At 38.9% G+C, this 62023-nt stretch overlaps 2 protein-coding genes and 2 pseudogenes across 3 annotated transcripts; 3 read left to right on the forward strand and 1 right to left on the reverse strand.

Moving 5' to 3' along the window:
* Window positions 1–3412: 3412 nt before the first annotated feature.
* On the reverse strand, window positions 3413–9113 carry LOC126706105 (auxin transporter-like protein 5). The gene is made up of 8 exons (XM_050405376.1): window positions 8738–9113; window positions 8454–8639; window positions 8253–8365; window positions 7930–8113; window positions 7296–7393; window positions 6010–6217; window positions 5250–5507; window positions 3413–4014 (listed from the first exon to the last, which is right to left on the reverse strand). The coding sequence occupies exons 1-8, from the start codon at window positions 8891–8893 to the stop codon at window positions 3745–3747; spliced, it is 1473 nt and encodes a 490-aa protein (XP_050261333.1). The 5' UTR covers window positions 8894–9113; the 3' UTR covers window positions 3413–3744.
* A 5752-nt stretch (window positions 9114–14865) lies between these two features.
* On the forward strand, window positions 14866–17923 carry LOC126706407 (uncharacterized protein At2g29880-like). Of its 2 annotated transcripts, none has more exons than XM_050405827.1 (4): window positions 14866–15022; window positions 16736–17080; window positions 17174–17246; window positions 17315–17923. In XM_050405827.1, exons 2-4 carry the CDS (start codon window positions 16748–16750, stop codon window positions 17803–17805), a joined length of 897 nt encoding a protein of 298 aa, XP_050261784.1. In that variant the 5' UTR covers window positions 14866–15022; window positions 16736–16747; the 3' UTR covers window positions 17806–17923. The 2 variants fall into 2 exon arrangements, with proteins under 2 accessions (XP_050261784.1, XP_050261785.1); XM_050405828.1 differs by having other exon boundaries at window positions 14875–15022; window positions 16733–17080.
* A 23849-nt stretch (window positions 17924–41772) lies between these two features.
* On the forward strand, window positions 41773–43971 carry LOC126705158 (L-type lectin-domain containing receptor kinase IX.1-like; annotated as a pseudogene).
* A 5535-nt stretch (window positions 43972–49506) lies between these two features.
* On the forward strand, window positions 49507–52598 carry LOC126705159 (L-type lectin-domain containing receptor kinase IX.1-like; annotated as a pseudogene).
* Window positions 52599–62023: the final 9425 nt, after the last annotated feature.

Here is a 62023-nt window from a genome sequence, read left to right on the forward strand (position 1 = left end):
GTACTGTTTGCAGAAAGAAATAAGAACGTAAAGAAGGATTCCTCCAGTCTGATTTTATTTCTTTTGTTCCTCTTACCATTCTGCCGTCCTTTTCTTTGAGGGACTTCACTACATTATATATTTTTCTTCTTTTCATCCCAGCCTTACACCTGTTAATCATCCAAGCATCCACTCGAGCACCTGTCCCATCAGACGCCCTCATCAGACCCTTTGTGAGTTGCAGAGGCCAAGGCGGTACTGTTCAGGAGTCTTTTCCTCATTAATGCGGCCAAGAGGGTGGTTGGGGCGCAATTAATGTGGTGGTAGCCTTCCGTGAGATATTTTGAATTTAATTCGTTTTATATGTTGGGAAGGTGAGCTGAAATGGCTGAGCAGAGTTTCTCGTCTGGGCTTCGTGATGTCCGAGGAGGAATTACTCCTCGGACAGGTCTCCTTGACGCTATTGGGGTTGAATAGCGCTTCATATGAGGCTTTTCGTTGGCCAGGACTCTCCTCGGACGGGCCTGAGCTTGGAATAACCCATTATTTTTGGGCCGGGCCCCACAATATATATATATTTTACTGAAAAACTGAAAAAGTTATCAAAAAAATATTAAATAAATTTTTAATCACGTTTTTGTTTACACTTAAATGTTGACGCATACATTTGTAAGATTTATATTTTATAGTTTCACACACTTCACATCACTCAGTCTATTCTTTGTTTTTTTAGGGATGATCACTCAGTCTATTCTTGTTGTACATTGTGAGTTAAAAGGAGACTATTCTTTGTTTTTTTTTTGGATAAGGAAAGGAGACTATTCTTGTTGTACGTTGTGTGCTAAAAGGACACGAAATAAAGACAAATTATTTTTTTCTATAGCACAACTCTTTAATATTAAGCAGTATATTCAAAGTTTGCAGTGACTTAAATGCAATTTTTTTTTTTTTTTTGAGAAGAACTTAAATGCAGACTGTTGAAGATACTATCAATCTTTACATAAGTTAAATTTTACATTATAATGAATGTGATTATGTTATGCTATTGACAACAACAACGACTGCAACCACAACAATAACAAACACAATTAAGTCTTAGTCTCAAATTTTGTCATTAGTTATAAATATTCAACATACTAACAACAACAACAATAACAAATACAACAACCTTAGAACCAAAATTTTGATGTCAGTTGTGAATTTTCAACATACTAATTTGGGTTGGCTACATATATTCTTTTCCGTTAATTTATTCTAATTTTAAAGCAATATTTTTTCTTTTTCATTCCCCACATTTACAAAATAATAATAATTTTTTTAATTATCTTTCTATTTACACTTAGAAATTAACAAATAAACTTGTAAGCTTAATTTATGTTTTATAGTTCAACATCACTCGGTCTTTTATTGTTGTATCTTGTGAGTTATAATGACACATAATAGAGTCAAATTATTTTAATTCTATAGCAGAAAGCCTTCTTCCAATATATATTTCCTCTATTGTCATGTTATAATGAATTCTGAAATTTTCAGCTTCATTACCACATTTTGTATAGGTATCATTTAAAAGTTAGTAAATAAGTTTGCTAGACTGATGTTTTGTACGTAGGTGGACGTCAGTCGATTTTTTATTGTTGTACCTCATGAGTTATAAATGTCATATTGATAAGATTCCAATTATTTTTATTTCTGTAGCAGATTGAATACCTTCTTTCACTGTTGCAATGTTTTATTGAATTTTGAAATTTTCAGCTGCATTTTCCCCATTTGTTTGGACATTAGTTTGACATATGCATATTAAACCACTACACTTTTTTTGTTGAATAAAAAAATAGGATTTTCAATGCGGACTTATTGATCCTATGCCACATGACAGCAATGGGTAATACCATGTGTACCGCCAGGGCATTGTAGGCACAACACATTCTTTGAAGCACCATTGCTTGAACTGTTCAACTCCTGCTAAGCATCATGTGAAGCGATACGAGAACTCTTATCACCAAACCACACAACGTGTTAGTATTTTAAACATTACCCTTGGCGGAGTGCATCTAGTTATATGGATCATAAATACCTGTCTCCCATGTTGTTGGGACAAGAATACAATATGATCAGCACAAGTATAGTACTATTCCAACATCGTTCTGATCACCATCATAAAGCCAGTTCCAACTTGGTTCTGTTCTGCATTCAACTACGTTACAAAGGTTAAAAACAATACAGTAGATGCAGGCTTCACATTAATATATAGTTTTGTGAAAAATCCACAGACTACCATTAGCTGCCTTTTCTTTTCTTTTTTTCGAGAAGAAAAACCATTAGCTGCTTTTTTTCTCGAGAAAAACCATTAGGAAAGTGACTTTCAGTTCACGTTGTTGGATGTTGCACTCCGCAAGATAAGGCTTAATGCAAGTTCTGAATAATCATTGGAGCCAAACTCGGGGTTTATGGGGTTCAACACCCGTTGTTGGGAGTGTTCTGCGTGTCTTGATGATTAACATAACATTTCCACTCAATTGAAACCAGCCTCTTATAACACATTAAAACATGCCAACTAGTTATATTTAACTATAAAACAAGTGTTCTAATTGTATGGAATTTGAATTTATTAGACCTTTTTTTTATTTAATATTTTATTTTGAGAATATAGCTTTTTGGATGTTTGGGATTGTTAATGTGGGTGGAGTTTAATAGGCGATTTAAAAAGTTCAATTAGGCAATATGGTTATTTTTGAAAGTATGAAAAAGTTGACACTAAAGATTTTTAAGTGATGCTTGGTAATATTAATTTTACTGTATAATATTTATAAATTAATGTGTCAGCAATTATAAAAAGGTAATTTAGACATTTATTTATTATGTTATTGAAATAACATCAATCACATTTATTCCTAAAAAAAAACATCAATCACATTTATTGTTATACTTGCCTTTTAATCTTTTATCTAGAATATATCTTGATACTATATGTTTTTTTACAGCATTTGGTTCTCGCACAAGGGCATACAATTATTATAGAAATTTTACATGTGGATGCATGAGATAATCGTTGCAATAAAAGACCAAGTCATTTTACCAATTGCCGTGTGGCCTCATGGCTTAGTAGTATGTTTGATTCCCCCATTTCAAAACATATTTGTCGTAACAATTATAACAAGTCATTTATATAAAAAACCAACGAGTGAATGTTGTGTAATTCAATTTTATGTTTCTTTTTTAGGGTTGATCTCACCAATCTCTCATATGGTATTCACTCATTGGTACAAGTGTTGTAACTGATATGTTTTCCCCTCAATTGGAAGCAAGCTTAGTTTGAAACCTTAACTCATTACTTTTGTTAGGGAGGGACACCTTTGGCTATCTCTAAAGAGAGAGTAACACTATTTTTTATGTTAGAAAGAGAGAGAAGCTAATATATGGAAGCTTTTATGAGTAGAAGTACAAAATTCCGAATATTTTATATTTCATAGAACTCTCTTTTTAAAATTTTTCAAACGCATAACAAAAGACCCTAAACTAATTAAATAAAAGAGACAGAGAAAGATGCTTTTATGGATGGAAATGGCTATTAGCCAAATACATATATTGCTGCCTTGCTGGGTCTAATTCAAACTCCACATTTATCTCCTCTGCCCTATATTGTCTCTAACAAACCAAACATGCAATGATATAACATGATCATAGCGTTTAGGTAGCTAGTGGTTCTAATCATATGTGAAGCCTTTTGAGGGAAACTCAGCAGAAGTTGTTCTGGACAACAAATCTTCAAGGGTGGTGAAGGTGAGTGTGGTTGAGAGGAGTAGGTGCTGTGGCATTGAGAAGATGAGGTGCTGAACTTGGTGGTAGAGTTGCAGGAGGGCATTGGAAACACTTTGTGAAGAGCCCAAATGTGTCAATCTGGTGCACGAAATTTGTCACACTTGCCCACCCTCCAAATCCAAACCCTACAACAAAGACCCACACCACCACAAACACATTGATAGTGTATGTTCCAATCCACCTCCCTACGAACTTTGGTGGCTGCTCCACTGCATTCTGCAATCACAATCATTCATTACAAAATGTTACACTATGCTCAAATGAACGTATCAAAACATTACTTTCACATAAATACATTTCGATGATACATTACTTTCACATAAATACATTACGAACAAATGGGCAACGTCCGGACAACTTTTTAACAATCTTTTTGATAGCTTGCTACGTTGCACGATGTGATTAGAACATCACTTTCACGCGAGCACATATTTACACCACGTTTGTTATGCATTACTCATAATAGATAATAGTAGGTAAACAATTATGAATATTAAAATTGTGATAACCATCTCTTTACCGTACTATACTAGTGATGATAAATAGACTTGATAGTTGCTAGCATTTCTGGGCTCAAAGGGACCCCACAGTTCAGTTTGTTTGCAATGCAGTAATGATACTGTGTGTGAGAGTGTGTATGGTAAAGAGATAATGCATTAAATAGAAGCAACAGACGAGTTACAGAGGTCGAGATTTTTTTGGGGGGTACTCCTCTGATATACAAGAGTTACAGATATTCTGGACCACCATTGCAGCACGAATCTCGTGGCTTCCAATATGCAATATATTAGTCACAACCTTTTGTGGATTTTAGTAAACCAAAGTCGATGATAATCAAATCCCAAATACCAAAAAGATTAGTAATATGAAACATGAACAACATTTAAAGCCCAAAAATATTATCGATTTAGGAGAATGCCCCGGGACTGGTCTCCTAGACTGTGACCATACGCTACCAATCTGTGGTTTCTTTACTTTTTACATTAAGGACTCTTAAATACTAATAATAATGATCATAATAAATTATAACTTTAGTATGAGTTATTGCAAATTTAATTCCTGCATTGTTCAGTCAAGCATCTTACACTAATCTGAGACTGTAAAAAGTTGGGTTTCTCAGGTGGTCCACTGCCACTTTTTTCTTCTATTGGCTAGAATTTTCGTGTACTAGCATTATATGTTTTAATTAATCCCATAGGGTAAGTTCGATACACTACATTATCGGTTTATGAAGTTTTGGAGGGGTGCCTTAGCGACAGAGAGTGGAGTTTTGTTGTCAAGCTATTTCCCTCTCTATCCATGAGACACTTGAAAACTCCATGAACCGATAGAATAGTGGATTGGAAAGTATATTATTTTGTTAAGAGTCTTGTAACTTAATTGGTCGGAAATGTAAATTTTAGATAAAATGTTATAATGTATACGAGGGAAGATTGTAAAATGTATGGTACCTCACGAGCTGAGGCTGATTTGAAGGTGAAGATGTGGGCCAGAGCAGGGATGATGTAGACTGTGAAGCTAACAAGAAGAGATCCAACGGTGGAGTTGATGGGCCCAAAGAAAGGAAAGATTATGGCCAAGAACCAAATGGGGATGACCACAGGCAATCTTGCTGCTGCACGCTTGCATAGGCTCTTGCACTCATGCATCCCTATGGCTTTTTCCCACACAAAGTATAAGGGTGTGCATGCAAACCCAAATGTAATAAACTGCACACATTAACACCAAAACACAAATAATCAGCATATAAATTTCTAGCAAAAATTTCATAATATGATTCACAAGGAAGTTTAAACAATCTTTTACCACCAAAACTTTTATGTCACAATAATTATGATGAAATCGATTGTGAGTTGTTACTTACCACTTTCACATGGATTCATTACTTTTTCTTCACCATTTACACTTGACCACATTAGAACTGTGGTAAAAGTTGTGAAACAAAAATTTTGTCCACTACTTTTATAAATTTTAAATGATCAAAATATTTTTTTTAACTGTTTAATACAGTATTTAAGACAATTAAATGCACACATGCACTTGTCAAGTCACGTTTTTTTTTATTCAATTTGGGAATAATAAAGTAAGATCGTGGGAAAGAAATTTTTATTCAATTTAGGATACAAATTATTAATTAACTAAGCCTTCAAACATGTGGGATTATTATGTGTGTGTGTGTGTGAATATGTATAAGAGGGATGGTGAACATGCCTGGTGGATGAGCATTAGAATGACAGCCATGTCTCTGAAGGGTGATTTTGGGAGCAGAGAAAAAGCATTGGAGTGGTTTAGAAGCAAGTCTCCAAATGCCCAATACACAGCTGTGGCAGATGGAAGTGTCAGTGTCAGCACATACAGGGTAGCAAATAAGTATATGGCCTTGAACTTCTGAGGCTTCCACATTGCGTGCATGATCTCCCTGAACACACAAGAACAAGAATTTATTATATTCAGCTAATTTTTCGCACTAGTTTAACTCACTTTTCAGTATCCACAGCAAGAAAATCAAAATATAATAATTTCTTATCCACATAAATATTATTCTAACACATTTTTTTTGGTACTTAAAAAATACGAAGAAGATAGGGTGACCTTTACGGGCTTAGAACAGTCATGAAGGAGATGAACACCAATACGCTCACTAATGGGGATACTCGAACCCAAGACCGGAGTTTTGTTAGCCCTAAGTCCCTCACTACTTGGCCACTATCTACTACCATGTTTATTAAACCTTCAGCTATATGGGCCTTCAGCAAATTAAATCCCAATAAAATTGTTGAAGGGAACAAATTCTAACTATATAACGTAAAGGTTCTCTTGGGTTGAGATTGGCTTATAGATAATTGTCATCTACTTCAAGGGCTTTATGAAACTTTGTCACAAGCCCATAATGTAATATTAGATAGATCTTAAAGAATTTATCTATTTTTTAAAACAAAGAATTGTTGTGGACAAATAAAGAACAAAAGACCTGGAAATGTTTTGTTTTTATTTTCATAATTTGGTGCCGATCTAGGATTCACTGACCAAGCTGGACCCCCTATTTGGCTTCTTTCTCATGATAAAAGCAAAAGCAAATAGAAAGAAAGTCTATCGGCTTTGTACATGAAAAAGGAACAGCAGTTTTCCAAGAAGAAAACAACTTTTGCCTCCCACGCCTAAGAAGGGCAATTTAGGAATAAAAAAAATGTTTGTGTATATTACAGTACAATAGTTGAGTTATCAGGGAAATAATAAGTTTTCAGATAAAAGAAAGGTCATTAGATCACACGGTCAGATTTTGTCCCCCAGAAAAAATGAAGGATTAGTCACTATCAACATGACCTTACATTAGGCCCTATATGTTTTCTATTTCAATTAATTGTTTAATTTATTTGCTAATCTATGACTAAGTTTAAAAAAAAAAAAAAATCATTGCAAATGAGGAGGTAGATACATGAGCAAGAATTGTGAAATATCGAAAAAGACACCAATTGTTTATTCACGCTTTGTCTTACACTGTAACAGCATGTCCCCCAAATGTGTAGAGAATGTTTGTGGCCCCTGTGAAGTATAGTACCAGCTTGGTTGGACCAGAATGCTTAACACCCTCAACCTATAATTGAAAAAAAGAAAAGAAAAAAACACACACACATCAACTACTCATTAGAGTATAAAAAATACTAATTAAAAGTACTAACAATCTTATGGCTCCAAAATTTTCATGCTTTTGACTCTATTCAACACCAACATGAGTTGGACGTGTGCATTTCTTATGTTACACTTGCCAATGCCATCACATTAGTTTTGTATTAGTTTTAGAGTATTGTTAGAGACGTAAATTAAAGTCTTTCTCTAAGTATTATACTCTATGCTCTATCAATTACAACTTGTTATATATTCATTTTTTTTTATCCCTCATAAAGTATTCGAAGTTAAAAATGAAAAATATCTACGTAAGTTAGTGAGCATAAAGTGAAACATGTAAATTGTAGCTAAATTTTGGAACATCACTTTCACTTATGCATCGATCACAATAAACCATGCCGGCCAGTGTAAAAAATTGATACCTTGTTGTTCTTATTGTTAGTTTTATCATACTCATACCACTATAATTTGGCAAATTGTAATTAGCAAATGAATTTTAGTTACCTGACCATGGAGGTATGAGGCAATGGTGAGGTACCAAGCAGTGTAGGTGGTCATTACGAGGCCTAAAAAGGACCAGATTCTATAGTTGTGAAACGAAGGAATAAAGACAGTGGTGGCACAACAAGCTCCGAAGATGTAAGTCCAAGTTCTCTTGTCCAGATTATCATTTATGTAATATATGTTGCTGCAACATTAATAAGACAATGCGGGTTACAGAAACTGATCAGATTTGTAATTCTTTTATTTATTAGGCCAAAAAAAAAAAAAAAAATCATAAAAAATGAGGATAGAGTTAAAGTTAGGGTCAGAATGAGTGGGTGTACCTTGCACAAGCTATGAGTTGAATGACAGATCCAAACAGAAGGAAAGTGCAGTTAAATGCTAAGCCCACGTTCCTCCAGTGTTTTCCAAGGAGTCCATCAAGTACCTCAAACCACTACACATGGAACCCCATGTGAGAATTTTGGTTAACATGTTGAAAAAAATACAAACAAAGAAGCTAGCCAGGGAAAAAGATTCAAAACCTGGATGACATGGTTTCTGAAATCAACTTTTTCTCTTTCTTTTCTGGTTCTGTATTCTACATAGAGCACGCTAATGAGATATGCTGTCCAGCTACCAAGCAACCCGTAAAAGAGCTGAAAAAGTATGCCAGATAGCATTCCCAGCTGAGAAAATGAGTATGGCAAAGTAAGCAGAACTTGAGCCACCTGAAACAAACAAAAATCAAAACATTAGGAAACCAAAACAAGAATAGGAATTCACTATGATTTTACAAATGTAACCCATCATTTAAAATTTTAAATACCTGGTTTGAAGCGCAGCTAAACCAGGCATCATAAGCGGAACCACCATGCCAAAAGAAGTTAGAAAGCTTGTTTTTCACACTCTTGGGCTTGCCTTCAGTCTCCATTTCGACATAATTCCCTACTATCACAGTCTCCACCACCTTATCCGATGCCATTACAACTTTCACTCTCTTTTCACTCACACTCTTTTACAATACTGCTTTTTCTTTCTTCTTTGTCTCTAGCAAGTGAATGTATATAAAGTGGGAGATTCAATGCAATGAGGAACTGAGTTTGAGTTTGAGATTCGAAATGAGGGTGAAGAGAGAGCCTTGTAGTGGTATATATATATATATACACACAAACATACAAGACACGACGGGTTCTTGAAGAGTGAGAAAGGCTGTGTTTGAAAGGTATTTTAGAGAGCAATTTTTGGGAAGCGAGTGAGAAACACTTTTTGGGGGAGCTTTGACGAAATCTAATGATTCTTGAGCCCTTTTTTGTAATTAAAGTTTTTTGTTGTTTAGCTCATAATATTAAAAAAAAAATTAGTGTAATTAATTATAAGTTTTGTTTAGAGTAATAATATAGCAAGCGTGAATGGCTTGTCCGCACGAGCGGGTTTCCCGTTTCCCGAGCTGATTATTGCATTTTACCACATTCCTTCCTTCTTCCACCTTCCTAGGCTAGGCAGCTGCCTATTTCTGTTGTTTTGCCGGTATTGCCTGCCTTTGCAGTTTGCCAATTTGTGCACATAGTATCAATTATCAAGGCCAAATGGGAGTATTAAATTATGAGCTTTAAGAGTAGAAGACTATATTGCCACTACAATTTTCAACTGCTACTACATCTAAATTGTCAAAATTGATGGTGCCATTAGATTGTCTAATCAAATATTCAAAAAGAAAAAAAGAAAAAAGAGAAGAGATTGTCTAATCAACCAGGTTCACGTCGGTATGAGTTAGCCTAAACAAAAAGAAGAGGGAAAGTTTGGTTTGCTCCATGTCACGGTATTCATGTGTTGATTATGTATCCTGTCTAGAGCTTTCTTATACCCTTCCAACAAAAAATTAAAATAAGACATATCCAATTTATTTTGTAGAGCATAACTTGCCTCCTCTATAGCGTATAAAAAAAAGGCAAGAAAACATAATTGAATTACTAAATTTTAATGTAAAAATCATTCCAAATAGATTCAAAAGAAAATTATAGAATAGTACAAATGGTATATGATAGTTTTTACAATATATTGTGATATTATCATATATGTATAGTTCATAGAATATATTATGATATTATACTATATATATATATATATATATGTAGATAGATATATAGAATACCATAGTCTTCAATGGTTTTAGGTTTATTATACTAAGTTTATCATGCGTGTACACACACATTGTATATTGAGTTTTTTTTTGAAGCAATACAATTCAATACACATTAAAATTGTTCAAGAGTTTTATACTATAAACATAAGCAGTCAAGTCATACCATATTAATTATCTTAGTTCATCCACAACTTTCTTTCTCCACCTTATTTTATTTTTCTTCTTTTTATTCTTACAATTTCTTTACCATACTATAAATTTGTAGGTCTAACTTCTAATTCTAGTCACTTATTAGTTGTATTAGTATTTTACATCTACAAAAAGGTGGTACAAATAAGAATCTCCCATATGGAAGAGTTGGCATAATATTGGAGGATGAAGGAAGTTTTTGAAAGGGTTACTATGGTAAAAAGAGGGAGTTTATTAACAAAATAATTTTGTAGGGAAACAAGGTGGTTAGTGGGGGGACTAAGGATAAAAAAGAAATGAACAATGGAAGAAGTGAAGGGAAATTATAACAAAGTAGACCACATGATTGCAGCCAAACGGGCGTGGTCGCTTTACAAGAAGAGGAAAAAGCTGCTTTTATCACATGGGCCTAAGCTTTGTGGACTCGAGAATCCGCCCCCCTAAATCCAAACCCCGTTTTCTAAGTTCTTATTTACCTTGCAACTTGTTCTTCTTAGATAATTTAATTTATTCACATGGAGTTAACACATACACGTATTAAGAATTTAAGAACAAACATATGGACAATATTAGAAGTTAGTTTTACAGACTTGTTAATTAGCTCATGTGGCCTTGGAAATCGGCATCTCCTTTATTTGTATTTTATATATGGGAATATTTCCCTTGGATATTTGCATTTGTTGGAATTTTTCAAATATATATATATATATATATAGTTGAAGATAAGTAGATAGTAAGTGAAGAATAAATGAGGTTCGAATCACATGCATAAACTATATTTTCTTTTGCATGTAAAAGTAATTTGATTGCTTCTTTGGAAGAGCTTATTTTCATTCCTTTATTAGGTTTGAAGAATAAACTCGACAAAAATATAACTGTACCTAAAAGAATAAGTAATAATTTAAAATTTTGTTTCACCAAATCTCTTTTTTTCCCTATCTATAATATAAAGGTTTTTTTTTTTTTTTTTTTTTTTTTTTTTTTTTTTGTGTAGGAACAACATTGTTATTATTCAAATTTGGGTTAGTTTATTCTTTGCTTTTATAAAGGAATTCTTCTACGGTCACAACAAAATTTCTCTATAATTAAAGTTGTACTAGGGGCGTGAAAAATGAATAAAAATTCCCATGGAAGGACAAGAAAATATTGTCACGGCAAAAAAATCAATACATACTATGGATAATCAATGTGCACAGAACTAGAGCCTTGGAGAAACAAACTTAAATAGTTATTTTAAAAACTATACATAAAATGAACATGATCTAGGGGATAATGCTCAGGAATATTATATTTTTGGTGATAATAAGTACATAAAAGAGAATAAATGAAATGAATACAAAATTCCAAAGATGAGTGCTATCATTGTTAAAGGGCCATGGATTAGTCACCTCTCTGTCATCCCCTATATTGTTGTCTTCTTTGCCTAGGTCTTCTCTTTTGAATTTGAACAAAGTCACCTAGAGATTATTGATTAGCTTTCACCTCATGATGGTAAACCATAATAAGTTTGTCTTTTTATAAATTATGAAAAAACCCTCTACCGATAACTAATAATATTAGATGAGAAAAGCATGAGTTCAGGGTCTAAAAAAGAGCTTTGTTTTGGTTCAGTACAACATATTCATGGGACTTGTTGGACACCCACATCTACCACTCGTTTTGTCATGCTTTCTAGTCACCGGGACCAGAAACATACCCTGTGCCTTGTGTCTCCTTGACCACATGTATTGCAGGGTTTAGCACCATGTAGTTGTGCTTGTTTAATTCCATAAAATGATCTTGTTCACCCTTGACTGACTTGTGTAAGTCCTTTGCTGGTTATTATTCAATGAATGAAGATATTATAATTCTAGTTGTTACCGTTAGATCTTCTAAGTGTTTTTCAGAGTCAGATAAACTTGTAGCTATGCAGGGTATCTGATAATTAGCTCAGTCTGCAAGTTGTTAAGGATTGGAAGCAACTTCCAAGCAAAATGATGTCTAAGTAACTGAATGTTTGCACCAGTAGTATTGATGACAGATTTTCACATCACTCCTACATCACATTCTAGCACAAAAAGCTCAATCAGCTTAATGTTGTAACTTGTAAGATATGTCCAATATTGCTTATACGTGCCTTTATACTTGTCCCCCTATATAAGCTTTCCATTGATGATAGTCCATCTAAGCAATTTAGTGAAAAATAAAAAAGTAATGGAGAGGAAACCCAACAAACAAAATTTGATGTGGTTCGACAATATACCTACATCCACATAAATGCCACAATTTTTTCACTATAAACAAATAGAGTTTAAAGTTTAAACATATAAATACTCCCTCACGAAGAAGAAACCAACCTAACCCGTTACATTGAAATTTCCAATATATCCTTATTGAACCATGAGAACTCTGCTCTGTTCTGCTATGAGACTTCAAGATTAAAGATTAGTATTACCTTATTATTCAGAATGAGCTACCGTTCCTAACACTTTTTTTTTAATGTTATTCAAAAATATCCCTTATGCTGGTTATATAGAGAAATTATGCAAATTAAGTACGCGCAAAGACAGCAAAATCTTGCTACTGAAGTTATGTTAATTAACATCAAGTATTTGGTTGATTCAATTTGTCAAATTGAAGCATGTTTGATACCTTCTCATGAAAGCTTGTAAACAAATTAAAACAGTACAACCGTAATCTTTTTGTAAAATTAAGTTCCTATCATGAGCTATTACTTAGTTCTCTAATACGTCAGCATTACAAAAGAGAATGTGGATTTGATTAAAGTTTAAACCAGCATATCTAGACCAAGCATGTTAGGTGCTACAAATATTGTCTTTGAACTATATTTTGTAGTTCTTAATGTGGGGAACCGTGATACTGAAAGGTATATGATTGGATTTTGGTGATAATTTTGATTAAGAAAAAGACTAGCTAGATCTTCTAAAATATGAGTAGCCATACTTATTATGAACACAAAGGTAAGCAACTAACAAAGCGTGGTAAAGGTTATAGCACGCTAGCCCTATTGCCTGTAGAAGAGGGGACTGTGATAGATCACGCTAAGTCTTCCTATGATGAACAATAATTTGCTCAAAGACTTATTATTTGAGTTGCAGTTGGGAATTGCAAGAACTATGTTGATGTTAACAGCTTGATATCTTTTAATTAGAGCATAAGATCATCATACTACTCATCAAAGCTACACTCTCAATGATTTGAACACCGGTATGAACAAGACATCTAATTTAATAGCGCATTATCTTGTTCTCATGCATCTATATTTAGCTAAATTTTTTGGTTAAATTTGTTCCTTGGTATAAGATTATCTATGGCAATGATTAAAGTTTCCATGCTGGGTCAAACTTTTGCCATTCTTTCTTGTCCTATAATGCAGAGCAATTTTTGTGTGATCTTTATGGTGTTGATCAGGAAACACCATTCACTTTTGGTACTTAAGTGGCCTTGGATTGAAAACTTGCATTGACTTGGATTGCTTCAAATACATAATTGTGGGTCCTTAGTTTTTGCTCTATGAATCAATTTCAATGTTGGTCAACTCCATTAGCTGAGACTATTAACTGTTCATTTTTATTGATGCATTATCATTGAGTTGGAGCCATTTATCCATGGACACCATCATTCTGGTTTGCCTTTATGGACTCCATGCTGAGAGCATATTTCTGGACCAAAGAATCCTATTTTTCAAAGGGAATATGTCCCTACTTTAGTGTCCTTTGATCACACCACTAAAGCTGCATTTTGACATTGCAAAACACCAAAAAGAACAGACTTTACTAAGACATTTGTTCAAAAATTTACCCAAACATCTTTATCTGTGGCTCTGTTTGATGTTACATTGTTACTACACAGGATCATGAATGCAATGGTTTGAAACACACTTTTTTAATAAATACAAATTTTCTAAACTTTATTTCTTTTAGGTATAGAATTTTCAAAAATTATGTTTTCGAAAAGATGAAAAATAAATTGGGCCAGACAGTCACTTTTTCTTGCCGACCTCTTGTAATGACTCCAAAACTTTTACACTTAACTGGCCCATTTATAAATTGGATAAAATGATACGTAAAGTGATAAAACAAAATAAAATGACCCACTAATTTGGCAAGAAAACAATTGCAATATATGCAAGTTCATAGAAGCCTAAAGTAAAAACAAGTTGTTGACACACAATCATACATTTCATATAATTTTCTTGCACACTTTTTTTTTGGTTTATTTTGACATATGAAAAGGTTTGTTTGGGAACCATAATAATGAAAATTCAAAATTGTCCATTAGAATTGAAGCAATAACAAACAAGATCATTACCTAAATGTAATGAGTGATCAACACAAATCAAGTGGAAAAAGTATGGCTCTTTAATGGGCTAGTTCAAGGCCAACATAGCCCATTCAAAGCCCATGTTTAATGTTCACCTTTATGCCAAGTCACCAATCACTGACCTGGTAGACAACAAAAGTCAAGAACAACCCAATCCAATATTTTGACTAAGACAAAAACTATAAAGTTATGGACGGCTAGGATCATCCGAGAAAACACTTATCCTCTTAGGCTTGATCTCAGATTCCCACGTGGCGAAACATGATTAGACCACACAATTTAAAATGATAGTCCCGCGTAACACAGTGTTTCGTTTTTCCTCTTTCTCTCATATCTTAGCGTTTGTAGAAAAAAACACACCAAGTTGGCTCACCGTTCACGTCAGCATAGCCACCCCTAATCAGCAAGCTATTTTCCGGTCACCGGAGCTCCGATCTCCGACCACCGTTAGTTCAGGCGAGTCATAAGTTACCACTCATAGATCTTTTTCTTTCAGTATCAAAGTAAAAGTCAGTGTTATGCTCTGTTTGTTTAGTGAGAAAACGTGGGTTACTTTATATTGTGTTTGAACTTTGAAGTGGCTGTGTTTGTGTATACTATAACTAAACTTTCTAATGAGTAGTGTAGTGTATCTGTTTCGTGATTTTCTTGAAGCCCAAGTGACATTTAGAAGTTAGGAAATTGGTGCAAGTTTTGATCTTTATACTTTCTTGTGGGTTTTTTTTTTTTCACTTTCCAAATGGTGGGTTAAGAGAAAATTTTCTGGGTTTTGCATAGGCTGCCTAATATCGAATTATTCACAGGGGTTTTATTGTTATTTTGGGTGCTGTGTTATGTAGTATTGGGATTTGAAAGATAGTTGAATTGTGGGGAAGTAAGACCAGACTGAATTACTTTGATTCTAAAGTGGCTAACTTTTTACCATTCTAAATTGAGAATGGTTATTTAGCTACAGGTCTCATTCCTTAAATTCTATGGTTGGATTATACTTTCTCATTCTTCTTAATACGCATGCTGAATTTCATGTTAGTAAGATGTTATTTACTATTCAATCCATAAAGTTAAGTTTTATATATCATAGAAGATAAAATTATTGACTGTTGATGATTCTGATAATTGGCAACCATGAAGATATCCGATTTGGATTTTTCATAAAACACATCCAATAAAAAGTTACCAAAGGGTGTAACAATGCTAAAAGTTACACCATGTGTAACTTAAACCCAACTCATATGTATATATATGACATTTGCAGTCTTCATACCCTTCCTTGAAAATGATTCAATTCATTGTGCAAACAATGATTTACATATGGAAATTTCGTATTTGGGTGAGGTAGTTCGAGTCATATCTATAGGGTGTCAGTTTTAAAAATATGAAGTGTAATCTATAAACTGAAGCAGGATTCAATTTAATTTATTTAGAATGAACTCTGTTTAATCATTGATGTTATACTCAGAAAATTAGGTTTTTATTTTATTTTATTTTATTTTAAGTAATTATAATTGTCTGAAATGTAGAGGTGGCAGGAGTTTAAAATCATCAGGTATTTTAGTTTCAAGTTAAGAGGAGAGCAAGATGGTAACATCTAAGAGGTAGGGGAGAATAAGATAATTCACACCTCACACCTCTCTTTTTTCTTAAAGATTACATCCACTGGAATGTAGGTGATTGGTATTGGGATTTAAGGAATGGTTTCAAAAGCAAGTCATTAGGAATCTATCAATACTTGTTATTCAGTAAATTGGTCTCTCTAAATTCCTGTTGTGGCAGGGGAGTAAGTCAGACAAATGTTTATATTAACTTAATTGTCCTCAATTTAGGGTACCAACGTTAGATATTTGGTTAATGGATAAATCATTTTAGAGTAGTCCACCGAAACATATTTAAGCCTGAAATGTTTACCTATGTTTTCCTGCTTTGTCTGTGCTTAATAGTTATGCTTTCTTCGCATGCACCTTTGCTAGGACTGCTTCCCACATGGTCTGCATGTGAAGAAGCTTTTGATCATTTTCCTATAAACTTTTGAAGAAATATTGATTTAGTAAACCTACATGTAGTGTTTCAGCATAGATATGATGTTGTTGGGCTAGATTTTGTGGTTTGATATTTGTTAATTTTTCGTGGAATCCTTGTTGTCTTGACTATATCTCTTACTCTTGTTAGTAGGCTGAGTGCAAGATGTCTGCTGGACTAGATGGAGTCCTAGGTCGACCCAAGGCAGAGTGGACACCATCACGTGATGCCTATTTGGTTGAGCTTTTCATTGAGCAACACAATCTTGGGAGGACTGCGTACAATGAATATAAAAATGAAGTAATTAGGTCTGTTACACGTGACTTCAATAAGAAGTTTGGCATGAATTTGGAAGAGAACCAGATAAAAAACCGCTACAATGTGATGAAGAAAGATTATGGTGTTGTTAAAGCCTTGCTTGGTAATACAGGGTTTGGTTGGGATGAAACTCGACAAATGGTTGTGGCTGATGATAAAGTTTGGGATAGCTATATTATGGTATGTGGATATTTTGATTTTTAATGCTGTTGGTACATAAAATTCCTTTAAATGTTGGGTTGCATTTGAAGAAGTTTTATGACAAAATTCTAGGTACGAAGTGAAGCAAGACCTTTTCGAAGAAAGAGCTTTCCTCTTTATAAACAAATGTCAATCATTTTTGAAGGTAACTTCCCCGTTATTTCTTAGTACTATTTTCAAGTGTCCTAGCAATTGTTAACACATGTTGTGCAGGAGAAAAAGCTAATGGCAAGTACCAATTTCCAAGTGGAGTACCTGTGCCAACAGAAGAAGGAAATAGCAACACAGAAACTGTGCGATCTTCAGAGCCCACTAACCTGCCTACTCAAATAGTCGATGGCACTCTTGATTCTGATTCAATAGTCCGTATAAATAACACACAACCCAAGAAGCGCAAATCTTTTGCTCCAACAGCATCAGGTCATAAGAAGAGAGCATATGCCTATAAAGTTGGGGAGACGATTGAAAATGCTCTATATGAGATATTCTCAGCAACAAAGTTCAAAGCTATGCAAAGGAATGAATGCAATGAGAAAACAATGTATCAAAAGTGCCTGGAGGACTTGCAGAAGTTGGAAGAGTTGGATGACACTGAGTTTACAAAGGCTGTTAATGTTCTTAGGGATGATAAAAATGCAATTGCATTCATGACAATAAAGGGACCTCGAAGATTAACCTGGTTGAGGTCTCTATGGCAAGCATAGTTACAATTGTAATTGCAGATTCTTTAATCCCTCCTTAAAAATCTTACACTTCTAGGACACAAATTTACTAGACTGTTGTATTTTCTTTTTGTTGAAGAAGTTTTTATATTTTCCATCACTGTTAAAAGTTGTCGAGTCATCGTTCTAAAACAAAAATATATCAATTTGTTTTTTCTTTCCTAGCGCAAAAATATTAATAGGCCGGATATCTGGATCATCCTCAAGGCAAGAGAGGATGTGAAAAGAGAATACGGTAATGGTGGTATAAAGGTAAAAACGTCAAAACCAGAAACTTGATTAATTTTTGAGACTTCTCGGTTAATGGGTAACTTGGTATGGTTGAGACACTTGGGTAGCTTGCTAGCCAGGTGGAAAAGGGCATGGGCTGATTTTTCTACCCATATGTGCCCTCTAGCCCATCCCATCAACCTAAGGAGGAAAGACTTGATATCGCGTACCAAATCACTAAAATATCAAAGAGGGCACTAAAATACCTATGAGGTTGTGCTAAGGGTTTATATATATATATATATATATATATTTTTTTTTTTTTGAATTTCAACCTATGACATTCGCTCATAATAATAAATCTTTATCATTAGACCAAGATATCGATTAGTTTTTGGTATAAGTCGGTATTGAATTTGTAGGGTCGCAATTCAGGGCCCACGCCTAACAGGAATGGGGTTCTGGGCCTAAGGAGCCCAAAACAATGAATTTATAGAGAATAAGTTGCAGAACTAGGCCTTAACGAAGTGGGTACTAGCTAAAATTGGGCCATGCGACAATCGAGAATAAGAAAATCTCCTTCATGTCCATTAGAAATTCAATCCGAGGAGACGTGGATGACGTATATCGGTCTCTGCTCAAAGGCTATGTTCCTAACACTGTTCTTCTGTTCTAAGTTCCCTTTTTTCTCCGTCCCCTTTGCATGGGGACTTCCCTCTCTTATATAGCCCTCTCGAAGTCATCAGGGTCTTACATTTGTTGGTTATCTGGACCTCCACTTGAGTGCCTGTCCCATCGGACATCCCCCCCATCTTTCTGTGAGTTGTGGTAGCCAAGGCAATACTGTTCACAAGTCCTCTCCACATTAATGTGGCCAGAAAAGTAGCTGCCATGCATTTAATGTGGCAGCTGCAGCCTCTCCCTTGGCGTCCTACACTTTCCTCCTTTTTACGGGCTTATGGGACTCATCCATGTTACCAATACTCGTAGGTGTGGATCTTTCTAGCAGACAGAGTGCATGTTTGAGCCATGCTTGGTACGTCCGAGGAGACATTTCTCCTCGGACAGCCTTTTAGCCCTCTTAAGGCCCACTAGAGTTGGGCCGGAGGCCATTTTGGCACCCACACCTTCTCCTCGGACGTGATTGAATTTTCTATATGGGGCTCAAGGCCCATTGTGTGATCTTAGGCCTTTGCCCCTACAATAGCCCCTCAAAATTCTGGGTTTTCCCTCTTACCCGAGGAGAAAAGGAGGGATTTTGACACTTATGGGATTACTTGTCATAATTTCTTGACTTATGCGTGTGGAAGTGCAGCCGCACGTGCCTCATCACTGCTACTGGCGTTTTGTAACCCACGAGGCGCTATTAATTGCGCCAGGCGGCTTTATGTCCCCCACATCCAACGGTGGGGTGCCTAATTAACGGTTGACATTTTCCCCAATCCTTTGGGCGGGAGTAAGCCCGTTCAGTTTCTCCTTGTTATATAAGGCTTTTGAGGGGAATTACTTCCCCTTTTTTAGAAAAAGCACTCAAACGTCCCAGAGCACTCCAGTACTTCCCTCTGCAAAACATTCGAAACTCCATAGCCACTCTCGCGAAGATTTCCGGCGAGTTCTTCGCAAGCTCGAGAGGTGTAGGATCTTCGCTCCCGTAAGTGTTCATTTCCCGTATTCCTTAGCCTTTCCCCCCTGTTGCCTTTCCCGGCTTCCTTTCCTAAGTAAACCTTCTTCGTATCACCTAGGGTTAGTGGGATAGGTAAGTTTGAGAAACTGGTAGATTCTCCGGCCGGTATGGAAGGTTTCAGGGCTAAATACCGCATCCCGCCCAGAGTAGGTCTAGAATATTGCTCCTCGGACCAGATCCTAACCAAGAGAGGAACGGGGCAGGTTGCCATTCCAATTATAGCTTTCATAGAAGGTGGAATGACGATCCCCATGGGGAGGATAACTAGAGATTATTTGCGCGGTCATAGGTTGGCCCCCCACCAGTGCGCCGCGAATATGTTCCGGATCCTAGGGTGCATAGACGCTCTGAACGAACAGATGAACCTTGGCCTCTCATGGCACGATGTAGTTCACTTGTACGAATGCCATTGCCTCAACGAGTCGTATTACTTGAAATCTAGGTCCGACGAGGTGAGGCTGATATCCTGCCTCCCCAAGTCCAACAAAGGCTTGAAGGATGACCATTTGATCATCTCCGAAGCATGGCACGACGGTCTTCACTGCCCAGTTAGGGCGGGAACACCAGGTGGGGCACTGTAGGATCAGATCCCTCGGCGAGGATCTTAGTTTTGAGCTTTCCTCCTACTTATTTCGGTTTCGGTTTTGATTATTTGCCTTCTCGGACTAACATAACCCTTCATTTAGGTATTTTGCAGACAAAGAACAAACAACTCCGAGGATAAGTTTGGTCAACGTCCAAGCCCTCAACTTCCTCCTCAGGTCCGAGATCTTTGTGAGGGAGGACGGGCAACTGCGTGCCGCTCCCCTTTTCTTGGACTACGAGCCCTCTTCTCGCGCTTTTGTGGACGCGGGTCAAGCCATAAGGGCTGGAAGTCCTCGATTAGCCCATATCGACGTTTCTATACCAGACTTTCTTGCTCGGAGAGATCTACCTCTAGCCCAACTGCCTGTTCAGTGCGTTGTCCAAGAAGTAGCTGCCCTAGGAGAAAGAGTTGACTCCTCGTACTCATCTCTTGAGGCGGAAATCGACCAATTCCACTTTGCCGAGGAGGGAGAGGTGTCAGCCAGGCCTGTAGAGCTCTCTGATTCCGGCTCGGACATTGATCGATTCTCAACGGCTCACACTCCGGGCTTGGTAATCGCTCAGATTGACACTAGCCAAGAGGTTGAAGAAGGAGGATATGGATTTGTAGCCGAGGTCCGGTCTTAGGGGCCTTTTATCCAATAGAAATAAGGGGCAGTCCTCCAAGGATGCCCCCAAGGAGCAGGCTTTAGCCAAGCTTCCCCCTCCTCTTCCTCCCTCCACTGACCCAGCGCTACAACCTCTTCCTAATTTGAGGCGGAAGAGGCCAGTGGAAAAATTGGAAGAAGGTGAGGTCGGCCCTCAAAAGGCGAAGTAACAGAAGAAGGGTAAAGAACCCAAGGAAAAGAGGACAAGGTCCGTTGATAGCCAAGACGAGACAGCTATAAGGAGGGAACAACGCACCTGGTCCTCCTGTATAGAGCTGGAAGGTGCCCTGATTTCATGGGACGCAACTCTTTGGGAGTCCCAACGAGGGCAGGCGTCTTATCTCGCCGAGGCCTTACAGCAGCCCCTCCTTCTGCCTTGTGACATGGAGGGGCTCCGGGCTACTCGGCAACTGGATCTCTTTATGTCGCTGAAGAGAGACCTGGCCATGGTAAAACAAAGACTCCTTGCTCAATTTCTTTGTTCCGAACTTGCCTATTCGTTACTTTCATTTAATGATTCTTCCATTACTCCTGTGCAGATCACTCAATAAATTTTCGTAGCTGAGGAGTGGGCCAAGAAGTCTCGAGAAGATCTGAACACTGAGGTTCAGTCTTGCCTTGTCGTGGAGAAGGCTATGGGTGCCCTTAGGCTGGAAAAAGATCGCCTGAACCAGGAAGTAAAGGAGGCGCTTAAGGCCCGAGTTAGTGCTGAGGCGGGCCTTAAGACTACAACCAAGCAAGCCGAGGACATGCGCCAACAGCTTCATCTGTCAGAAATAAACCTCGTGACCGAGAAGCAAATGGTCTCGGACCTCAAGGCAGAGCTAATGAAGACAAAAGAGGCGGCTCGCCTGGCCAGGGAGGCGGCTAAGGCTGCGGTGGCGACCTCCTACGAGCGCGGAGTGGCGGATACTGAGGCTAGGCTGACCGAGGAGGTGGCTGCGGTCTGCAGGGACTACATCACCATGTCCTGAGGAGTAGCCTTGGACCGGGCGGCAGTTCCTGCGGACTCCGACCTTAGGAAGATTGAGAATATCTTCTTTCCTGAAGATATTTGCGAGATTCCGAGTTCGGTTCCTCCTGAGGAGCCCCTCTTCACTCTGATCACTGCTCCAGATTCCCTCATACCAGAAGCAAAATGGGGGAACGAGGAGGTGTAGCCACCCGCTAAGGATAAGTCGCCTGAGGACGCCTTTACTATAAGGGATGTTGTAGTGCAAGCTAGGGAGGCCGAGTCTAAGCCCTTGGCAGGTGGTGATCGTCCCGAAGCAGAGGTTCCTGCAAAGAGCTCAGCCCAAGATAAAGCATAGGATATTAATGTAGGGCTTTTCTTGTAGTTGTTTCCTTTTGTCTTTCATTTCCTTAGTTTTTGCCAATGTTTGTAAGAAGATACATTTTGGAGCCTAATGAATGACATGAATTCTTCTTTGGATCTTGTTTTACTGTTTTCCCTTTTTTTTGCCTTTGTTGTGAATGAATTTCGGCTATGTTACTAAACTTTTGAGGGCCAACCGTTACTTAAAATTTAAGCAATACGGCTAAGTATGAATAAAAGAATGATAGTTAATTTCCCCCAAGCCTGTGTTCCGAGGAGTCAGGTAGGACTTGAGTTCTGTTTAACACTTAGATAGAACCGTGTAGTGGTAAATTTCCCCCAAGCCTGTGGTCCGAGGAGGCAGGCAGGATGGGTTCTGTTTAACACTTAGATAAAAACTGAATCGTGGTTAATTTCCCCCAAGCCTGTGGTCTGAGGAGCCAGGCAGGACTTGAGTTTTGTTTAACACTTAGATAGAACCGTGTAGTGGTTAATTTCCCCCAAGCCTGTGGTCCGAGGAGCCAGGCAGGACTTGGGTTCTGTTTAACACTTAGATAAAAATTGAGTCGTGGTTAATTTCCCCCAAGCCTGTGGTCCGAGGAGCCAGGCAAGACTTGGGTTCTGTTTAACACTTAGATAAAAACGGAGTCGTGATTAATTTCCCCCAAGCCTGTGGTCTGAGGAGCCAGGCAGGACTTGGGTTCTGTTTAACACTTAGATAAAAACGGAGTCGTGGTTAATTTCCCCTAAGCCTGTGGTCCGAGGAGCCACACAGGACTTGGGTTCTGTTTAACACTTAGATAAAAACAGAGTCGTGGTTAATTTCCCCTAAGACTGTGGTCCGAGGAGCCACGCAGGACTTGGGTTCTGTTCAACACTTAGATAGGGATGCATAGTGGTTGGCGCCAAGAATATGAACTTTCATTAGTAATAGTACATTTTCAAGTTATTTACATTCCAAGGACGTGGTACTACATGTTCATCCAAATCTTCTAAAAAGTAGGCCCCTATGTCGGCCACTGAGGTGATACGATATGGGCATTCCCAATTTGGTCCGAACTTTCCCCACGCGGGATTTCTTGCAGTGCCCAGAACTTTCCTCAATACCAGATCCTCCGGTGCTAGGGGTCTCAGCTTCACCTTAGCATCGTAACCTTGCTTGAGCTTATGCTGGTAGTAGGCGAGTTGGACCATTGCTCTCTCCCTTCTTTCCTCGATAAGGTCTAAGCTTTTTTCCAGCAGCCCGTTGTTAGCATTAGGGCAGAATGTACTGGTCTTCAGTGTTTGGAAATTTGCCTCTAGAGGAATGACGGCCTCCGCTCCATAGGTCATTGAAAAGGGGGTCTCCCCTGTGGACCTGCGTGGCGTGGTGCGGTACGTCCACAGGACATGGGGCAACTCTTCTACCCACCTTCCTTTCGCGTCATCTAATCTCTTCTTCAGCCCATTTACTATGACTTTGTTGATAGCTTCGGCCTGCCCATTCCCCTGTGGGTAAGTCGGTATGGAGTACCTATTAGTAATTCCCAATTCGCTGCAATACCTTCTGAAAGCTTTACTATCAAACTGGAGACCGTTGTCTGAGATTAGGGCGTGAGGGACTCCGAACCTGGTGACGATGTTCTTCCAAATGAATTTCTTAGCATCAACATCTCTAATGTTTACCAGCGGCTCGGCTTCGACCCATTTTGTGAAATAATCCGTGCCGACGAGAAGAAACCTTTTGTTCCCCACTGCTTTAGGAAATGGTCCTAGGATATCTAGGCCCCATTGCGTGAATGGCCAAGGGCTGGACAGCGGATTAAGGGTCCCGCCTGGTTGATGTATATTCGGGGCGAACCTCTGGCATTGATCGCACTTCTTTACGTATTCGTGCCCCTCTTTTTGCATGTTCGGCCACCAATAACCTTGCGTTATGGCTCTATGGGACAAGGATCTACCCCCCGTATGACTTCCACAAATTCCTTCATGCAACTCTTCTAGGATAAGTTCAGTGGCATCTGGGTGTACACATAGCAAGTATGGTCCCGAAAATGAGCGCTTATATAGTTTCAAATCCTCGGACAGCCAGAATCGAGAAGCCTTTCTTCTAATCTTGTCGGCCTCGCTCTTCTCTTCGGGTAGGATGTCATCCTTTAAAAACAGTACTAGAGGATCCATCCAGCTAGGCCCTGCCCTGACGCTGTGAACATGCGCCAACTCGGTTTTCGCCATCGAGAGCCTGTATAGATCTTCTACGAGTATAACTCGAGGGAGGGGTTGCACCGAGGAGGTGGCTAGCGTGGCAAGGGAGTCAGCATGGGTGTTTCCGCTCCTGGATACATGCATTAGGCTAAAAGAGTTGAAACGCGCCTACAAGCGCTTAACATGGACTAGGTACTCTTGCATTCTTTCATCCCTTGCCTCTAGTTCCCCATTTACTTGTCCTACGACAAGTCTTGAGTCTGAGAACATGTTTATGGACTTCCCGCCTAATTTCTGGATCATAAACATTCCTTCCAACAAGGCCTCATTCTGCCTCGTTATTCGTGGCCGAGAAGCACAGTTTTAACGATTTTTCGATGGTGATTCCCTTGGGGGAAATCAGGATGAGGCCCACCCAAAGCCCCTTTGATTTGCTGCGCCGTCCACATATGCTTTCCAATAGGCGGGGCTTGGTTGACAGACTGTGTCGACCAATTTCTCACCTGTGATTGGTAAGTCTTCCCCCCCTTCCAATGAGGGTTCAGTAAACTCAGCTACTAGGTCTGCGAGGACTTAGCCCTTCACAGCGCTGCGAGGCATGTATCTAATGTCGAAAGCCCTAAGAATGGTCCCCCACTTAGCTATTCTTCCTGTGTAATCGGCGCTCTTGAGTATTGACCTGAGGGGGAGTTGAGTTAATACAACAACGGTGTGTGCCTGGAAATAGTGGGGGAGCTTCCTCGTGGCTTGCACGATCGCTAGGATGGCCTTTTCCAAGGGGAGGTAACAGATTTCTGCCTCATGCAATGACTTGCTTACGTAGTAGACAAGCCGTTGTATGCCATCGTCCACCCGGATCAGTACTAGGCTGACCGCATGAGGGGCCACGGCAATATAGGCGAATAAAACCTCGTCGGCTTCGGGACTGGACATGATTGGCAGCCGAGACAGATACTCTTTGAACTGTTGGAAGGCCAGGGAGCATTCTTCTGTCCACTCGAATCCTTTCCACTTGTGCAATAAGAGAAAGAAAGGCCTACACCTATCCGCCGACAGAGAGATAAAGCGGTTCAAGGCGGCGATCATACCAGTGAGCTTTTGGACCTCCTTGGGGTTTCGAGGAGGTTGCATGCTATGAATAGCTCTGATTTGGTCGGGGCTGACTTCAATACCTCTATGGGTTACCATATAACCTAAAAACTTCCCTGATCCCACCCCGAACGAACACTTGGACGCGTTCAGGCGCAGCCTGTATTTTCTCAGGATTTCAAAGACATCATCGAGGTCCTTCACGTGGTCGGTCACTAACTTACTCTTCACCACCATGTCGTGTATATAGACTTCAATGCTCTTACCCATCTATGGTTCAAACATCCTGGTCATCATCTTCTAGCAGGTCGACTCGGCGTTCTTTAAGCCAAAGGGCATCACCTTATAGTGGTAGTTTCCAACGGAGGTGACAAAAGCAGTTTTTTCTTGGTCGTCGGCTGCTAAGGGTATTTGATGGTAGCCTTGAAAGGCATTCAAGAAGCTCATTTGAGGGTGTCCCACGGTCGAATCCACCAATCGGTCTATTCGAGGCATAGGGAAAGGATCCTTCGGGTAGGCATTGTTCAAGTCCGTGAAGTTCATGTAGACTCGCCCCTTTCCACTCTTCTTCTTCACCACAACTGTGTTGGCCAGCCATTTGGGGTAAAAAAATTCTTTGATAGCCCCTGCTTTCTTTAATTTCATCACTTCCTCCCTCACCGCATCAGCATTCTCTTTCGACGGCCGCCGAGGAGGTTGTTTCTTGGGTGTCAAGGCTGGGCTAACATTAAAGTGGTGGTAAATGAAATTCGGGTCGACCCTTGGAGCCTTGTAGGCATCCCATGCAAACACGTCCATATTCTGTCAAAGAAAGTCAATCAGTGTTTCCTTCTCTTGGGGCGGCAGTTCTGAGCCGACCTGAAAAAATATTTCCAGATCGGAGCCCATAAGAACTTTTTCCAAATCCTCACAACTTGCCTCCTCGGCGGGTCCCCCACTACCCGAGGCTAGGGTCGGTGTTGTTAATTGCTATAAGCCATTCTCGGCTGGGTGGAGGGCTCAGTACTCGGTCGTCTCGAGATGGCGGACACCATGCATTGCCAGGCCATGGCTTAGTCCCCTATTACTTCTTTGACCCGACCCTCCGACGGGTACTTCACCTTTTGGTGTAAGGTTGATGACACAGCCCCTAGGGCGTGAAGCCACGGTCTGGCTACAATGGCGGTGTAGGGCGAGTAAGCGTCTACCACTATGAAGTCCACTTCCACTATGTCCGAGCCTGTTTGTATAGGCAGCCTAATTTGGCTTTTCGGAGTGACGGTTTTCCTTTCGAAACTCACTAAAGGGGAGTGGTATGCTGTCAGGTTCTCTGGTTTCAGTTTCAGCCCCTTGTACAAGTCGGGGTACATTACTTCCACGGCACTGCCTTGATCGACTAGCACCCTCTTCACGTCATATCCCCCAATCCTGAGCGTGACAACTAGAGCATCATCGTGGGGCTGGAGGGTTCCAACTTTATCCTCATCCGAGAATCCGATTAGGGGCATGGCCATCCCTTTAGCTCTCTTGGACTCCCGGTCGTCAACTTTAGCGGGGAGTCGAATCACCGACATCACTTTGAAAGGATGGGAGCCGGTTCTTCCTGGTGCGGCAAGAATGACATTTATCGTGCCAATGGGCGGCCTCAATGTGCTTTGCCTTGTTTCGACGTTCGTCTGCTCCTACCATCCAACAAGATGATGTAAGAGGTGTCTCAGCTTTCCCTCTCAGACCAGCCGATCCAAGTGGTTTTTCAGATTCTTGCAGTCATCGGTGGTATGGCCCGGCTCTTGGTGATATTCGCAATACAGATTCTGGTTACGTTTCGCGGGGTCGCCTGCCATCCTACTTGGCCATTGAAAGAACAGTTCGTTCTTCACTTTCTCTAGGATCTTATGTAATGGTTCTCAGAACACAGCATGAACTACTTGTGCCCCTGTGGATCCAGATTGTTCCGAGTAATCCCTTTTCAGCAGGTTATTGTTGTTAAAACGGTCCGACTTGAAGTCCCTCCTCTCCTGAGGGACAACCTTCGCTTTGCCCTTTCCCATCTGTTGGTCTTCCTTGACTCTCTTGTACTTGTCAATTCGGTCCATAAGTTGGCGCATGCTGGTAACCGGTTTCCCAGTCAGGGACTTTCTGAAGCCATGCTCTGTCGGCAGGCCTCTCTTGAATGTGCTAATGGCGACGTCATCGTAATTTCCCTCTATCTCGTTATACATTTCCCAATATCTGTCTGAGGTAGGCCTTTAGGGTCTCTCCTTCTCGCATGGATAAGGACAGGAGGGCGTCTAGGGGCCGAGGAACCCTGCTGCTAGTTATGAAGTGAGAACCGAAAGCATGTGTTAGCTGCTTAAAAGAGTTTATGGAGTTTGGCTTGAGGCCGTCAAACCATCTCATCGCCATGGGTCCCAAACTGGACGGAAACACTTTGCATATCAACACCTCGTCCCTGGAATGGACGGCCATCCTCTGGTTAAACTGGCTTACGTGCTCTACTGGATCCGTCCGACCATTATATATGGCAAAAGTGGGTTGGTGGAACCGCCGGGGAAGCTCAGCCCCCTCTATCCTGCGCGTGAAGGGTGACTGGGAGATGTGGTCCAGGGCCTTACTCATGGCGTCGTTTGCTAGGCCCTTGTAAGATGGACTTTTGTGGCCGCGTTTGTGAGGTTGCTCTTCCTCATAGGAGAAGGTTTCACTTGGCGGGGTTCTCGATCTCTGCCTGTACTCATTGTCCTCCTTATCGCTGGTGTCCGGATTAGGGGAAGGACGCCTTCGCTGCGCTCGGCGTAACTTCTTCTTCAAGTCGTTGATTTCTTGCTGTAGAGCCCTATGATCGTCCTGCTTTTGGGATGCATGACCTTTCCCTTTCGAGCGACTTTTGCTCGTGTGAGAGGTATTTACACTACCCTTTCGTCGCTTGTCCTAATCTCTCTCCCGTTCGAGGTTCAAGAAGTTGTCCTGCCTTTGGGAGTTTGCATGTCCCATTTGGCGCAGACCTGATCCTTCCATCTCTAACGGTCTCACTTGCTGAGGCACAAGTTTGCCCCACGGTGGGCGCCAATTGTAGGGTCGCAATTCGGGGCCCACGCCTAACAGGAATGGCGTTCTGGGCCCAAGGAGCCCAAAACAATGAATTTATAGAGAATGGGTTGCAGAACTAGGCCTTAATGAAGTGGGTACTAGCTAAAATTGGGCCATGCGACAATCGAGAATAAGAAAATCCCCTTCATGTCCATTAGAAATTCAATCCGAGGAGATGTGGAGGACGTATATCGGTCCCTGCTCAAAGGCTATGGTCCTAACACTATTCTTCTGTTCTAAGTTCCTTTTTTTCTTCGTCCCCTCTTCATGGGGACTTCCCTCTCTTATATAGCCCTCTTGAAGTCATCAAGGCCTTACATTTGTTGGTTATCTGGACCTCCACTTGAGTGTCTATCCTATCGGACATCCCCCCCAATCTTTCTGTGAGTTGTGGTAGCCAAGGCAATACTGTTCACAAGTCCTCTCCACATTAATGCGGCCAGAAAAGTAGCTGCCATGCATTTAATGTGGCAGCTACAGCCTCTCCCTTGGCGTCTTACACTTTCCTCCTTCTTACGGGCTTATGGGACTCATCTTTGTTACCAATGCTTGTAGGTGTGGATCTTTCTAGTAGGCAGAGTGCATGTTTGAGCCATGCTTGGTACGTCCGAGGAGACATTTCTCCTCGGACAGCCTTTTAGCCCTCTTAAGGCCCACTAGAGTTGGGCTGGGGGCCATTTTGGCACCCATACCTTCTCCTCAGACGTGATCGAATTTTCTATATGGGGTCCAAGGCCCATTGTGTGATCTTGGGCCTTTGTCCCTACAAAATTCTAGATATCTTATTCAACCATTGAATACTTTATGTAGCATAAATTATATTTTGTGTTAAGTTATTTGTTAGTTGATCTCATAATACAATCCCAACCACGCTTATTACACCATATTTTCAATAACTTTAATGCCCTATTTTTTGCATTTGTATTATAACCTCTCTCTCTCTCTCTCTCTCTCTCTCTCTCTCTCTCTCTCTCTCTCTCTCTCTCTCTCTCTCTCTCTCTCTCTCTCTCTCTCTCTCTCTCGTGTTTCTCTAAAAAAAATTATGCATTTGTAAAATTTTTGTAAAAAAGTTATATATATTTTAAATAAAGTTATTTGATATTTTAAAATGATTTTAAAATTACAAATGACAAACATGTGTAAGTGTCAACATAGTTGGAATGTACACATTTTGTTGTGATACAATTATTTTCACCTAATATCAATAATGAATGCATCGATGTACTTATTTATTTCAATTAATAAAAATTAAAGGTTTTTAAAATATTTCAATTAATAAAAATTAAAGATTTTTAAAAGTATCTTTAATAGTTCAAAATTGACAATTTGTGTTTTGTGATATATGATATAATTACAATTTTTATTAAAATTTACGTACCCATTAAAGATCCGTTAAGAGTCTAATAAAGGCTCATTAAGAGCACATGGGTAGAATTAGGCTTGGCCTAACTACCTAGCACACTAAAGGCCTAATTGCACGGGCTTTTTCTCTTCAACCTAGCTTGGCCAACTCGTTGACTGGTCAATGGCCCACCCAGCCCATGGGTCGAGTAAAAATAGGTTGGGCTGGCCCTTTACCAACCCAATTCCAATTATAAAAACGAAAATTATGACTTATTGGCTAGTGTATTTTTCCACCTTATTTATTCACTACTTTTTAAATCCTAATTTTTTCCTCTAATTATAAAAACAAGTTATTCCAAATAAATACTTAGGATAATTAAAGAGAGAATAAGTGAATAAAGTTCATACTTACCTTAGGTCAGGAAATACAATTTATCTAAAGAGCATATTCTTATGTCTTGTGTGAGTATGAATAACAATTTTGTGTCGATTTGAACAATTATATTAAGATTATCATACAAACAAATAATTGGTATTGTATAAAATATCTAATTATGCTATCTTTCTTAGTTAAAAATAGAAGATATATCATTTTGGGTAAGATTTAAGTACAGTACTTAAGTGCTGTTTTTTAGGTTCTCCTCTTAAGATTTTGTTATGTGAATTTTTTCTCATGAAATGGAAGTGTATTTTTTACTTAAGTAGCCACATGGCTGAATTTTAAGAGGAAAATCTAATAAATAGCACCTAAGTTTTGTCTTATCATTTTTAATCCTTTTATTAGTGCTTTATCACTTGAAATAGTGCAGGAAACCAAAATTTAATACAAAGATGTTATGAATTTTCGAGAAGGTGCATAAGGAAGGAGTATAAGGTTTATATGTTTGTGCAGTGAAAAATTAGTAGTGGATATGCTTGTGAAAAAAACCAATGGCAAGACAGATAGCACCAATTCACCAGTTTTTAACAGTGAAGTAAAAAAAACAACTCATTTTAATTTGTTTTCTTTGTAATTTTAAATTTCGTTTCATCGATAGTGTTCTTAAGGCCAAACTTTTCAATCAAAGTTTTAATTTTTATATTTCAAGCACATCCACATGCGACTCCACAACCACCACATCAATGGTGATTTGATTGTAAGGTTAAACTATAATCAGATGTACATTACTCCCATGTCGGGGCAATATATTAGGGCCACCAAATTAATGTCGATAGTGAGCCTGTCACTATTATTGTCACGAAAGAGAGCAATAATCAGGAAATGAGAGAGTTATAAAATTTCTTCTCTAATTTGAATCCTATGGCTGAATAGTTTGTACTGCCTTCTCTAGTGGCTAACAATAATATCAACTGTCACCAAGATTTCAATTTGAATTTTGGGTTTCAGGCCGACAACTTGATAATGCAATGAAAATAACGAAATGAATTTTTTAATGGCAACACAAGTTGAAGGGTATGATAATATTATTTTAAGGATGCAATTTGAGTCTTAAGCCCAAAAGGTAAAAGGATCTAGGTCCAAAAAGCCTAGTATAATGAATTTGTAAAGAGTGGATTAGAAAATTAGGCTCTAACGAGTTCGGTAACAATTATAGGGGATTTAAATGACAATAAAGTAAAGATAGAATGATTTTATCTAAAGAAAATCGTTCTCGGCACAATTTGAGGAGATTAGTTCTTGTATATATTATTTGAATTTGATTACAAGTACAGTTCTTAGTACTACAGTATTCTTCTCTCAATTCTCCGATCCCCTTTCCTTAGGGTCTTTTTTCTATTTTATACTACCTTCCTTCTTTCATCTCTACCCTCCACGTGTAGATTAGATTGTTGGTGTTGATCCTTGTCCCATCAACACCTTCTTGAAGTCTTTGGAGAGTAGTTGTAAGGCTGAAAATTACTGTTCAGGTATCACTTCCTCATTAATGCAGTTAGAGAGTTAGCTACAGAGCATTTAATACGGTGGTAGTAGCTTTCTCTTATATATTATATGGTTTCCCTCTGTCTTGTGCTTCTAGGATGTTTGCCCTTATCAATAGAACTTCCTGGAATGTTGCCCTGGATGGTAGACCACACCGTTGATACTCAGCCTTGCTCAGCCGAGGAGGCATTCATCCTCGGACCACCTTCTTGGACTCTTATGACCAACCTCACCTCTTCATTTGCTAACATGGACTCTCATAACAGTAATTTACCCATCCTCGGATTACTTAATGTCCTCGGATTGGGCCCTCGGTCCAATATACATATAGATACATATATTGGGCCTATCACCCATACAATAGCCCCTCGAAATTCTCATTTCTGAATCCTCAGGAAGAAAGGTGGATTTCGATGTCACTACGACCACCCTACTTTTATCATGCATCATCTCTGTCTGTGTAAGTACCTTTTTTAACTGCCCAACACACATTCTTGACTCTTCGGTATTCGAGACGCGCCTTTATAAAATTTTTGCAGCTCCATGTTCCCCACGTTCTACGGTGCGATGCGAATCCAACGGCTAGGGATTCTATTAAAACTTAGGCGGGAATATTCCCGCTCGTTTCTCTCTCTCTCTCTCTCTCTCTCATATAAATACCGCTTGGACGCCCCACTCACTCCACTTTTACATTCACTCACTTCACTTGTGCACTTATTTGATTCACCCGTGCCCTTCACAAATATCAAAAGCCAGTCCGAGGAGAGTTTTCTTCTCTGCATAAGTCTTTTTAAACATCTCCATTTATTTTTTCTTCTACTTTTCTTCACACAGTGTCCCTTTCTCCTCGGCCCTTTTAATTTTACTTCATCCTCTTCTCTTTCTCATCTATCTCTAACAAAAAATGGGTAGATTTGCTTATTTGGTAGACTCTGCGGAAGGTATAGAAAGCTTCAAAACTTAATATAGAATCTCGCCTAGAGTCTCCATTAGGTATTGTAAGGAAGGGGACTGGCACACTAATGGGTAGGAGGGAGAAGTGGTAATCCCAATGATTGCCTTTATAGAAGGAGGGATGAGAATCCCCATGGGCACAGTCATTAGGGATTACCTTAGGGTTTATAGATTATGTAGTACCCCAATTTTGTTTTTATGATTATCACCGTACCTTACCATTTTAATATAGAGTTGATGTACTATATGTGTGTGCACGATAAGATGGGAATGGACAATTTTGTGGTGCTACAAATAGGCGAGAAAAATCAAAGTTTTAGTGCATACAATTTAGTGCGGCAATTAAACTAATAAATAAATAAATAAAAGATGAAGATGTTTTATGGGCTTCTTGGAGACTAAAGAGATAAGCTCAAGTGGATTTAAACTCCAGGCCACTACCCCACCAAGCCCACATCTCTGATGTGTTAAAATATAAGGTGGAGGAAAAGATAAATTAGGGTTTCATCACTAAGGAGGCTAAGAGGTGTTTTTCCTTGGAGTTTAGAGCACATACAATTGAAGAGGCAAAATTGTTTAGGGCATAAGATTTGGGCTACGAAATCAAGGTGAGAACTCCATCTTAATACTACTATACTGTTATAAACTTTGAGATATATTTATGGTTTTGGCAGAAAGATGTTTGTATATTAGGTAGCTTTATCGTGTTTCTTGGGTTATATGTATATTAGAGGATGGCTTACGTTAGGATAACTTTAAGGTGGTTTCGTTGGAATATATATATATATATATATATATATATTAGAGGATGACTTACGTTAGGATGACTTTAAGGTGGTTTCGTTGGAATATATATAGATATATAATCCTAGTTTTGGGCCACCGTGTATCCAAGAACATAGTAATGGATCAAATATTATTCATGAATATGGCATTCACGTTTTCATCAGAGTTATTTAATTAAATCCTAGGTTGCCCACTGTGTCTCTAGAACAAGCCATGGATTACAAATCTCTATTCGGGTATACAGCTCTTACTTTTTCATTGGGGTTTTATATTAAATCCTAGGTCAATGATATTTTGGCTACTGCCTTCCTCATGGCAATATGAGTTTCGATTAATGCAAGAAATATTATTGGTTAGAGAAACGTCAATTTAGTGTTGAAAGTGTTATTAGTTCAGCAAAGTATAATCCTAGTGAGTCCATTTGTATAGTTCGATAAGCTTTATATTTTGTGGAGGATATTAAGTAATTTTTATGATTGATGATAGGTCCTATTTAAGAGTGTTTTGAGGCTTTTTGGAGGTTGTTTCAGCTGGATTGTCAGAGTGATTCAAGTGCTGTAAGTAATTATACATAATATGCACAAATATTTTTGCATCATTGAAAGAGAAATTTCGGCTATTAAATAATGTTTTTAAGAGATACTTCGAATTTTAAATAACGTTTTGAATGTCCAAAACTCATTTAAAAGATGATTTCTAAACTAAACTATTTTCTGTAAATAATTGAGTTTCAATGTAAGTTTTCTAAAAAGGTTCTTGTTCTTTAAATTTGTAAAACCAAGTGATTTCAAAGTCGTATTCCTATTCTCCAAATGGTATTTAAAATGTTTCTTTTAGCAAATTGAAATTTCAGATTTACTCAAGAATTGTAATATATTTATATAAACTCTCCAGTTTCTATTCGTACCCCAAGAAAGTCAAGCATCCTTTGATTTATATTCTATTCGATATTGTGATCTTTGATATGCCTTTGTATTTGAAAAGAAATTGTTAATACCAAGTAAATTACTATATTTTGTATAAACTTTGCTTTGTGATATGTGACTCAAAATAAGTGTTTTTTTTTAATTGATCAGATATATCAGATATATGTGTAAATTCGCTCACAGGATTGTATGTGAGAATATGTGTTGATCCCTCACCAGCAGGGGTTAGATGTTGGTATCCGCTCACAGGATTGTATGTGAGAATATGTGATGTGTTTATGTGACACTGTGTTCTGATCAATTATATGTATGTGATTTCAGATGACTTTAAGATGCAATTACATATGTATTAAGTGATTCATTATATGTTTTGGAAAAATTATTTTTGATATCATTGAATGAGTTTGTGAAAAATCAAAATACTCGTGCTTTGCTTGACTCTATTCCGTTGTGTATTCTGTATAATTACTTACTAGATGTGTGGCTCACCCCATCAATTACAATTTTCAGATTAAAGTTTAGTTGGGGAACAGAACCTTTGGATTGCTTCGTAAGGTGCAAGGTAAAGCGTGGGAGTTTTAGGCGAAGTCAATAATACTTGAAGTCTTAAAAGTTTATTAGTTATTTTTTTATTCCGCTTTAGATTTCACTGTATTTTGGAGATTATTCTAAATTTGTGGAGTTTGGATTTTTGTAAGAGGTTTTATTTAAGAGTATTGTTTCTTTGGAGTTTTAATTTATTTTGGATTAATTATGTTTATGGAGTTATATAAGTTTAGCAGGTTAGTCATGCATCTAAATTCATGTTCCATGGATTTGGGTCGTGACAGATTAGCTCCCACCCAATGTTCCTTAAATATGTTTAGGATTTGGGATAGCGTAGATGCCCTTAGTGAGAAAATGGGCCTAAACCTTACCCACCATGATGTCAATTGGGTCTACAACCTCCACCACCTAAAAGGGCAGATATACTACCTCAAAACTAGGTACCCCGAGGTTAGGCTCATTTCATATCTCCCTGACTCCAACAAAGGCATGAACAGAGACTTCCTGATCATTTCAGGGGAATGGCACAATGGCTTCCCTTGCCCGACGAGAAAGGGGTAGCCATGTGGGGTTTTAGGTTAATTCAAAGTCACCTTGTTTTCCTTTTGATATGTTCTTCACCCATTTACTTATGTTTATGCTTGCAATTGAATTTTTTCCTTTGATTTGTTCCATTTTTTGTTGACAATGTTTTTTGTTTTCCAAATGATTTTGCAGATAAGAACACTGCTATTCCAAATTTCAGTCTTGTCAACAAGTTGAGCTTAGACAAGATATTGAAAGCCTAGGTGTTCATTCATAGTGATAGTCAGCTAAGAGTAGCGCACCTAATCCTTGGCTACACCCCCCTTTTATCAAGCTCCCAGACGCCGAAGTGCGTGATCAAAGCAAAAGACCTTCGCTTACAACAAATCGATGTAGCTGTACCTGGCTTCCTCAACCCAAATCCGGGACCTCAAGGTGTGCTAAAAGTAGAACCCATCTTTTAGTATAAAGTCGAAGACTTAGCCACCCCCTCACGGTCAGCTACCAAAGAAGAAGAAGAAAAAGAAGAAGAAGGAGTGGTTGAAGTGTTCGGTTCTGAGGACGATTTTGAGGTCTTTAACCAACCTCAATCTCCAGAAGCCTTCATTGGTGATTTCAGTCACCTGCCTCCTGTCGAAGTAAGCCAAACGCAAGGAGATCTCTCCATTCCAGAAGCCATGGGGATATAACGTAAGCCCAGAGCTGGTCTTCTGGACGTCATGGAGTCTCAGTCTGGGAGCAAGGTGCCCCCTCCTCCATCCTTTTTGCCTTCCCGACCTAATCTTGCGAACCACAAGAGAAAAAGGGATCAAAGAGGTCCTGAAGTAGTGGAAGGAGGGAAAGGTCCCTTCCCTAAGGAGGCCGAGCTCTAGAGGGGAGCTAAACAAGCCAAGGTAGCATAGACCTTGGTGGATAAGAGAGTTGAATCTCAAATTGGGGTCCTTGCCTGGACGCTTGCTCTGGTGCTGGACGGAGCTCCCTTGCCTGTTGATGCTTCAATTAGAAACTTCCAGCAAGGGAGGCCGGATACGTGGCCGATGCTGTGGGCAGGCTTTACTGCTGCTTGAAGATATGGCCGATTAAAGGTCAATGAGGAAGCATGAGGTATTTCTCAGTTTAAAGAGAGATCTTGCCCTGGTAAGTTCATTAACTGCCCATTTTCTCATTATCATAGCAATAATCTCTTTTATACTTGTACTTATACTTTGCTGATTTTATTATTTCTTATTTTTTTAAAGACTGTCCAGGCTGCCCACAGGGTTGAGGAAATAGTCATCAGCTCTCACAAGGCAATGAAGGAAGAGGAGGGTAAGCACGTTACCGCCGTGAAAGCTTTCGAACTAGCAGAGAAGAAGTCACATGACCTTAATGCTAAGCTAGTTGAAGCTGACCAGGATAAGAAAAGTGCCGAGACTGCTTTGGATGGGGTGGAGAGGCACGCGGAGGCTCAGCGCAAGCAGCTTCACCAAGCCGAGGATGAGCTCTTCGCTTCTAGAAGTCAGATCAAAGTCCTGACAAAGAAGTTGGAGGAGGCCGAGAAGGCCAAGGAGCAGGCCGAGCAGGATGGCTATGACGTGGGTGTGGTAGAGATCGAAGAAGCCTTCATGGCTGAGGTCTCGGAGGTGTGTAGATTCTACTGCCTCTAAGTGTGGAACGAGGCCCTCGACCAAGCTAGGGTTAAGGCCTCCTCTGCCCTTAGGAGAGTAGAGAATGTGTATTACCCTCCAGCCATCCGTGTCTTGGGCTCCACGGGCTCCAAGGAGGCAGATGAAGGCAAGGAAAGCCCAACCAAAACTCTTCCCACAGCTAACATCTCCCCCGAGGCAACAGAGCAATTCGAGGACATTGAAAAGGCAGCAGACATCACCAATGAGGTGGCCCATGATGCCCCTTGCCTCCAGCTGCCCCCAAAGACCCCCCCCCCCCTCTCAAGGAGAAAAAGGCTTCCCACAACATGGAGATCATGCTGGAAACTCTCCCCATACCCACCAAGGAAGACCTTAAAGGTAAAGGCCCAGCATCCTCCACAGCAGCCACCACCCAGCCTCCCAAGATTCCAAAGGATAAACTTGTAATAAAAATGAAGCCATAAGTTGTCTTTCTCTTTTTTATTTTTTTTTAATTTTTTTAACTGTTGTTTTTGTTTTCGCAAGTTGTAACCACATTGTTCTTTTGTAACCCTTTTGCCTTTTTCTAAGGCTTAAATTAATGAAAATTATAAAGATTTCCTCTACTATTGTGATACTTATGCAAATCTTGATATAGTTTCTGTTTTATTCAACATTTAACCAATGTGAAAATGAGGCGCAGTTTCATTTAGTTTTTTTTTTTTTTTTTTGAGAGATCAGTTTCATTTAGTTATCTACATGAATAATAATGCGTTTGAAATCTCAACAGAGTATATCTTTTACTCCAATAACATACAAAATGGTGGAGTATCCATACATGTCTAAGTCCACTTAATCCCCTATTAATTAGTAAGTCTAAAGGACTAAAGGGACAATCAATTCTCAAATAGATAACATGTATTCCTGCAAATGCTTTAAGTGATGCTCATGAGTGTCTATTTAAGCATGTTACTACAATGAAGATCTCTGCCATTTAGAATGGTTGATTTTATTTGACACTTAAACCAATAATAGGAAGTAATAATTTACTCAAAGTATATGGTCCAAGGAGCCAGACGTGACTAAGGTTCTGTTTAATACTTAGCAGAAATAATAGGAAGTATTAATTTATCTAAAGCATGTGGTTCGAGGAGCCAGACATGACTAAGATTCTATTTAATACTTAGTAGAATGATATGAAGTATTAATTTACCTAAAGTATGTGGTCCAAGGAACCAGACATGACTAAGGTTCTGTTTAACACTTACATAAATAATTTTAAATATCAATTTACCCAAGGTATGTGGTCCAAGGAGCTAGGCATGACCAATGTTCTGTTTGATACTTAGCAAAATGATATGAAGTATTAATTTACCCAAAGTATGTGGTTCGAGGAGCCAGACATGACTAGAATTCTGTTTAACACTTAGAAGAATGAGATGAAGTATTAATTTATCCAAAGCATGTGATCCGAGGAGTCAAGCATGACTAAGGTTCTGTTCAACTCATAGAAGAATGATATGAAGTATTAATTTTTCCAAAGTATGTGGTCTGAGAAATCAGGCATGACTAAGGTTCTGTTTAACACTTAGAAGAATGAGATGAAGTATTAATTTACCCAAAATATGTGATTCAAGGAACCAGGCATGACTAAGGTTCTGTTTAATATTTAAGCAAATAAGAAGTATAGTGCATAGTGTAATAAACAAAAATATGGCGAAAAAGACTTTCATTAATAATAATACTTTCACAGGTTATTTACATTCCAGGTTAATAATAATACTTTCATTAATAACAACATTTTCATCTAGATTTTCAAGATAATATGCACCTATTCCAGCCACTGAGATGATGTAATATGGCCCTTCCCAATTGGACCCTAATTTTCTCCAGGTTGGGTTCTTTGTAGTACTCAAAAACTTTCTCAACACCAAGTCCCCAGGCGCTAATGGCCTTAACCTCACATTGGCGTCATATCCTTGCTTGAGCTTATGTTGATAATATGCCAATTGAACCATGACATTTTCTCTTCGCTCTTCAATTAGATCTAAACTCTTCTCTAGCAGCCTGTCATTGTTGCCTAGAGTGAAAGAACTCATCCTTAGTGTTGGGAATCCAGCCTCCAAAGGAATCACCGTTTCAGCTCCATAAATCATTGAGAAAGGGGTCTCCCCTGTTGACCTGCAAGGTGTAGTCCAATATGTCCAAAGGACGTGTGACAACTCTTCCACCCATTTTCCCTTTGCATCATCCAATCTCTTCTTGAGTGTATTCACTATGACCTTATTGACAGCCTTGGCCTGTCCATTCCCCTGTGGATAAGCCAAGGTGGAATACCTATTCGTTATGCCTAGGTCATAACAGTACCTCCTGAAGGCTTTGCTATCAAACTGAAGACCGTTGTCTGAGATGAGGGTATAAGGGATCCCAAATCGAATGAAAATGTTTTTCCAAACAAATTTCTTGGTATCCACATCCCTGATATTGTCCAATGGTTCAGCTTCAACCCACTTGGTAAAGTAATTCGTGCCGACTAGTAGCCATCTCTTATTTCCTGCTACCTTAGGGAAAGACCCTACAATATCCAAGCCCCATTGAGCAAAAGGCCAAGGGCTGGATAGAGGATTTAGGACACCCTTTAGTTGGTGAATGTTTGGGGCAAATCTCTGGCATTGGTCACACTTCTTCACGTACTCTTGTGCTTCCTTCTGCATGTTTGGCCACTAATATCCCTAAGTGAGGGCCTTATGAGATAAGGATCTACCTCCTGTATGACTTCCACAAATCCCTTCATGTAACTCCTCCAAGAGTAGCTCTAATGTCTCAGGGTGTATGCATAGTAAATATGGTCCAGAAAAAGAGCACTTGTACAACTTTTGGTCACCGGACAGTCAAAATCGAGGAGCCTTTCTTTGCACCTTGTTAGCCTCGGACTTCCCCTCAGGCAAGATATCCTCCTTAAGGAATAGCACAATAGAGTCCATCCAGCTAGGTCCCACCCTGATTTGATGGATACATACCACCTTTCTCTTCATCTCAGTAGGCTTGCACAAGTCTTCAACAAGGATAACCCGAGGTAAACCCTGTGCTGAGGAGGTTACAAGAGTGGCCAGAGAATCAGTATGAGTGTTTCCACTTCTAGGGATGTGTTGTAAGTTGAAAGACTTAAACCTTGATTGTAAGTGCCTAACCTGATTTAAGTACTCTTGCATTCTCACATCCTTGGCTTCCAACTCTCCTTTCATCTAGCCTATGACCAATCTTGAATTAGAGAATATCTCCATTGTTTTTCCTCCCATTTTCTGAACCACAGTCATTCTTACCAATAGAGCCTCATACTCGGTCTCATTGTTTGTGGCTGAGAAGCCCAACCTTAAAGATTTCTCAATAATGATCTTATCAGGAGAAATTACAACTAGCCCCACTTCAGATCCTCTTTGATTGGCCGTACCATCAACGTACACCCTCTAGGATAAAGGTTCTTGCAAGGAGACCACACCAACTGATTTTCCACCCATGTCCTGCTTCTCTATCTTCTTTTTTAATGGGGATTCATCAAAATTGGCCCCCAAATTTGTGAGGACCTGGCCCTTGATAGAGGTGCGAAGCATATATTTGATATCAAAAGCCCTTAGGATCGTACCCCATTTGGCAATCCTTCCTGTGTAATCAGCACTTCGAAGTAGTGATTTAAGCGGAAGTTGGGTTAAAACAACAACTGTATGGGATTGGAAGTAATGAGGGAGTTTGCGTGTAGAATATACTACTGCCAAAATGGCCTTCTCCAATGGTAAATAACGAACTTCTGCTTCATGTAAAGACTTGCTCATGTAGTAGACCGGCATCTACACACCATTGTCACCCCGTACCAGCACTAAGCTCACGGCATGGGAAGCCACAACAATATAAGCAAATAAAACCCCATCCATCTTAGGCGTGGACATAACAAGTGGCCGAGAAAGGTATTCCTTAATTTGTTGGAAAACTAAGACACACTCCTCTGTCCGCTCAAATCCCTTCCACTTGTTCAACAATTGGAAGAAAGGTCTGCACCTGTCCACCGACCGAGAGATAAATTGGTTTAGGGCAACAACCATCCCTGTCAACTTCTGAACCACCTTGGGATTTTGAGGTGGCTGTAAACTATTAATTGCCTTAATCTGATCAGGGTTGACCTCAATTTCTCGATGAGTTACCATATAGCCCAGAAATTTACCAGACCCCATGCCAAAAGAGTATTTAGAAGCATTGAGGTGCAGTTTGTGTTTCCTTAGTATTTTAAAGATATTTCAGAGGTCTCCCATGTGCTCGGACACCACCTTACTTTTCACCACCATATCATCTATATAAACTTCAATACTTTTGCCTAATTGTGGTTTGAACATCTTGGTCATCATCCTTAGTCAAACAAGAACGTGAAGTTAATGAAAAATAAACTATTACTATATTCAAAGTTAAACAATAACAACACACACACACACACACACACACACACATAATGATGAACGTACCGTATCAGAAATTTTGTCCATAGCTCGGATGATTTCGGAGGACTCAGGCATGGTTGAGATGTATGAAACAAGCTCCGTAGGCCTAACAATAATATAAACAAAAATTTATTCAAAAATAAATAAAAATTTTCACAATGATTTAGAAATGCATTTTTGAAAATCAACGTTTATAGAGAGAGTGTACCTTTCGATAGCTTCGTCGACGAAGCGTTGAAAGCCATTGGGAGATTTCAGATGATCGAAGCCGTAGAGGCTGGTGGAGGCTCCGCTTTGAAGTGGAGGGATGACGGAGGTGTGGTAATGTTGAGTCTGGGTAGGATCTGAATTACTGGATCCGATAAATGGTTTGTGACGGAGATTTGGTGCGATTCTATGGATTAGGTGCCACATGATGGTTCTGTTAGTGGTTGAGAGCAAAAGCGAGAGCAAGAGCGAGATATAGAGCAAGAGAGAGGGAGCGATTGAATTCTGTTTGGTTGCCTAGAAAATAACAAGAAAATTGACCTATGAGAAACAGAGTGCGATAGTGAGAGTGAGAACGAGATATAGAGCGAGAGAGAGGGAGTGATTGTAGAGTAAATATATAAAAGCTATAAAAGCTCCGTGTTTTTATTTTCGGTATTTATAACCTGTTGATAAAAAATAGTTAATTTCTTCTTTTCAACATTCATCCAACTGTTGATATAAATTAGCACTGTTTAATCACTTGGCATATGAATTTCTCACCACTTATTTACCACTTATTTCAACAATTATGCCAATTGTGGAAATATATATGTGAATCTATCACCACTTATTTCAATAGTTATGTCAACTGTAGAAATACATATGTGAATTTTTCAACAGTTGAGTGCAAATGTAGAAACTAAAGGCTTTTATCAACATTTTTTAGTGACTGTAGATAAAAATATGTTGAAAAATCTCATGTTTGTTGTAGTGTGGGGAACATGTAGGTATTGATATCAACTCTTTGAAATCTAAAGCTAATGTGTCATGGTCTAGTAATATTGCTATTAGGGAAGGAAAAATAAATGAAGCTTGGATTAGTTACAACTCCAGTTCAAATGATTTGTGTGTTTCTTTCACTGGTTTTGGAGACAATGTTACTGTAAGGCAATCTCTATCTATAAATGTTAATTTGATAGATTTCCTGCCTGATTGGGTTACTTTTGGATTCTCAACTGCAACAGGAAATGATTGTGCCATACATACTATTTATTCTTGGTATTTTAGTTCAAGTTTCGAAATAGTAGGTTTAAGCCCCAATTCAACCTTTGGCCAGGGGAAAGACAACAAGTTAAGGTTTGTTTTTCTTGTGGTGTTTGGTACTGTTGTTGGATTTGTTTTTGTTGTGTTGATTTTGTGTGTCTTGTGGAAGAGGTATAAGAGTGATAATAATGATGTTCATGCATCTAATAATCATGTTGTTGAAGAATTCTCAAGGGGAAGAGTACCTTGAGAGTTCTCATATAATGAATTGGCTTGTGCAACAAATAATTTCAATGATGAACAAATATTGGGTCGAGGAGGATTTGGCGTGGTATATAGAGGATCTTTAATGGGCTCAAAATCCTTTGTTGTCATTAAGAAGATATCAAAGAATTCTAGGCAGGGAGTAAACGAGTATGCATCAGAAATAAATGTCATTAGTCAACTAAGACATCGGAATTTGGTGGAACTCATTGGTTGGTGCCATGAAAGAAGAAGAGAGCTCTTGCTTGTTTATGAGTTCATGCCCAATGGATGTTTGGATTCACATCTTTATGGAGAAGGAATCTTATTGACATGGGAAAGAAGGTACAAGATTGTAAGAAACTTGGCCTCGGCCTTGCTTTACTTGCATGAAGGATGAGAACATTGTGTGTTGCATAGAGATATCAAATCGAGCAATATTATGCTTGATTCAAACTTTAATTTCAAATTTGGGGATTTTGGGTTGGCTAGGCTTATGGACCATGCCATAGGGTCACGAACTACTAAATCAGCAGGCACCTGGGGCTATATGGATCCGACATGTGTGACAGGGCTAGTAAGAAATTAGATGTCTATGGTTTTGGAATTGTTGCATTAGAGATAGCCACTAGAAGAAGACCAATCGATCGAAGTGCCCCACAAGACTTGTTGCCGTGGGTTCAAATGCTTGTTAATTGTAGGGCTCTGGTGTTGTCACTTCGATCATGATCATAGGCCACCTTTGATGTTGCAAGCAATTCAAGTGATCAATGTTCAAGATACAGCAGGATTTTAAATGTTCTATCTAAAGATCCATCTATCTATAGAAGAATAGTTGAAAAATTAATCTATCTTATATTAACAAGGCATGACTTGAACTATAGTGTATATAGACTTAGTCAATTCATGTACAAACATAGTTTAGTTTGGTGATTTAATTGTGTCTATACTAATATCAGCTCCAATACCTAATTGGACTTGTTCTTGTAGAAGACTTCTCATTTGTCTGGATTCTAGTATGTGATTAACTCCATAGTAACATGTCCACAACAACCTATTGATTGTTGTAGTTTGGTAGAGTTCTTCAATCCACGCTAGAAGATCTAAAACAGCTTGACACAAAGCCCTATGGCGCATAAAAAGTTGCAGCAACTCCTGTTAAGCGTGTATTTCTCTATATTTCTTTGTACATATGATAATAGTTGTTAAGTATGCCTTTTATATGTTCTAAAACCTTAATACACGAATCCCTAGAAAGTCATCATTATGGGCCATAAATTGATCCTAGAATTCAAAGTACTCAAAGCTCGATAGATTGAGAGGTGTCAAGGTTCGTTAAATCTCGATAAATCAACAAGTATCGAGTAGATATCGACATTTGCAGTTTAATCTTTTTTGAGCAGTTTTTTTTTAGTGTTCTTGTGTTTTCAGTAATACCATTTATACATCCACTTTAAAGTATTCTTGAACATACTAGAAACTATGACCATGGTTTTAAAATCTGGACTGTTCAAAGAACTGTACAAGAGAGAGGTTCAAGGTTTTTAAGGTCAGACGGAAGTCAAATCGAGATTGAATTGTGATAATGTCATAATTTATTTAATAATTATTTAAAATATAAATAAATATATTAAATTAGTAAAAAATGAAAATTTAACTAAAATATTTCAAATAAATATAAAAATTTATTTTGCAAATAAAAATTTTTCAACCTAAGATTTATGGTGAATTTATTACAAAATTAACGTTACTTTAAATATTAATCCAATACAAGAATTTATTGTAAAAATATTATAAAAATATTGTGTGAAGATATCATTACATTAATTTCTAACCCAATACAAATTTAAAACCTTTTTCTTCCTTTCTTTTTATTCCCTCTATTCACCTGCCCATATCACGTCTGGTCTCATCCATACATCAACTTCACCCATTTTTATTTTTATTTCCCCAAGGCTTCCATTTCCCAAAGTTTAATCTACACCACACCTTTTAAAACAATCTCTACAACAAGTCAGCCATTTACTTCTAGTCTTCTTCCTATCTTTTTCTCCTTTCATCTTCTTGAGTTTCCTTTGTTTCTTTCGTCACTTCAACTTCCCAGTTCACACCTTTTTTTTTTCATTACCTTTCTTAAGTTTTCTTAAACCAGTTTACGCAACATCTAGAGAGTAGAGACAGGAAAACAAGACAGAGAAGATTAAGAAGAAAAGTTCTGAAGAGATAACAAATGAGAGATAGAGCTAGCGAGATAGAGATGATGGGATCTCAATATTTTCAATGTTTGACAACATCTCATAGTGTTGAAGCTTCAACCATGGTGATGAGGTGCTGTGAGCTTCTAAAATTTTTTTATTAAAAAAAGCGTTGATTTGAATCGTGAGAATCGTTCACGGTTTTCAAATCTGAGCGGTTCAATTGCGGTTTGAACGGTTTTGTGCTTTTTGTGCATAGAACAGTTTTGATGATTAAAAGAACCGTGTTAGTGAGAAGTTCCCGGTTACTCGGGTCGGACCATACAGTCTAGTTTGGGTTTGAAAACTGTGACTATGACTCAATTATATGTAAAGTGAATTTTGTCTTAGGATATACCAATTTACAAATGTGACCCTTAAACTATTCATGTGTATGTTTAGATACATAAATTTTTTATAAGTAACGTGGCTTATTTAAATAATGACATAAATATTCTTATAAATCATAAAGGAGGAAATTACTCCAAATTAGTGTGGAGGTAAACGTTTTTCCTGTAAAGACTAATAAAAGAACTTTGTCCTATTTTGGTTTGGCATTTATCCATCCATTTACGCCAAATGGCAGTGACAGGCCTCATCTTCCGCACTTTTTTTTTTCCTCAATTTTAATTTGGCAGAATAAAGCCATTGAGAATGACACAAATAAAAAGCACCAAGTCTTAAGTCTTAATCCACTATTAAGCTTTATTTCCTTTTCTTCATGGATATTAAGGTTTATTTTAATTATATTTTATTCGTGGATAGGCTTACTGTTTTAGCGGCAGACCACTATTGATCGGGTTTGCCCTTGGGAAACTTCCAATCATTTTAGCTAAGAGCATCCACAGTAGTAGAGCTAAAAATTTAGCTATTTAGCTCTACCAAAAGTTATTTTATCTATTTTACCTACACACATACTACAGCAGTGGATCTATTTTAGTTTTCAACACAATAAAATAATATAAACATCACAATAAAATAATATATCCACTACAATAAAATAATATATCCTACTACCAAAAAAAATCCACAGCACTAACCACAACCACTTCTAACATTAGCCACAGCCACAACCACACCTACAACCACCACCACCACCAGCAGTCCACAGCAGGGAAAAAAAAAAAAAAAACCACCAACCCAAATCTCCAATCTTTTTCCTTAACTCAAACCAAACAAAATCACCAATTACAAACAAAATAAAAAATCACCAATCATAGAGCTGGGCTTCGGTGAGGAGGATAGTGTCGGCGTGGGTCTGATTGGCGGAAGAGAAGTAGGTCTGAGGCGGATCGGTGGCGTGGGTCTAACACGTGCGGCTGTGGAAGAGGCAGTGCTGCCGAGGAAGGAGAGGAATCCGGAATTGCTGGCTCTTGATTGTTGAGGAAGAGATCCTTTTGAACTCTAAACGCACCGTTCGCGCACATGATCGCGAAACCGAGCATCAACATCGAGATGAGGAACGATCCGACGGTGGTGAGGAAAACGACGATGACAGTTAAGAGCAAGAGACTGATCTTGCAATTGGAGAACGTGCGGGTGAGAATGACGAGAGGCTGATAGTAAAGTCTAGGTAGTAAGGAGAGAGAGAGATAGGCTGATAGGGGAGAGAGAAAGTGAGAGACGATTTTGAGAGAGTTTGAGGGAATATTATTTTAATTGGGGCCAGGAGTAAAATAATATTTTTTTTGTTTAGCTCTCATGAACAGTGCACATCTATCTATAGATGTGCACTGTAGCAATGGAGCTAAAAAAAATAGATTTAGCTCCATTGCTGGAGCATGCTTTTTGATGTTTGAGTAGCTAAAAAATACCAATTTACCAATATAGCACCACTGCTGTGAGTGCTCTAACATTGATATTCAAATTACACTCTGCGACCTAACCTCACTTCAAAGTTCCCATAGTGGTTGTTTACACCTTCAAAATTAAAGTTCCAATCATGGTTGTTTACAACTTCAAGCTCAATCAATTCCTATTAATCCTCTTCATGCTCTTCAGTTTCTTCTCTAGACCAACCCCATTTCAATTTCACTAATTTTAGTTGTTTCACTCTTAACATTACCTAAGAGCTTAAATAGCACCTCCTTGTATTTTCAACAAAAATGTTAAATCCCCACTCTCATAATTATCAATTTATAAATAATAATAATAATAAAAATCTAACAAGGAGTAAGTGTAGATGCCATTAAATTTCTTAGGTCAGCCATGGTTGGAACAAGGAGTATAACAAGTCTATCTTCAAAACTTCCAATAATTTATTTTAGAATTAAATTACCTAGGTCAGATTGCGCTGTAGGCGGGGGTATCAACTAGCTTCATCATCATCTTCTTCTTCTTTTTTATTTTTTTATTTAAAGAATGACTATTTCTATGCCTTGGTCCTATTTTAATTTGGCATTTCTCTATGCTTCACTCTGGTGGCAATGAGGTACAATATCTTGCTCTTTTGCTTCTTCTTTATGGCCTGTTTGGAAGTTAAAAAAAGGAGGGGGAGTAGAGTAAAGGGAGGGAGAGTAATTCAATTACCTTGTTTGGAAGTTTTTTAAGGAAGAAGTGGGAGGGATTTGGAGGGGTTTCAACTACCTCTAACCCCTCATTTTTAATTCCCCCAAATTGGAGAGATTTGGAGGGAGAGTACAGTAGATAAATTATTGACCAAATGAATTTTCCAAGTTACCCTTTTTAAATTAACAAAATTACAAACTGATTATATAATCTTTGTTTGTTTCTTGAGAAAATTTAAGGTGAATGAAAAAAAAACATCATTTTATGAAGAAACTGTAGAAACTCAGAACCAACACCAACTCTCCACAGTTACAAACCAAAAGCCAATCACAAGCACCCAAAAATAAACCATCATCAAAAGAAGAAAAACAAACAAACAAACATGGAAGACCCAAACAGAGCCGAAGTCGAACGCTTACTCGAAATCTCCGAGAAGCTCCTCCAAACCCAAGATCTCACCGGTTCGCGCGACTTCGCGATCTTAGCCCAAGAAACTAAGCCGCTCTTGGATGGCTTAGATCAAATCTTGGCTGTCACCGACGTCCTCTTGGCTGCTGAGAAGCGCATGAACAACCACAATGACTGGTACTTGATTCTCCAGCTCGATCGCCGGTCGGACGATCAAGAACTCATCAAGAAACTATCCGCTGGCGCCGATGACTTCAACGTGGTGTGATATGATCAGCTAGGGTGCGTGTCCTAGGCTTTGAGGCATGGATGGAAAACTAGGGAGAGATGCACAGGAGATTTTGATCTGTGATGAGATTAGTGTTACATTACAGGATAGGCACGTAACTTTTTGTTTGGTTGGTGAGAAATGCGAAGAAACTGTGGGAATTTATGAAGGATTTTTATTTTTATTATAATTTTTTTTAGGTAATAAAAATTATTTTCTATTAGTTAATAGTAGTTTTATACTTTTATTAGTGGTATTTGATGGAATGAGAATGTTGATTAAATAATTATTTAATCTAACAAATTAATCATAAATCAATGTTACAAATCTATTTTCAGATAGGGGTAAATTTGTCTATTTAAATCATTTCCTCTCATTTTCATTATAATTTTTAAAACATTCAAATAAGAGGAAGGGTTTATGACTCTCTTCCCCTTACTAATTTTAAAAACATCCAAACAAGGTGGAGGATAATCATTCCCCTCTACTCTCCTCTCCTCTACTCCCCTCTACTCTTCTCTCTCTCTAAACTTCCAAACATGCCATTAATTTCTTCTTATTCTTCTTCCAATCAAAGAAAAAGTCAATGAACAAGTCCGGACCGTTTCAGCGTGCTAGTTAATTAATTAGTTACCACCTAGTTGATAGTTGTGTTTTTTTACATAGCAGGCTGTAACAACCACTTGTTAATTAATAGCATTTCTGCTTGTCTTCTTCTTCTTTCTATTAATTTTTGGCTTGTCTTTTCTAATTTTCTTGGATACGTACTGTCCACACACACTACAAGAAAATATATACTGGGCTTAGGAATGTTGACTGACTTTGCTCTTTTAGTAGACATACTTATTTAAGTTACATAGATTTATAGTAGAACACAACTGCAAAACTCAATCTCAATACCAAAGTTTCAATCATGATTTTTTACAAGCTGAATATCAAACATTTCCTATTTCCACAGCTTTTCATCCTCTTTTCTCTCTTTATGATCACCAATTTCTTCACTCTACTAACCCCATTTACATTTACAAGTGCTATATCCTTCAACTTCACTAGTTTTAGTTATGCCAACTCTAGCATATCATTTGAGAGAGCTTTCCCTGAAAGCCAAGTCATCCAACTCACCAACGACATACCCACGAAACACTTAGTGGGTCAAGCCACTTATTTCAAACCCATGCACCTTTGGGACAACACCTCCGGAAAGCTCACAGATTTCACTACCCATTTTTCCTTTGTCATTGATTCGCAGAATCAAACTAACTATGCTGACGGGCTGGCCTTCTTCCTCTCACCCAACGATTCCAAGATTCCTATGGTGGGTAACAATGGTCGTCTTTTGGGTCTTACTACCCAAGATGAGGCATTAAACTCAGCGAATAATCCTTTTGTTGCAGTGGAGTTCGATATCTGGAGCGATTACGAATTTGATCCAATAGGGGAACATGTAGGTATTGATATTTACTCCATGAAATCTGAAGCTAATGTGTCATGGTTGTGTAATATTATGGAAGGGAAAAAAAATGAAGCTTGTATTAGTTACAATTCTAATTCACATAATTTGAGTGTTGTCTTCACGGGTTTTAGAAATAATGTTACTATAATGCAAACACTTTCTCATATTGTTGATTTGAGAAATTTCCTACCCGAAGGGCTTACTTTTGGATTCTCAGCCGCAACAGGTGAAGCAAGCTGTGCAACACATACTATTTATTCTTGGGATTTTAATTCAAGTTTGGAATTTGATAATTACATTATTAGCCCAAAAGGTCCCAATCCAGCCCTCTCCTCTAAGAAATGGAACTGTAGACGACTAAATTTCTAGTTTGAAATAAATCAAACAAGTAAAATAGTGTCGCAAATGCGAATTTGTATTGATGATTGTGTGGTACAATTCTCTATAATTACAAAAGAGTTATCCTCTGATTCGATTTCCTTAAAAGACTTGTTGATTGAATTTGTAGTAATGTGATTTTGATTTGAACACCCAATATACTTCAATTTGGCTGAAGAATGGATCAAAGATCTTTGGAACAGAATTACAATGAATTTCTGGCTATGAGCTTGTTGGAAATCCTTTGTTCTTCACGTTCTTCGTGCTCTTCGTGTGTTCTTTGTCTTCAAAGGTTTGTTGTGGAAGTTCTCTGGGGCTTTAGAGGCTTGAATCTGTGGAGCTTCACTGATTTGTGGTTGTTTGAGGTTTTTGGAGGCTTTTGAGCTTGATTCCAGTGACCTTTGAGATCTAGGCAGGTAGTTTGGATGATTCTGCCTCGAATGTTCTTTGTATTTGAAGGTTTGTGGTGGAAGTTCTTCGGGGCTTTGGAGGCTTGAATCCGTAGAGCTTCACTGATTTGTGATTTGTTGATGTTTTCGGACCTTTGAGCTTGATTCCTGCAAACTTTAGGATCTAGGCAGATGGTTTGGATGATTCTGCTTCGAATGTATTCCGATTTTGGGGTTGAAGTTCTTGAAGGCTCTGAGGCTTGATTCTTGCAGAGCTTTTTCACTTCTGAATCTTGGTCTTCCTAAATGTCTTAGGAAGGTTTCTATTTATAGGAGTTTGGAGGTGGGTGAGCAACACGTGGCGGAGTCCGATTGGTGACACATGTCACAGCCTGATTGGTCCACTTATGTTATCGCTTACACGTGCTGGACTGCTTGTGTCATCGCTTACATGCGCGAGGTTGCTTGTGTCATCACTTACACGTATGCTGATGCGTGATTGGTTTTTGCATGACACTTGGCAAAGTTTCGTTGGCTTCTGAATAGTGATAGCAAAACCTAGCAGCAATACATGATGCTTTGTAATTGGCTGTATTTTGTGGACTTGGTAATGTGACGTGTCAGCTTGTGATAGGTCGGGAATTTTCCCTCTCTACAGGAACACAACCAGGTTACTTGTGGAGTTCAGTGTTGGTGGAGTTATTTTGGTTGGTGGGTTGGCCATAATTCTGTTTGCCTTGTGGAAGAAGAATAGGAGGCACAAAGAAGATGATCATGCCCTTGATGAAGAATTTAAAAAGGGAACAGGACCTAGGAGGTTTTCATACAATGAATTGGCTTATGCGACAAATGATTTCAACGATAAAGAAAAGCTAGGGCAAGGAGGATTTGGTGGGGTTTATAGGGGATTTTTAAGGGACTCAGACTCCATTGTTGCTATTAAGAGGGTATCAGAAGGGTCTAGACAAGGAATAAAAGAGTATGTATTAGAAGTAAAAATCATCAGTTGATTAAGACACAAGAATCTGGTGCAACTCATTGGATGGTGTCACGAAAGAAGTAGAGGATTACTCATTTATGATTTCATGCCCAATGGAAGCTTAGATTCACATCCCTTTAGAAAAGATGCCTTATTGATATGGGAGGTGAGGTACAAAATTGTACAAGACTTAGCCTCAGTCTTGCTTTACTTGAATGAAGGATGGGAACGGTGTGTGTTGCATAGAGATATAAAATCAAGCAATATTATGCTTGATTCAAATTTCAATGCCAAACTTGGGGACTTCGGATTAGCTAGGCTTGTGGACCATGATAAGGCGTCGCAAATTACTGATTTGGCAGGTACCAAGGGCTACATGGATTTAGGATGTTTCACAACTTGTAGGGCAAGAATCAAATGTCTATAGTTTTGGAATTGTTGCATTGGAGTTAGCCTGTGGAAGAAAACCAGTCGACCACAAGGCCACAGAAGATCAAATAGTCATGTTGGACTGGGTTAAGGTGCTCTACGAAAAAGGAGAGGTTCATAATGCAATTGACAAAAGGCTGGGTGGATGTTTTGATGAGCAACAAATGAAGTGCTTGTTGATTGTAGGGCTTTGGTGTGCTCACTCCGAACGCAATCGTAGGCCTTCAATAAGGGAAGCAATTCAAGTGCTCAATTTTGAAGCCTCGTTGCCAATTCTCCAGTTAGATAGCCTTGAGTCATCATGTTGTACTCTAGCAGTGAATGAAGCTACATCTTTTCTTTCAACATCCAATGGTGCTACTGATTCTAAGGGATGACAAACAAAATCCATTTTCAAGCTTTGCTACAATACCTATTCCACATAGTTTAAATCACTCTTTGCTGCTTATCCATCCGCATTGTTTTGGTTGTTAGTAGTTAAACTTGTTTTAATTGAACTTTTATTAAAAGTAAGAATGTTGTATATCAAATTAGTGTGGAATAAATGTTGGGAGTTTATTAGTGTTCTTCTCAATCTGTTACATTTAATTTGTTGATTATTATTGATCGCTTAGGTGTACTTTTTTACTCCTTGTACATTTTCAATGTCCAATGGTGCTATTGGTTCCATTAGATGACAAAACCGAAATTTAAGCTGTAGCTACAACACGAATTCCTCACGGTTTAAGCCTGAAATGTTTACCTACGTTCTCTTGCTCTGTGTGTGCTTAAAAGTTATGCTTTCTTCTCATGCACCTTTGCTAGGACTGCTTCCCACATGGTCTGCATGTGAAGAAGCTTTTGATCATTTTCTTATAAACTTTTGAAGAAAATTTGATTCATTAAACCTACATGTAGTGTTTCAACATAGATATGACGTTGTTGGGCTTGATTTTTTGGTTTGATATTAATTTGTTAATTTTTCGTGGAATCCTTGTCGTCTTGACTATATCTCTTACTCTTGTTAGTAGGCAGGGTGCAAGGTGTCTGCTGGACTAGATGGAGTCCTAGGTCGACCCAAGGCAGAGTGGACACCATCACGTGATGCCTATTTGGTAAGGTTTTCAGATCCGGACCGTTCATTGAACTGTAAAAGGGAGAGGTTCAAGGTTTTTGAGATCGAATCGAGATCGAACCAGGGTTGAACCGTGATAACCTCATAATTAATTTAATAAATAAATAAATATTTTAAATTAAAAATAATAGAAAATTTGACTAAAATAAGAAAATATTTTGGTACCAAAAACGTAATTTTATAAAATAAATTATATAAATATATATATATATATATATTTTTTTTTTATGAAACCTATGTCTAAATTAAGCCCATGCCTTAGGCACAAAAAAAAAAAAATCAAGCCCATTTGAACGGTCAACTTTCCAATGAAATTTAAAAGTGAAAAACAAAATAGATAAAGTACTTAAAATGAAGAAGCTAGAGGTCTACTCATTAAATAATAGCCACTCATTAAATAATAGCCTTAATACAAAACAGAGCCCAAGAATAAAGTAGTTGGTCAGTGAGTAGATGACAGCCAAGCATTATTACTTCACCATCTCCATCGTTCTCAATCCAGACACAGAAATTTTTTTTTTTTGCTGAAAGTCCAGACACAGAAACTGAAACGGCAAAAAGGCAAAAAAACGCAGAAAAATTAGAGTGAAAGCGCGAGTGAGACAAAAAAGAAGAAGAGAGGCGATGCGATCTAAAGGTCTAACAGCATCACATGGCGGTTTGAAGCATCAACAATGGTGGTAAGTTCCAAAAATAAAATTCAGATTTGAACCGCAAGAACCGTCAGGAGGTTTGACCGCGGTTTGCACGGTTCACTGCTTTTCTTGTATAGGCCGGTTCTTGAGAGTTAAAAACCCGTATTGATGAACAGTTTCCGATTAATCCGATCAGACCGTATGGTCCGGTCCGGGTTTCACAACCTTGCTATTTGGTTGAGCTTTTCATTGAGCAACACAATCTTGGGAGGATTGCGTACAATGAATATAAAAATGAAGTAATTCGGTCTGCTACACGTGATCTCAATAAGAAGTTTGGTATGAATTTGGAAGAGAACCAGATAAAAAACTGCTACAATGTGATGAAGAAAGATTATGGTGTTGTTAAAGCCTTGCTTAGTAATACAGGGTTTGGTTGGGATGAAACTCGACAAATGGTTGTGGCTGATGATAAAGTTTGGGATAGCTATATTACGGTATGTAGATATTTTAATTTTTAATGATGTAGTACATAAAATTCCTTTAAATTTTGGGTTGCATTTGAAGAAGTTTTATGTCAAAATTCTAGGTACGAAGTGAAGCAAGACCTTTTCGAAGAAAGAGCTTTCCTCTTTATAAACAAATGTATCATTTTTGAAGGTAACTTCCCCATTATTTCTTAGTATTAAAATACCGTGCTCTCTCATGGCCTGTAAGCACCGTGCTCTCTCAAGGGAAGAGGAAGCCGAACTCTTGAGAAGCAAGAAGAAGGTAAAGGATGTCCATCACGCTGATTTCAGAGAAGGGGTCAATGAGAATGGCCTCTATCCACGAAATAACAATGCTTGGGTATCACCCAACAAATCTTTCAAGGAAAAGCTCGTAGGAGAAATACCAGGAGCTTATGCTCAAGCCTTCGATTTCTACGATCAAATGGAGGATGATGTTGAATTCGATGATGAGGTTACTGGTTTACGCGAAGGTTTAGTGGCAATAAAGCTATCCAAGGAAACTAAACTACGTATAAGGGGGTCGTGGTCGACAGCTTTGATTGTCAAACTTTACGGAAGGAAAATAGGTTTTACCTACATCCAAAACAAACTCCAACAACTGTGGAAACCCAGTGGGAGACTAGACTGTGTGGACCTTAGAAATGAGTTTTTCTTAACAAGGTTCTCAATGAAGGAGGACTTAGACGCAATTTTGAGAAGAGGTCCATGGTTCATAGGAGAGCATTATCTCTCCATAAGGTCGTGGGAACCATTTTTCAAACTGGAAGTAGCTAACGTTTCGTCAATAGTGGTTTGGATCTGATTACATTAGTTGCTTATTGAACTCTATGAGGCAGAAGTACTTAAACAGATTGGGGAAGCCATTGGGAAAGTTTTGAGAGTCGATACTCATACCGCCATGAAAGCTCGGGGTAAGTATGTTAGACTATGCATACAGGTTGATGCGAATAAACCGCTCATCAATACAGTGCTCATTGGGAAATTTGAGCAAGTAGTGGTGTACGAGGGCATCAATAAGCTCTATTTTGTGTGCGGCAGAATTGGTCACAAGAAGGAAGTGTGCCCATATACAGTTCGGTGTACTGAGCCATTGCTGGAGAAGGAGATGTTTAGTACTAAGGCGTATAGTACTAGCCCACGAAGAATGCATGACACTGGCTGGCGCGGGGCTGGCAGTGACGTGGCTGAGAGTAGTGGAACGGCACATGAAGAGGACAAGTACGGACTATGGATGGTGGTTACACGTAGGAGAAGAGGACAAAAGGGGACCACAAAGGGAATGGAGCAGTCGGACCCCACGAAATCAGGCCAGAGCTCAAAACAAAAAGATTCCTTGGTAAGGAATAAGTCCAGCAATGGTAATAAAGTACGGAAGGAGAATACTGAGTTGGGCTTCACACCTAAAATCAATTTAGACATGGCTGGGCAGGATGTTTTGTCTTTGGGCCCGAATCTGAAGCTTAGGGGTTTAATGGACAAGGATGGGCTTCTTTCTAAAGCCCACGCTAGCCCTTCAGTAAAGGCAAAAAAAGCCATCGCCAGGAGTAGGGCATTAACCCATTTGAACAAAGAAGTCGCTAGTAGCAGCAAGTCAATATACACCTCAGCTGCACAAGCTGTGTCCTTTCTTGGCAACAATGGCGGTGATGCAAGCTCTCTATTCCAATTCTCAGCAGTAGCACACGCCGATCTGGGCATTCAAAGTAAAGGCGAGGTGGAGAGAGCTCCTCACGCCGATCTGGGCATTCAAAGTCAAGGTAAGCTCACTCACTCAAGTTCAAGTGATGGCGGTAGCAGAAATCATGGTGTGGCTGATGACTATGTTGGGGTGGATCTTTCAAAATCTGAAGAAGGCTTGGAAGTTAATTTTTCTTTAGATGGACGAGAGTGTAAGGTAGGGTTACTTAACACTGGTAGACCCATAGTGGGGAAGGATGAAGAACCTGCGGTGGGTGTTCCGGATGAATCCAGGGAGAGGAAGGATGGTGGAGAGAATGGAGAGGATATGATGGAATTTGAGGATGAAGGAGGCACTGGCATCTCCTCTTGAGATGTATCTTATTCCTATCCACTCTGTAATTATGAATATAATAATTTGGAATAGCAGGTGCGTGTTGAAGCCTAATTTTCAGAACCATGTAAAAGAGTTGGCTAGGAATCATAACCTGGTCATCTTAGTAATTATGGAGACCAAGCTCAATGGAGCTCGTGCAAAGGAAATAACAGATAGGCTTCCTTTCGATGGTGCCATCCACACCGAAACAATTGGGTTCGCAGGAGGCCTTTGGCTGCTTTGGAATTCTGATATTGTGGAGGTGGTTCAATTGGCAAATATAGAGCAAGAAATCCACGTGGAAGTGAAGGTACTTGCTACTAACCTCTCTCGGATTTTCTCTGCTGTTTATGCTAGTCCTAGGAATGCTGAAAGACATATTTTGTGGGAAAACTTAATTAAAGTAGTTGATCTTCATAATAAACCGTGGGTGATAGCTGGGGATTTTAATGAACCCTTGTTGGATGAAGACAAGTTTGGAGGAAGGCCTGTTAGCATATCTAGATCCCTTTTATTCAAAGATTGCCTTGATAGGTGCAATATGGTGGATTTGGGATTCTCGGGTCCCAGATACATGTGGACTAATAGGAGGGAATTGAATAACCTCATTCAAGAGAGAATAGATAGGTTTTTCATGAATCCTAGTTGGTGCCTCTTGTATCCAGAAGCTAGAGTCTCCCATCTCACTTGTTGCAATTCAGATCATTGTCTAGTGCTTCTAGAGATTGTTCCTAGACAGACCAATTTCCTTAATAGGCCTTTTAGATTTAAGAGTTTCTAGTTGTCCGACCCTTCTTTTCCTCAAGTGGTGACTAAGGCTTGGAATTGGGATGAAAACCTTTCAGCCTTTATTGTCAGATTCACAAAAGATGCGATGCTCTGGAATAAAAATCAGTTTAGGAATATATTTGGGAAGAAAAGGAGATTAATGGCTAGACTTAATGGAATCCAGCGGGTTTTAGCTTCCAACCCCCAATCCTCCCTAATTGGCCTGGAGAATCAGCTTCATAAAGAATTGGATGTAGTGCTGAATCAAGAGGCGGAGTTGTGGGCCTTAAAATCTAGAATTAATTGGATGGTGATGGGAGACCGAAATACTTCTTTCTACCACGTTTCTGCTCTTGCAAGGAGGAAAAGGAATACAGTTACCATGGTTAAAAATGAGGTAGGGGACTGGTTAACGGAGGAAAGAGAAGTAATGAACCATTTTAGAGAGGGGTTTACTAGGCTGTATACTACCAGCCAAGTCAAGGCTGCTTGGAGTCATAATCTTCGGAATGGCTGGCAAATTAGACTCACGGAGGAGGAGAAGCACAGTTTAGATCAGCCGGTGATAGATGCTGAAATTGTCACTGCCTTGTGGTCTCTTAAGGCTTTCAAGTCTCCAGGTCTTGATGGACTCCATGCTGGTTTTTTCCAGAGATTCTGGCTCACTGTGGGGGATTCCGTGAAAGAGGAGATTAGGAAGGTTTTCCTATGTAGGAAAATTCCAGCCTATTTGAATAGCACAAGTATTGCCCTTATTCCCAAGATCCAAAGCTCGGAATCCATTACTAGCTACAGACCTATTAGTTTGTGCAACTCGGTGTACAAAATCATCACTAAAATTATAGTGGGGAGGTTGAGACCTTATTTGGATAAATTAATAGGTCCTTGCCAAACGGCTTTTGTCCCGGGAAGAAGAGGAGTGGATAATGCTATTATTGTTCAAGAATTGATCCACACTATGGGTAAAGCCAAGGGCAAAGGAGGATATATGGCATTAAAAATTGATTTAGAAAAAGCCTATGATGAATTGGAGTGGAGTTTCATTAGGGATATGTTGATCCGGTTCAATCTTCCAGGGAATTTAATTGAGCTTATTATGAGCTGCATTTCTTCGATCTCCACCTTTTTACTTTTTAATGGAGGGGCTCTAGAGTCTTTTCATCCCACTAGAGGGATTAGGCAAGGCGATCCGCTATCTCCGTACATCTTTATTATGTGTATGGACTATTTGGGGCAATTAATCCAGGAAAGGTGTGAAGATAAGTCTTGGATTTCTATCAAAGCTTCCCGAAAAGGGCCAGCCTTCTCACATCTATTTTTTGCAGATGATCTTGTCCTTTTTGCCAAGGCAAACATGGAAAATTGTCTTGTAATTAGAGAAGTGTTGGATGAATTTTGCAACCAATCCGGTTAGACCATAAGTGAAGCTAAATCCAAGGTATTCTTTGCTCCAAATGTGGATCGTAGTGATAGAGAAGCTTTAAGTGACATTCTCAGTTTTCAGTCAACTCCTAATTTAGGAAAGTACCTTGGCTTTCCCATTAAGCATAGTGGTGCACCAAACCAGGATTTTAACTTTGTGTTGGAAAGGGTTAAGAAGAAACTTGCAGGTTGGAAAGCAAACCTCCTCTCCATGGCTAGGAGGTCAGTTCTAATCCAAGCAGCCACTTCAACCATCCCAGCTTATGTAATGCAATGCAACCGGCTCCCAGGAAAGATTCTAGATGGCATAGACCAAGTAAACTGAAACTTCATTCATCAACCAACAAGAAGAGTATGCATTGGGTGGGATGGAAAAAGGTCACTACCCCTAAGGATGTAGGTGGGCTGAGCATCCAAGCTGCAAAGGGCAGGAATACGGCACTACTTGCTAAATTAAATTGGAGATTTCACACGGAGAAAGATTCTCAATGGGCTAAATTGTTGAGATTGAAATACTGTACTAATCAGCGTTTAAACTCCAGAAATGAAGCAAGGTTTCCTTGTTCTCGCACTTGGAGGAGTATGAAGAAAGGGGAAGCTGTTTTTAAGAAAGGAATCACTTAGGTCCCGAGGTATGAAAGCAGCCTTAGTTTCTGGCATGACAGCTGAACCAAGGTAGGAATCTTAAGAAATATCATCCAAGGCCGCCTAACCACCGAGTCTAATTTGCTCAAAATTAAGGATGTTGCTAGTTTGGAAGGATGGAATTGGAACTTGTTGCAAATGGAGACTCTTGAGGATGTTAAAAGAGAGATTCAAGCTACCCCTTTCTCGTGTGTAGTGAGAAATCAGGACAAATTAGCTTGGAAACCTTCTCCTAAAGGTTCTTTTGAGCTTAGCAGCGCTTATCTCCTTGCTAGTGAGCCCCTCCTTGATCTGGCCTTTCAAGGGAAGTGGATTTGGAAGTTAGATACTTTGCCGAGGATTAAAACCTTCATTTGGAAATGCATGCACCAAAGTATCGGGGTCAGAGATTGCTTACAAGCTAGGGGGCTGCAAGTTGATAATTTTTGTCCCCACTGTCATAATAGGCTAGAATCCATCCTCCACGCTCTTCGGGACTGCCATGTCCTCAAGACAATTTGGCATCAGCTAGGTATCAGCTACCAGGACACAGGTTTCTTCTCGGCCAACATTCAAGATTGGCTTATGTCTAATTGTAGGGATAAAGGTGCCCGAAGTTCAGGTCAAGCTCCTTGGAACCAAATCTTTATGTTTGCTATTTGGACAATTTGGAAGGGCAAGAATCAGCTGGTATTTGAGAACAAGAATTTAAAGTCAAGTCTTGCCGAAGACATCATCCACCGAGCTTTAGAATACTTTCACTGTGTTGGCAACCGTTGATGACAAAACGTAAAATCTTGAAATAGCTGTGCTAGGAAAAACCTTGTAGTGGCTGGTTGAAATTAAACACGGATGGTTCATACTTGGGGAACCCAGATTTGGCTGGTGGTGGAGGACTTCTTTGAGATGAATATGGCAACTAGATTGGGGGGTTTTCTAGAAGGATTGGCATAGCAAACAGCTTCACAGCTGAGTTATGGGCTCTGCAGGATGGCCTCCTTTTATGTCGGCAACTGAATGTGCAAGCTGTGGTTATTGAGTTAGATGCAAGTGCCATAGTTGATGCCTTTACTCACTAATCTGTAGCTAACACCATTGTGTCCTCAATTATGGATGATTGTAAGCTCTTGATGGACCAAATCCCCCAAGCATCCATTAGACATGTCTACAGGGAAGCAAACAGAAGTGCAAACTGGCTCGCAAATTTTTAGCTGAACTTAGATTCTGATTTTGAGTTGTTGACTGGTCCGCCTGTGGACCTTATCTCTGTTCTAGAGGCTGATAGCCGTGGTCTGTATTGTAACAGACAATGTATTGATCCTGCCTTTGTTTCTTAGTTTCAATGATATTCCGTTTTCTACCCAAAAAAAAAAAAAAAAGGTACTATTTTCAAGTGTCCTAGCAATTGTTAAAACATGTTGTGCAGGAGAGAGCTAATGGCTAGTGCCAATTTCCAAGTGGAGTACCTATGCCAACAGAAGAAGGAAATAGCAACACAGAAACTGTGCGATCTTCAGAGCCCACTAACCTGCCTACTCAAATAGTCGATGGCACTCTTGATTCTGATTCAATAGTTTGTATAAATAACACACAACCCAAGAAGCACAAATCTTTTGCTCCAACAGCATCAGGTCATAAGAAGAGAGCATATGCCTATAAAGATGGGGAGACGATTGAAAATGCTCTATACGAGATATTCTCAGCAACAAAGTTCAAGGCTATGCTAAGGAATGAATGCAATGAGAAAACAATGAATCAAAAGTGCCTGGAGGACTTGCAGAAGTTGGAAAAGTTGGATGACAGAGTTTACAAAGGCTGTTAATGTTCTTAGGGATGATAAAAGTGCAATTGCATAGGGATGATAAAAATGCAATTGCATTCATGACAATAAAGGGACCTCAACGATTAACCTGGTTGAGGTCTCTATGGCAAGCATAGTTACAATTGTAATTGCAGATTCTTTAATCCCTCCTTAAGAATCTTACACTTTTAGGACACAAATTTACGAGACTGTTGTTTTTTCTTTTTGTTGAAGAAGTTTTTATATTTTCCATTACTGTTAAAAGTTGTTATTCATCGTTCTAAAACAAAAAATTATCAATCTGTTTTTGCTTTCCTAGCGCAAAAAAATTAATAGGCCGGATATCTGGATTATCCTCAAGGCAAGAGAGTATGTAAAAAGAGAATATGGTAATGGTGGTATAAAGGTAAAAAGGCCAAAATCAGAAACTAGAATAATTTTTAAGACCTCCCGGCTAATGGGTAACTTGGTACTGTTGAGAACCTTGGATAGCCTGCTAGCCAGGTGGATAAGAACATGAGCTGATTTTTTTTTATCTATATGTGCCCTTGAGCTTCTGCACCTCTCTCCAAGAGATATGATTTGGTATCCGAATCGGCTGAAGGAGAGACTCTTGATATCCCATGCCAAATCTTTAAGGCCCGTTTGGTTGGAGATTTTTAATACTGTTGTTTAAAATGATGTGAAAATTGTAGTTTAAAAAGTGTTGTAAAAACACGTGTTTACAATATTCATAAAGCAAAACAATGTGTTTGGTACCATGTTTGAGAGTTTCAACTTATGATATCTACTCTTGATAATAATTCTTTATTATCAAATTAAAACACCAATCCATTTTTGATGTAAGAGGGGATTGAATTCTAAATTTCTTAT

This window comes from Quercus robur, chromosome 11 (genome assembly GCF_932294415.1).
Source record: "Quercus robur chromosome 11, dhQueRobu3.1, whole genome shotgun sequence".
Lineage (NCBI taxonomy): Eukaryota > Viridiplantae > Streptophyta > Magnoliopsida > Fagales > Fagaceae > Quercus > Quercus robur.

What these genes read in the sequence shown, in the direction of transcription:
- LOC126706407 (XM_050405827.1), top strand. Translation starts at nt 16,748, where the DNA reads ATGTCTGCTGGACTAGATGGAGTCCTAGGTCGACCCAAGGCAGAGTGG. An exon ending in TTTGGGATAGCTATATTATG is followed by an intron (nt 17,081 to 17,173) that starts GTATGTGGATAT and finishes ACAAAATTCTAG; the next exon opens with GTACGAAGTGAAGCAAGACC. An exon ending in AATGTCAATCATTTTTGAAG is followed by an intron (nt 17,247 to 17,314) that starts GTAACTTCCCCG and finishes CATGTTGTGCAG; the next exon opens with GAGAAAAAGCTAATGGCAAG.
- LOC126706105 (XM_050405376.1), bottom strand. Translation starts at nt 8,893, where the DNA reads ATGGCATCGGATAAGGTGGTGGAGACTGTGATAGTAGGGAATTATGTC. An exon ending in TTAGCTGCGCTTCAAACCAG is followed by an intron (nt 8,640 to 8,737) that starts GTATTTAAAATT and finishes TGTTTGTTTCAG; the next exon opens with GTGGCTCAAGTTCTGCTTAC. An exon ending in CAACTCATAGCTTGTGCAAG is followed by an intron (nt 8,114 to 8,252) that starts GTACACCCACTC and finishes TTAATGTTGCAG; the next exon opens with CAACATATATTACATAAATG.